At 44.8% G+C, this 71,073-nt stretch overlaps 4 protein-coding genes, 1 long non-coding RNA gene and 1 other non-coding gene across 7 annotated transcripts; 3 read left to right on the top strand and 3 right to left on the bottom strand.

The window, feature by feature from the left end:
• Positions 1–7,820: 7,820 nt before the first annotated feature.
• Positions 7,821–11,327, bottom strand: LOC101765380. The gene is made up of 4 exons (XM_012845035.2): positions 10,915–11,327; positions 9,702–9,881; positions 9,368–9,591; positions 7,821–8,710 (listed from the first exon to the last, which is right to left on the bottom strand). Exons 1-4 carry the CDS (start codon positions 11,165–11,167, stop codon positions 8,090–8,092), a joined length of 1,278 nt encoding a protein of 425 aa, XP_012700489.1. The 5' UTR covers positions 11,168–11,327; the 3' UTR covers positions 7,821–8,089.
• A 3,450-nt stretch (positions 11,328–14,777) lies between these two features.
• Positions 14,778–19,100, bottom strand: LOC101765786. 2 transcript variants are annotated; one of them, XR_002677116.1, is made up of 2 exons: positions 18,280–19,100; positions 14,778–18,139 (listed from the first exon to the last, which is right to left on the bottom strand). It is a non-coding gene; the product is annotated as an uncharacterized LOC101765786 (long non-coding RNA). The 2 variants fall into 2 exon arrangements; XR_002677117.1 differs by having other exon boundaries at positions 18,284–19,099.
• A 15,739-nt stretch (positions 19,101–34,839) lies between these two features.
• TRNAR-ACG lies at positions 34,840–34,912 on the bottom strand. Its single transcript has one exon. It is a non-coding gene; the product is annotated as a tRNA-Arg (tRNA).
• Positions 34,913–35,094: 182 nt separating this feature from the next.
• LOC101766471 lies at positions 35,095–36,093 on the top strand. Its single transcript, XM_004962622.4, has 2 exons — positions 35,095–35,319; positions 35,398–36,093. The coding sequence occupies exons 1-2, from the start codon at positions 35,167–35,169 to the stop codon at positions 35,827–35,829; spliced, it is 585 nt and encodes a 194-aa protein (XP_004962679.1). The 5' UTR covers positions 35,095–35,166; the 3' UTR covers positions 35,830–36,093.
• A 1,781-nt stretch (positions 36,094–37,874) lies between these two features.
• LOC101766892 (asparagine synthetase domain-containing protein 1) lies at positions 37,875–46,878 on the top strand. Its single transcript, XM_004962623.3, has 17 exons — positions 37,875–38,018; positions 38,131–38,236; positions 38,313–38,468; positions 38,562–38,761; positions 38,841–38,976; positions 39,120–39,500; positions 39,595–39,662; positions 39,836–39,950; positions 40,099–40,204; positions 40,603–40,696; positions 40,946–41,136; positions 41,260–41,359; positions 41,469–41,585; positions 41,867–41,923; positions 42,204–42,284; positions 43,470–44,595; positions 46,167–46,878. The coding sequence occupies exons 1-16, from the start codon at positions 37,929–37,931 to the stop codon at positions 44,475–44,477; spliced, it is 3,006 nt and encodes a 1,001-aa protein (XP_004962680.2). The 5' UTR covers positions 37,875–37,928; the 3' UTR covers positions 44,478–44,595; positions 46,167–46,878.
• An 8,742-nt stretch (positions 46,879–55,620) lies between these two features.
• Positions 55,621–57,988, top strand: LOC101767966 (L-type lectin-domain containing receptor kinase S.4). Its single transcript, XM_004962626.2, has one exon. The coding sequence runs from the start codon at positions 55,683–55,685 to the stop codon at positions 57,762–57,764; it is 2,082 nt and encodes a 693-aa protein (XP_004962683.1). The 5' UTR covers positions 55,621–55,682; the 3' UTR covers positions 57,765–57,988.
• Positions 57,989–71,073: the final 13,085 nt, after the last annotated feature.

A 71,073-nucleotide genomic window follows, 5' to 3' on the forward strand; every position in this document is an offset into this window, starting at 1 on the left:
GAAGAAGGATGGAAAAGGGAGTGTCAAATGTTGCTTATATGGTAAATAGAGTTAGAAATGCTTATATGGTAAATAGAGTTAGAAAAGCTCAACTAGTTAGGGTGAGAGATATAGTCATGCACTCTAACCACCGAGGTTCGAGTCCCTCTGGCTCGAATTTGGGTAGGGTGTCCCGAAAAATTGTCTAGCTCCTTCTAGTTTGATCTAAGTTTTTTAGATGTAAATGGAGTTGATTCGAAGAAATCTTTGGTTGGAACGGTTTCCTAACCCCTCAAGCTGAGTTTTGAGGAACTTGGCTCCGCAACAAACTCGATGTCTGATTCATCAAAAAATCAACTTGATGCTTAAAATTCTTGAGCACGTTTATATTCGCAGGAATTGCTAGGATGCCTTTGAAGATAAGTAACAAGATGGCCATGGAGGAGGAGTTCATTACCGAGCTTATCATTTCTTTAGAAGTGAATTGCCTTGCTTAGAGCAACTCCAAGAGGCTGCTAATCTTACCCCAATACCTTTTTAAGGAAAAAAGAGAGAAAAAATGAACTCCAACAATCCACCTAAACCTTCCCCAATTTTTTAGCGACGCTAAAAAACAGCCTGCCACCGCGTATATTTTAGCGTTGGCGTTCCACCCCCAATCCTGATTTCCGCACGCCCGCGCGTCCCTTCTGATGGGCCCAATACGATGACGTGGCCTGTGTTTGAAATATTGGGGGCTATTTATTAGCGATCTGTTGTGGACTGATATGTTTTTAGGGGAAATTTTTTTGGGGAGAACCCCCAATACATAGTTTTGGGGACGAATTTTTTAGGATACTCTTGGAGTTGCTCTTAAGGACAATGGCGGATCCAGCGACATGACGCAGCCTGGGTGAAGCATAAGGCACATCTCTTATCATCTCTAGCAAAAGAGGATAAGAGAGTTGCAACCGTGAACCGGAACAGCTAGGGTGTAGGATCTAGGATACCGACTAGAGGGGGGTAAATAAGCGGTTTCAACTAAAAATACAACACTAAATAAATTTAATTAGTAACACAAGATGATAACTATTTCTAGCTACTCTACAACTAGATGAGAGTTTGCAACCTAGGGTGACAAGGTACAACTCAATCTCTAGGAATGTATTTGCTCAAAGTAAGTTGCAATAAAGAGATAGAGCAAAGAGAGGACCGAACACAAGAGACGAATTTTTCCGTGGTGTCGATGACTTTGGATTCAATGCTTCAACCGCTCCTCTATCAAGATATTGCTTGATGTTTGAGCCAGCTTGAATCAAAGAACCTCTCCAAACCTCGATTGCACTAGTGTTGCTCTTCACCGCTCCGGCAAGGTGAGCACAAACCCCTCACAAGAATAGCCGGGGCTCCTTCACAATCTTCCTTGAAGTACTCAACAGCTCCACAACCTCCAAGCCATCTAGGAGGCGGCAACCTCCAAGAGTAACAAGCCAATGACGCTTGCTTGAAGACTCCCTAGTGCCATAAAGTTTAAACTCTTAATGCAGTGCACTAGAATACTCTCAATCTCACTAGAATGCAATTTTAAGCAAAGTGAGTGAGTGAGAGATGGAAAAAGGCTCAAGAATGTCAACAATGCTTTTCAAAGTGCCAAGAGAGCTCACCCATGCCTAGGGGTATATGGGCCTGTTTGGGAGCACTCCACTTCAGAAAAACCAGCTCCACTTCACTAGCTCCACACTTTCCTAGCTCCACTCCACCAACTCCAAAAAATATGGAGCTGCTGCACGTGTTTAGCTAATGGCATTGCTCCAGCTCCAAAAACATGAGCACTTGTTGTGAATGGTCTATTTTACCCTTCGTAAACGGACCCACATGTCATACTCTTCTATTTTCTCCTCTCTTCTTCCTCTCTCCTCTCCTCTTCTCTTCTCAGTTTTTGGAGGTAGAACATGCAGAGGTAGAACCAGCGCTCTCCGGTGGGCACCTGGCCCGAGCAGCTCGCCCCCGGCCGCCGCGGGGAGCTCGCCCGCCGGCCCGCGCCCCGGTCGCGCCGCCGGGGGGAGCTCACCCGCCGGCCCGCGCCGCCGCGGGGGAGCTCGCCCCGGCCGCGCCGCCGCGGGGGAGCTCGCCCCGGCCGGCCCGCACCCCGGCCGCGCCGCCGCGGGGAGCTCGCCCGCCGGCCGGCCTGCGCCCCTGGGAGAAGAAACGGAGACGACGGGAGATAGAAAAATCGAACCGGTAACTTGTGTAACCAGTGGCAATGGTGGGTAAATAACCCCAACTCCATGAGGAGGTATGAAAAGGAGGTTTTTGGAGCACCTCTTGAGGTACTCCATAAAAAACGTGGATCTACCCTCCTGCTCCACCTTTTTCCTGGAGCCGGAGTTGCTGGAGCTGGACGCGTTTGGCTGCAAAATTTTTGGAGTTGGTGGAGTGAAGCAATTTTTTCTGGAGTGAAGTGCTCCCAAACACCCCTATATAGCCCTTTTTCTAAAAGCTAGCCGTTAGGTTCAAAACTCGTGAAAACAGGGGACTGACGGACCGTCCGCCTCACAGGGGTCGGACCGTTCGCCGTCCGACGGCTACTTCAGCATTTAATGCATGTTAGACTGTACCGTTACAGAGGTGGATGATCGTCCGCCCTTATAGGACCAGACCGTCCGCGGTATACTTTTCAGCGTGGTCAGTTCGAACTTCTAAACTGCGGACGGTCCGCTCAAACACCTGCAGACAGTCCGCCTTTAAGCAAAAACCCCTAAGCTCGAAAACATGCCTATGTCTAAGTTAGGCTGACCGTCCGCCTCTAACGCGCGAATCGCCCGCCTTTATGCAGTCAGCACTCTTCTACAACATCTTTTTCTTCTCATCTTTTTCGCTTTCTCAAACTATGTTAGTCCATATGCATGCAATGCAATTGTTTGAGCAAAGTGGCACTATTGAACCATCAAGCAAATGAAATTGACCCCTCTTGATAGTACGGCTATCTAGCCTATTAATCCGATCAATTTACATCCGTTAAGCACCTCTTGACCGGTAAAAATAGAAAACCCTATCATGTACCTTTGCCTTGAGCTTTTCAAGGTACAACCATCTAAGCTATCACCATATCATCTGTTGAAGCTCAATTCAATTCCGGGACTAACCTATACTCATATTCTCAATGAAATTGTTAGTCCACCAAAGTCGTCATTAATTACCAAAACATAAGTTAGGGGCTAGATGCTTTCATAGGGCCCCGGTAGGTGCCTAGGGTCACTGGCCCTGAGTCCGCCCCTACTTAAGGATAACGTTAAATATGGATGCACATGGATGACCAATTTCATACATCTTGATCTCAGATGTTGGCGAAGTCTAGTAGTTTGAGTCATTGATCTTTTGGCTAGAAGTTCTATCATTTGTTGGCAGACAAACTCCTGGATAAAAAAGTTTTGATAAACAAAAACCAAAAACAAAGTTCTGGAGAAACATTCTGAAAACAAAGTTTGTGAAAGGTAATTTGGACAAAACAATTACGAAGAGTTCCTAGAACCACATTGTCGAAACAATTTATTTAAAAAGATTATACAAACGATTGACCCTATATCAAGTATATAAAACCGCTTCATTCGGAAAATCAATTTAGGAAAAAATAAGCACCCGTTTTAGAAAAAAAAATAGATAAAAACAAAACAGATAAACAAAGGGATGCTGAATGGCAACTTGATCTAACGCCAATCAAGTACTCCTACGTAGGATAAGGTGATATATATAGTTTAAAAGGAAACAGAATAAGATGTTTCTTTATAACAAGAATGAAAAAAGTGAACGAATGGTTTATTACTCCTGCATGTTTTCGAGTATATTAAAAATAAAAATACATATATTTTGAGAAATTCAATTCATAGATACTTTGTGGTCAAAGCCAAAATATCTTTTTGACCTCAGGTGGCTAATCTTGAGCATCTTCTTTTCGCTAAAATGTGTATTACCTCCACCAACCTCATGTACCCACGATGGGTAGTGTCAGTGTATGTTTACTCAGCAAATAAAAGGTGCTTTTGATAGATAATCTGGAAAGAAACTTAAACATGGCAAAAATTGTACTGACTTTATCGTATATGGCCTAAAAAACTGTTACACGGTAATGCCAATTATCACTAACAATTTTGCCATGTCGGTGGGTTACAAGTTCGGCCTTCAACAGTTGGTGTTCTTCCACGTTGGTGCTTTCCACTCAAACTGCTTTTCTCCATTGCTACCACTGCCATTAAATCCTCCATTCATTCTTCATGAATTCAAAAAGCAGCAAGCAGCAAGAGTTGATCCAGCCCTCCATAGCTGTTAACCTGCATAGTTGAAAGATCAGTCAGCTTTGGGATGGTACTGGTGCGTGTTTTGAGCAATATGCTGTCTCCAATTGTTTTGGCCTTCACGTACAGGTTTAGACGATGGTACTGGTGGCTTTTGATCCTGATATTGGTCAAGGCAACAGCTCTTTAGGTAAGATGCTCAGAAAAAAAAAACCTTTCCTTTAAAAGTTTGAATGATAAGAAGTTGACAGCCTATTTTATTGCATATGTACAGCCTATTTTACTCGCAAGCACGAGCTTGGAATGGCACGTGCAGGCACTGCTGCATTAATTTGTTATTGATTGATTGATTGTCGGCGGTACCGAGAGCAAGCCGTGCGGCACACAGCATCCTGGTTCTGATCGTATCTCTGTCACCGACCGGTGCCGCGTGCCGTCGTGCGCCGGAGGTGCCAGCATCTTCGAGGCATTCGGGGACATTGGCCCAACCTGGCCGCAAAGACGAGCTCCGTGCCGTCGGCCTCGTCGCCGTACGCTACAAATGGTACGTACTGTGTGTCTACTCTACACGGACCTTCCTCTTCCTCTGCTTCTTCAATCCGTCCTTGTGCGTCGTGTGCGTTATTGCCAAGTAATGAAACGGCAGGGAGGACTGCGCCTATTCCCCGCTAGCCCACATCACTTTCCCAGCGTTCCGCGTCGACCCCGGGCCACCAGCGACAGCTTCGCCGTCACCGTCGTCTTCGTCGGCGGCATGGCCGCCAAACACGAGATCCGGGTCAGCCTCAGGAACGCCGGGGAGGACGCCTGGCATCCGATGTCGTGGGATCGTGGCACCAACAAGTGGAACTACACCAACGATGATTCGGGTTCGGCCAAGAAGCCCCTCCCGGTGACAGCGCCCATCTCGATGCAAGTCAGCATGCCATGGTTTGCCTACAACTTCAAGGAAGAAGTCACATCCAAGGACGTGATCCCGGTTGGCTGGAAGCCGGGCCAGACGTACTACCCCCTCGAGTCGTGTCCGCCGTCGTGCGACTAGTGCAGTGCATTCTGAATTCTGATGGGGAATGTTTCTTTCTTTTGAATAAGTCGATCGGTCTCTGTTTGATTTAGCCTGTTTCTTTACGTGACATGCTTCTTACTATTACTAATTCTCTATTACTAATTCTCTAATTCTGATGCTCCTTTTTAGTCTCCACACGAAGCTACCACAGAATCCTAAGTGGACACTTTTAAAAAAGAGAGAAATTCTCAAAATTCTCTCAAAAAAACAAAACATCTACCGGTAGTCTCAAATCATTATAGCCATTGGATCTATTATTTTTTCTAAAAAATTACCCACCTATGCTATTATGAAAATAGCCTAAAGTAACCCCTAAATCTATGTATAAATTACCCACCCCTTCCATTATATAAAATAAACTAAACTAACCCCAAATCTTCATCTAAATTACCCACTTATGCCATTGTAAAAAATTATTAACCCCTAAATTTGCATCTAATTTCACACCACTAACAATAAAAACTAACTTAAAATAACCTCATAAATTTACATCTAAATTATCCATATATACCATTATTAAAAATTGGAATCCAAATAACCTTCATTAAAAATATATCCAAAGTACACCAATATATAATTTTAAATTTTCTATTTTTTACACTGTTGGTATAGAAAATAATAATTAAGGTATATACACTAGATGTGTCATATTTATAAATGTATAGAGTAAGTATAATATAGATTTTCATGTTAAAATATAGCTCATACTTAGGGTTCAGTAAACAAATTCAAGTGCAAAATCTGCGATGCAAGGTGAAAAAATAAATATTATAAATATGAATGGAAACATTGTAGAGTAATTACTAACTAAAGTCTATCACAATCGCTTGAAGACAATAATTATATATCTATATAAGTATTATGTTAGAATATTTAACAAATGAGAGGATTTAAGGTAACAATTTTGATCGTTAGCTATGTGTCGTTATTTTTTTCAATTGAAGACTCCATATTAATTTTCACATGACATGCTGGAAAAAATATAAATACCAAAAATTCTTATAAAAATTAAAAAATCTAGGCATCAATCCTGTAGAATCTAATATTTTTTTCTAAAAAACTACCAACCGTTATCATTATGAAAATATTCTCAAGTAAGCCCATAAATTGATATCTGAGTTACCCATCTTTGCATTATGCAAAATAAACTAAAGTAACAACATAATGTTCATCTAAATTATCTATACATGTCATTATAAAAATAACTTAAAATATCCTTCTACATTTGTATCTAATTACCGACGCATGTTGTTATTAAAAATAATCTAAAGTAAATAGCTAAGTCTTAATCTAATTATCTACATGTTAATTATATAGAAATATCCAAATGTAAACAAATATATGATTTTAAAATATGTTAATATAGAAATACTAAGTTGAGTTATATATGCATGATCTGTATCACCTTGTAGACCATTTATCCATGTATTGGAGGAAATATGAAAAATACGAATTTTCATGTTGAATACAATATGTGAGATGTGTTGTAAAGTGAAAAAAATATGAATGTGTTTCAAAAAGTGTATACAGTAATTACTAATTAAAATTCAATCACAATTGAAGTATTATCTTAGAATCCTAAATGAATAAGAGAGTCGTCGAATTTTTTTTTGATTATTAACTAGGGATCTAATTTTTAAATAACTTTCTTGGCTATTAGCGAGCACAAGAGGCGTCAATTTGGTTAAATTCATAACAGGTGATTAATTAGCCGAATAAGCTCTTTACTTGGCTCCGCTCTGCTCTGTAGCTCGACACAACGGCAGTCTTGGCATGCAGGTGTGAAAATGCACAGCGCACCATGTACGATTCTCTGTATACGCACGTGTGGAAATGCATGCGTGGTTGTTCAAATTCACCGCCTGTAAGAGCTTGTGTACATTAAGATTACCTGATTTTTTTTTCCAATGTGTGATAAAAGTCACTTCCAACTACCACAGGTTTTGTTAAAGATAAGCAAAGTATAGGTAAATTTTCGTTTCTCCCCCAAGCTCCCAATGTCAAAGCAGGCCAATCCAATTCAAAGCAGGCTAATCCAAGCCGTCAGTATTACTACCGTAGTTGGCGGCCTGCGGGCACGCGGCTCGTCCACGCCGGCAGCCCGGACGTGGAGCGACGGAGGCGCCTTCGTGCGCCAGCGCCACAGCACGGCGCCTGCTGCCTGCACCCGCTGCAGATTCAGATCAGGGCTTGATAGGCAAATGGGCCGAACTGAAGCTGGCCCAATTACGGTTCGCCTTTGCCAAAAGCCAGCCCAACGCAACCTCCGAGCTATCCACCCACCCAGACCCAACACGTCGCAGCACTTGATAATAACTAGTCAGTGTCGGGTACGGAACATTACGCCACGCATCACCTCGATTACGAGATTCTACAAACGACGCGCCGAAAAATTACTGCTCGATTTAATGATATATAAAGAGATGTATATAAGATAATATTAAATATTAATAGGTGCCAAACAAAGTTTTTCGTGATGAAATCGAAAATAAAAGGCAAATGCGGAGATCGGAAACGAGTATTTTGTAAGCAGATGAAGACCGCAGAAGGGGAAATCATATCCTTATTCTACTAACAGTATTGTATCATGCAAGGCAAGTCAATTCCGTGCAGATACAATGAGTGAATGTGGCATTGCTATTACGTTACACTTGCAGAACCATATAAACTTAATGATACGTAAGTAGCTTTGCACACCAGGCCTCCGGAAATAACATGCTTAATCTGCAACAGGGGAAGTTAGCAAATGAATTTTTTTTTTCTGCTACTATCTTCAGGATTCCCTCTTTGTATAGGATTTCCAGTTGACCTTCACTGAAACTTCTCCAAAATTCCCCAGCTCTGCCACTTCTTCTTCCATACAGTGATAACTAGAGCCAAAGCTGCACTTCCACCAAGAGCGCGACACTTGCTCCTCCTTTTGCCCAAGGACAGGATTGTTTCCAGGAGACCCTTCGATGTAGAGATCAAGGTAGTTGTGAGTCTCCACCGCAACAACAAAGCTCATCACAGCACCCGGCTTCGGAGCAGCATCTTCAAAGAGTCGGATCACCTCCCTGAAGCCACTAGTCTTGGCATATACCTTCAGGTTGATACCACTGGCAATGTCACCCAGGCGGAGGACCTCAACGTCAATGCGGGCCTCCACTGCATTGATCAACACCGCAAACTTGACATCCAATGCACAGTTGTTGCCGTACAGGCGACGGTGTTCAACGTATGAAACTGAGGAAATCAAGTTGGTGAACTCCGTGCATCCCTCGATGAGGCAATCATCTTTGGGCTCATCTTCAGGTCGGTCCTTGGTCCGGACATAGAGCTCAAATTCGATCAATGCGCGGGCTACCATTGAAATGACTCGAGCTGGGCTGGTCAGTGACAAACGTGCCACGCCCCGCAGCACAATAATATTTAAATAGTTTATCAGGTACTTGCAGAGGCTTCATCAATCACATACCCAAGATTGTATATGTATGAAACAACAAATAGACACTCTTTCAGTAGGGATTCTATGAGTAGGATTATTACTTAGACTGCCGATAAGTAAATTTCTAACAGCATGGAGTTGAGATGAGCATCCCAAATATACTAAAATACATTTCCATGTAGATAGTTCCCAAGTTTGCATATGAATTACCATGCAGATTGTTAATTTTTGCAGCATATATGCAAGATGACTTGCGAAGAAATAATGCCTACATGTGGACGTCTCAATGTTTAATGCATGGCTATTTTCATAATGATACAAGGAGTATGTAGAAAATTGTGAGTTTGCAAACCACATTATCCCCTTTCTCTTTGCATATGCTGTTATTTAGAGTGCACGCTGTTCTTTTATTGTAGCAGAGACTGAGATTAACATCACCCACTTGTAAGTTTAAAGCCTGAAAATGGTCATTGCAAAAGACATGCAGCTCTGACATGATGCAAGTCTCTCATGTAAAGGTATTTTTACAATGGTAAATAGGAGCATGCACCAAAATAATTTTGCGACCTTTCAAAGTGCATAAGCATAACAAATAAAACCATCATGTTTCATGAAAAACATTACCGTGTTTCGCTTCACAGGTACAGATTCACAATTGCTAATCTGACGCCTATAGACATAATTGCGCAAGGGCTCAATTTCATCTCGTGCTGCAATGAAACCAAAGATCCTAGCAGGTCCAGGCCGAGCATGATGATATCCAGCAATATTAATATCAATGAACTGAACCAAAGACATTGGGCGGCATCGGCATTTAATTGAGCAATCCCCAACACTGATGATGTTGGCTGCAAAAAAAAAAGAAGAAGAAGAATTACAGCAAGTAGTTGATGACAATATAATGTATTGTATAGTAATCAGAGTAAGAATGAATGAGAAAACTTAAAGGGGCACTTACTTTCAGATTTATCATGAAGATTATAATCTGATCCAAATACATGCGTACCATTTTTGAATGCAGGGTAGAGTCTAATTGGTGGAGGCCCTAGAAGTTTAATGTTTGGATATGTAAACAAAATATGATTCTGCTCCTCGTAGCTACAACCAGCCTTCGGGAAATTACCAAGTGCATCAGCTCCTACAAAAAGGTCAATGAAATCAGCTCCTGCTTTATCTGATTTTATGTAGCAGATAAGTTACTTGACTTAATGAGATAATCCGGCTACACATGATGTTAGATAGTGTATTTGTTATTTAGTGGGATGCGATCGTGTGAACTGAAATATTTAACTTCATTTCTGTTACATAGCAAGTCCACGTTTATGAAGCCAGCACAGTCTCCATGGTGAGTACTTTGGAGACATAACCTTCCCCTATTTCTTTAGCAATAATAAACAAAGCAAACAGTATTCATGTCATGTATGATCAGGTCACTACCAAATTTGCAGTTATATATAGCCAAGAGTTTGTAGCCAATGGCCAACTGTGCCAGAGTATTTTTATTACATTAGTGATTGCTAATTGTTGGTTGGTAATCCTCCGTTGCAGATTTACTGCTACTCTCGGCAAAGAGTTGCATCATACTCTAACACCGTCAGCCATAAAACAAAAAAAAAGTAAACAAACTAATCCCTAATGCCCACCCGACCAAAGCGCTGTGAATCCTGCAGTGGGTAGGAAGAAAATCTAGCGAGATTTTAATTTACATATGGAAGCTAAAAAAATACACTGCTCTAGTCAATTGACACATAACAAAAGTACCTATGGATTGAAAACATAAATTGCCATCACATACTCAATGTCTCGTAGAACATAGCCTCTAGTCCTTCCTCATTAGAATGTAGTAGTTCAGTCGAAAACTGGAAAGCTGTATTATTTCCTACATACTTTCTATTAAAATGGTTTTTTAAGCAGACTTTTCTATGGAATCAATCACGGAGCATTGCTCTATGAGTCGGCGTCAATCACAAGCAAGTTTGGATGAGGGCCGTTACATGCCCACTACCCAGGCATGACCTAGAAGGGGAAAACTGCAGATTTGTGCAATTGCTGGAGTCTGGAGATATAAGCAGACACGCCGACGAATTTCTTTTGCTACACAGAATTGCACGACCAAATTTTACATAATAAAAATGAAGCAAAACAAAGAAGCGGATTATTTAGAGTTTTACCTTGATTCTCGTCCTGGTCGCAGTCCTCGCCGCCGCTATCGCTAACCAACCATTCATCGTCATCGTCGCTGTCATCGTCGCTGGATGATTCCTCGTCGTCGTCGCTGGACGGTTCCTCATCGCAACCCGGAGGAGAAGGCGGCCGCTTTTTGCCGCGGGCAGGATTGGATCCGCCTGCCTCAGTCTCGATTGGTTGCTTCTCGATCTCCCCCACAAACCCTAGCTGAAGAGGAGGGACGGTGGCGACATCCATATGCAATTGGATCTATTACCTGCTCGTCCGCTGGTGACCCTGGCCCCGCCGCCGTCCGCCGACCGCAAGAAATAGAGGAGGTTGCGCCGCCGCCGAGGGCTCGGATGCAGGAAGAGGAGACGGTTTCGGATTTTGGGTTTGCTAGCCGAGCTCGCAAGGGAAAGCAGCTGGGGGTATTTTGGGTACTTCCGAAATACTATTTTCGGTGGGGAAAAAGAGTTATCGACGGATTTAAGTTCCAATAAGTACGTTTTGACGAAAAGGCCTTAGGCGCCATCCCTCTTGCTGAACTTTCGTTTCATCTTTTCGATAATCTTGCCAAGATTTGAAGACAAAAAAGATTTATAACGAGATTTTTCTTTAAAAAATAAATTACAAAATATTTTGACAAACATAATAATGAAATTGGGTGTATTAGAAGAAGAAATATTTCGTCAGCGAAGAAGAAAGGATGGAAAAGGGAGTGTCAAATGTTGCTTATATGGTAAATAGAGTTAGAAATGCTTATATGGTAAATAGAGTTAGAAAAGCTCAACTAGTTAGGGTGAGAGATATAGTCATGCACTCTAACCACCGAGGTTCGAGTCCCTCTGGCTCGAATTTGGGTAGGGTGCCCGAAAAATTGTCTAGCTCCTTCTAGTTTGATCTAAGTTTTTTAGATGTAAATGGAGTTGATTCGAAGAAATCTTTGGTTGGAACGGTTTCCTAACCCCTCAAGCTGAGTTTTGAGGAACTTGGCTCCGCAACAAACTCGATGTCTGATTCATCAAAAAATCAACTTGATGCTTAAAATTCTTGAGCACGTTTATATTCGCAGGAATTGCTAGGATGCCTTTGAAGATAAGTAACAAGATGGCCATGGAGGAGGAGTTCATTACCGAGCTTATCATTTCTTTAGAAGTGAATTGCCTTGCTTAGAGCAACTCCAAGAGGCTGCTAATCTTACCCCAATACCTTTTTAAGGAAAAAAGAGAGAAAAAATGAACTCCAACAATCCACCTAAACCTTCCCCAATTTTTTAGCGACGCTAAAAAACAGCCTGCCACCGCGTATATTTTAGCGTTGGCGTTCCACCCCCAATCCTGATTTCCGCACGCCCGCGCGTCCCTTCTGATGGGCCCAATACGATGACGTGGCCTGTGTTTGAAATATTGGGGGCTATTTATTAGCGATCTGTTGTGGACTGATATGTTTTTAGGGGAAATTTTTTTGGGGAGAACCCCCAATACATAGTTTTGGGGACGAATTTTTTAGGATACTCTTGGAGTTGCTCTTAAGGACAATGGCGGATCCAGCGACATGACGCAGCCTGGGTGAAGCATAAGGCACATCTCTTATCATCTCTAGCAAAAGAGGATAAGAGAGTTGCAACCGTGAACCGGAACAGCTAGGGTGTAGGATCTAGGATACCGACTAGAGGGGGGTAAATAAGCGGTTTCAACTAAAAATACAACACTAAATAAATTTAATTAGTAACACAAGATGATAACTATTTCTAGCTACTCTACAACTAGATGAGAGTTTGCAACCTAGGGTGACAAGGTACAACTCAATCTCTAGGAATGTATTTGCTCAAAGTAAGTTGCAATAAAGAGATAGAGCAAAGAGAGGACCGAACACAAGAGACGAATTTTTCCGTGGTGTCGATGACTTTGGATTCAATGCTTCAACCGCTCCTCTATCAAGATATTGCTTGATGTTTGAGCCAGCTTGAATCAAAGAACCTCTCCAAACCTCGATTGCACTAGTGTTGCTCTTCACCGCTCCGGCAAGGTGAGCACAAACCCCTCACAAGAATAGCCGGGGCTCCTTCACAATCTTCCTTGAAGTGCTCAACAGCTCCACAACCTCCAAGCCATCTAGGAGGCGGCAACCTCCAAGAGTAACAAGCCAATGACGCTTGCTTGAAGACTCCCTAGTGCCATAAAGTTTAAACTCTTAATGCAATGCACTAGAATACTCTCAATCTCACTAGAATGCAATTTTAAGCAAAGTGAGTGAGTGAGAGGTGGAAAAAGGCTCAAGAATGTCAACAATGCTTTTCAAAGTGCCAAGAGAGCTCACCCATGCCCGGGGGTATATATAGCCCTTTTTCTAAAAGCTACCCGTTGGGTTCAAAACTCGTGAAAACAGGGGACTAACGGACCGTCCGCCTCACAGGGGTCGGACCGTTCGCCGTCCAACGACTACTTCAGCATTTAATGCATGTTAGACTGTACCGTTACAGAGGTGGCAGACCGTCCGCCCTTATAGGGCTGGACCGTCCGCGGTATACTTTTCAACGTGGTCAGTTCGAACTTCTAAACTGCGGACGGTCCGCTCAAACACCTGCAGACAGTCCGCCTTTAAGCAAAAAACCCCTAAGCTCGAAAACATGCCTCTGTCTAAGTTAGGCTGACCGTCCACCTCGAAGGCGTGAATCGTCCGCCTTTATGCAGTCAGCACTCTTCTACAACATCTTTTTCTTCTCATCTTTTTCGCTTTCTCAAACTATGTTAGTCCATATGCATGCAATGCAATTGTTTGAGCAAAGTGGCACTATTGAACCATCAAGCAAATGAAATTGACCCCTCTTGATAGTATGGCTATCTAGCCTATTAATCCGATCAATTTACATCCGTTAAGCACCTCTTGACCGGTAAAAATAGAAAACCCTATCATGTGCTTTTCAAGGTACAACCATCTAAGCTATCACCATAGCATCTGTTGAAGCTCAATTCAATTCCGGGGCTAACCTATACTCATATTCTCAATGAAATTGTTAGTCCACCAAAGTCATCATTAATTACCAAAACATAAGTTAGGGGCTAGATGCTTTCATAGGCCCCGGTAGGTGCCTAGGGTCACTGGCCCTGAGTCCGCCCCTGCTTAAGGATAACGTTAAATATGGATGCACATGGATGACCAATTTCATACATCTTGATCTCAGATGTTGGCGAAGTCTAGTAGTTTGAGTCATTGACTTTTGGCTAGAAGTTCTATCATTTATTGGCAGACAAACTCCTGGATAAAAAAGTTTTGATAAAAAAAAACCAAAAACAAAGTTCTGGAGAAACATTCTGAAAACAAAGTTTGTGAAAGGTAATTTGGACAAAACAATTACGAAGAGTTCCTAGAACCACAGTGTCGAAACAATTTATTTAAAAAGATTATACAAACGATTGACCCTATATCAAGTATATAAAACCGCTTCATTCGGAAAATCAATTTAGGAAAAAATAAGAACCGGTTTTAGAAAAAAAATAGATAAAAACAAAAACAGATAAACAAAGGGATGCTGAATGGCAACTTGATCTAACGCCAATCAAGTACTCCTACGTAGGATAAGGTGATATATATAGTTTAAAAGGAAACAGAATAAGATGTTTCTTTATAACAAGAATGAAAAAAGTGAACGAATGGTTTATTACTCCTGCATGTTTTCGAGTATATTAAAAATAAAAATACATATATTTTGAGAAATTCAATTCATAGATACTTTGTGGTCAAAGCCAAAATATCTTTTTGACCTCAGGTGGCTAATCTTGAGCATCTTCTTTTCGCTAAAATGTGTATTACCTCCACCAACCTCATGTACCCACGATGGGTAGTGTCAGTGTATGTTTACTCAGCAAATAAAAGGTGCTTTTGATAGATAATCTGGAAAGAAACTTAAACATGGCAAAAATTGTACTGACTTTATCGTATATGGCCTAAAAAACTGTTACACGGTAATGCCAATTATCACTAACAATTTTGCCATGTCGGTGGGTTACAAGTTCGGCCTTCAACAGTTGGTGTTCTTCCACGTTGGTGCTTTCCACTCAAACTGCTTTTCTCCATTGCTACCACTGCCATTAAATCCTCCATTCATTCTTCATGAATTCAAAAAGCAGCAAGCAGCAAGAGTTGATCCAGCCCTCCATAGCTGTTAACCTGCATAGTTGAAAGATCAGTCAGCTTTGGGATCACATCAGCTTGACAAAGAACAAGTTTGGACCCTACATATGTTTCTATTTCGACAAGTTAAAGGGTAAGATCATGAAAAATGCGAATCGGAAGACTATAGCATTACTTTATCATCAGCCAAAGGGCATGAACACAACCACTAAACTGTTAAGAAATTTAATCTAAAGTAAACAAACAAATGAAATGTCGAATCCATATTTTTAGGTGTGATAATGTAGTTTTGACTGGTATCAATAACATAAATTTAGAGAAATCCATACAGCAAAATACTTAATCATGCCAACATCCTCAAATTGGTATATCGCAGTGCTAAATTCCTGAGAAACATTAAATGATGCTAAAAGTAGGTATTTCTTCATCTCAAATAATATAAATATGCAAATGCTAATATGAGCAATTCATTTTTTTTCTAGCATCCATGGGCAACTATTGTGCAACTAAAACTGATAGATGTTTCACCTTTTGCAACATAAAAAGCTATAAAAACATTGCTCAAAACCCCATTACTAGCAATGCTGCTTTAGGATTTGTGCAATTCAGATATTTTTTTAGAGCAACAAAAACACCACTCATAAGGATTTAGGATCATTTCAATTCAAATGGAATATATGAACTTACGTTTCATCATTTTGTGGTAACTTCAGTTAATTAACCTTTAGAGTATTGGTTTTAAAAGAACTATCAACCTGTTCACATTTTCTTTCCCAAAGATTGCTACTGCAACAACAACTCAACTCTAATAAAAAGTATTACATTACATACATATGATCTGACCCCACCACCACCAAAGTTTTTGTAAGCACAGAAATATATGCCAATGAATGTGACACATTTGAGACTAACAGTGCATCAATGGTAAAACAGAGTGAGTAACCGCAGAGGCGCAGACGCAGATGTTAGCGCCTTGGAAGATGATTTTCCGGATTTCAGATGCCTGGAAACAGGCAAAGGAAGAAACTAATTTGTGTTACCAGATGGTTTTCAGAAAATAAACAGCTCAATTACATTTTGCACCATTTTGTGTTGTACATATTCCTAATAGAGACCAGCCTGAAAAAAGTGAGAACCAGCTCAGACTCTGCTCCTTGCTCAAGGAAACTATTCACCTCGTCCTCACATATTGCCTGGTACTGTTCACCACACTTGAGCAGCGCGCACGACAGCTATAGCCTGTAGTGAACAGTAATGCTTAAATAATCAACCATTCATCAATATGCAACATGTCAACGCCCAGTGAGCTATTAGGGCAGTAAATAAACCCCAGGGAGGGTTCTTAAGCTTGCCAGCTCATATTTGTCTAACAGAAGAAGAAAATACATACTAGCATATATTTTGGGCAACTCAATAGACCAATAATATCCGAATGACACAATAATAGAATATCTGCAAGATATACAACTACTCAATTAACTGGACTGAATTATGTGTAACAAAAGAGATTCACTAGTGAATGGACTGTATTGATCATATAACAATTGGGGATATCTGATTTGCATCTACTAAGGGTCTGTTTGGTAGAGCTCCATCTGATTCTGATTCTCTGGGAGCTGATTCTCTGACAGAAGTGATTCTGTGGTTGAAAGTGATTCTCTTTGATTCTCTAGCATAAACTCTTAAAATCAGGATGGAGAATCACTCCACAGAATCAAGAGAAGCTACTTTTTTCAGCTCCCAGCCTCTTAGTTCATTTCAAAAAATCACTTCACAGAATCAGCGACAAATCACTTCTCTCTGAAAAACTATTTGGCAAAGCTCCTGCTGGAATCAGCAGGGAATCAGCTCTGGGAGCTCTGCCAAACATACCCTAACAAGTCTCAAATGCAGGATACACAAATGCAGGGTATAAAGGGGGAAAAGGTTAAGTAAATATGGGAGAATTCAGATACAGTGAACTAAATGAAATTCGGCTGTGGGGGGAGATGTCAAAACAGCTGATGGTGAGATCATAAGATATATCTCAAAAGAATAAGAAAATCATGTGGGCAAAATTGAACTAAGCATCTAAACAGGGTAAGACTTATTGCAGTCATCGAGGTCAGGAAAGCAATAGTAGACAAGATACCAGATATTCAAAGCTTAACGGCACAATCCATGACTAAAAATTTCAACTCTTCCGGTGCAGAGCTGTAAGCAGGAAGAACAGATCGTCACAGGGGAAGGAAGCGCTTGGGCTGAATGTCACAAGACGAAAAAGCAGCTGCCGCCAGCACTGGAGGCTGGACAAGACACGTCCCGCTGGCATCCTCCACCATCACCCCCATTGAACTGGAACTACCGCACAAAGATGCAACGACACAACAACATAACTGGGATACACATTGTTCTAAAAAGAAATTAAACAGAACGCGCAAGCGATATAACAGACCCTTTGCCTTGTACACGCTTGTGATGACTTATGTATATAGTTTCATCAGCAATGCATAACTAAACTAACAGTCAATTGCAATAACTATCCTGCAACAGCTTGTCTCACTAATATATAGAGCTGGAATATATAAGTTAACTACAGACTTCATTTAAGGATAAACATAGCAACATAATATATAGAACATAGCCACTATTTTTTTTCATTTTCCAAGATATAAGAACTCATGTGTAGAACATCATAATAAAGGGATCTTTCTAGAGAGAATGAAATCAGATGTTGGTTTTGACACACGCATTTATTTTTGAAACGACACACGCAAACACCTGTGTTGCACAAGGGGTAAACAATGCTACAACATAATGCTGCACAAAATTCCATTGCATATTTGCATTGATGAACCAGAACACAGCTAGAAGCATATCACCTGAATCAATGCCTTTACACGAAGTAGGCTACAAGAGCATGATTTCGTTAGGAGGTGACATAGGCTGCATGTGCTAGTCTGTGAGGATCTGCATACCCTCTGCCCTTGGACAATTGCTGTCTGAACCACACAAACACTTCCAACACCTGCACCTGCACCATGCCTTGGCCAGTGACTATGCATCAACTCCCTCCGCCTTGAAGAGCACTACCACCACAAGATAGGACCAGGCCTGGATGATTTGATAGTGATAGGACCAAACCAAGTTACCGAAATCATATAGCTAACTCAAGCAAATCAATCATCAAGTAGAAAGAAAAGAATCATAGAAGTAAAAAAGGGGAATGGAGGAAACAGTGGTGGTTTGCATACACACAGTGAGATGGTTGCATTGCATTGGCGTCGAGAAGGTGGCTGCCAAGGTCGAGGTGGTGGCCGTGATGGTCGAGGAGAGCCAGCAGTATCAGAGGTAGCCAACACAGAGGAGGTGCCCGTGCGCCGATGCGCAGCGGTGCCTGGCATTGAGGAGGTGACCGGCCTGAGGAAGTTGGCCGCGGCCCGCGAGCCGATCCGAGGAGGAAGTTGAGCCGAGGAGAACGCAGAGGGTGGAACAATGTCATCAGACAAAATCGGATCATGATGAACCAAATGCTCCAATAATCATGGAAATTCGAAGCCCAAACAGTATAGTCCACCCAAATACAACAATGCGGATCTTATACCTCAATCAAGCAGGCTGATGCTGCCCCCACCGCAACCAATGACGCCCGCCGTCAGCGCCACGTTGGGCCTGCTTCAGCCTTCGACAACTTCTTCTTGGAACTGGCAGGCGGCGGCGGCGGTGGCGGCGGCGGCGGCACCTCCTCTAGCGTCAATAGGGGGGCGAACCGGCAGTGGCGTGTTCGTGGGTTCGGCGCGCTTCACCAACCCCTGCAAGCACCACTCCCGCACCCTCGCCCACGCGGCGCCGTCCACCTCCATCTCCGGCGGCTCCCCGCCGCCGGAACCGCCCACCGCTCGCGAACCGCCAGTCCGGCCTCAGGCCCCGGCATCCCTCAAACCCCACGTGCCATCCCACTCCGAACACCTCCAGACCAATCCCAACCCCCTAACCCAAGCAGCATCCTTGCCGCAACAGGCGGCGGAGAGAGGGGTCGGAAATGGGGAGGATGGCGGCGGAGCCATGTGTCAGTGAGTAAAGCGATGAGCTGGGCCAGGCCCATTGGTGGCTATCGTCCGCTAGACGACGGAAGGAAGGCAAGCAACTTGGCAAGGCGCATCCACACGCGTGATTGCGCCCGTACAACGCTTTGGGGTGATGGAGGAAAAGATTTGGACCGTGTTTATTTGGTAAAATTGGGTCATTTTGCACCTGTAATAAAATGATTTTTTTTCTCTCCTGAAAACTACTGTTTGGGTACAAGCTATCACCTGAAAATTTGTTGACTACTGCATCACAGCCAGCGTCAATTGGAGCTCAAAACTGACCAAATTCCAAATCACAGCATCGAATTTCATATCAAAGTATCAAAATTTAGACAAGGTCATCAGAGCAGAGAAATTCATACCACCAAAAGGAAATGATTAATGCATTTGTAATTTTTAATAATCTTAGTAGTCCATCCGTTTTTTTATCATATGACATTCGAGAGTTTGTCCTAAATGTCATACGTTTTCTAAAATTTAGAAAGTAAATTAGTTTCAACTTGTGCTTTATGGTTTGAACTACTCCTAGGCCTATTTAATTTCATTATGATAAGCCATTGATCAACTATTACTCTATAATACATAACTTTGCGAAGTTCATATTAAAATTAGCTGTGATTATAATTTTATATCACATATGACATATAGATGAAATAATTGTATGTCAAAGCCTCATTTGTCCCAACAAAATGAACTACATGTTCTAGGTCAGCTGAGGCTTTGCTTAGTATGTCTCAAGGGATTTGAGTATCGGTGAGCCAAACCAATTTTTTGGGCAAATCCAAAGAACTAACCAGCATTTGGTTTTGGTTTCCAACGGCAATTCCTGATTTGCTGGATGATTATGGGATCTTTGTTATCTAGGCTTTAGATGTTGTTCTAATGTTCCCTGTAATCACATTTATTATTTTGGACGGTTTACATCTCATTGAACGAGGGAGAAACGAGAGAGATGAGAGCCAACTCAATTCTGTATTGACACGTGGTGTATATGTACGTACACGTACAAGGCACCATCGTGCCGTAACTGACGCCTAACTCTATGCCCTGAAGAACCGGATCACAAACGGGAGGAAGGGCATGGCTCGCAGGCCGTTACAAGCTCTAGGAGATACACACAGCGCGTTTAACACTCACTACCATACTCTTGCTGTTAAATCTATCGAAACCAAGACTATGACATGCCTGGCCCACGTGTTGTAGAAACAGCATGCCGTTGTTTCTTTACTTTTTTTTAAGTACTCCTTTCCGTCATAGATTTTGCTATGTAGATAGACATAACCTACACCTATAAAAAATCATGTATTTAAAAAAACCAAAACAACTTATAATTTGAAACAGAGGGAGTAGTAGGAGTAACAAGATATGCTATTAAAAGATATTGCACAGAGGCCATTTAATGGTTAATAATTCTGGAAATGAAACACGAGCACCTTGGATGCATATATAAAAGTAGGACTATATATATAATTAAACTATTCCCAATCCATTTGTTTGACGTCACGTTCTCCCCGGAAATGCCATGCCATATGAAGAGAGAATGATACAACTAATGCATTTTATATAGTGTTATGGTGTTTGCATTGTTTCTTAAGAAGCACAAGCCAATTATAGATATTCATGAAGTACTTGGTAGTGTCTGCATTGGTACTTCCTTCTCTCTTCTGTCATTACTTGTCGTGTTAGTAAAATGTCCTAGGTGACACACCCAATTAATGATTATGAACACTACTTTTTTCTATCCAGGAATAAATTATTCTCTAGTTTTGTGTTAACTTAAGATATCTTAAGTTATACAGCGCAGACACATGGGGATTACATTCTACGTGAAACTAATTAAGATGCTAACATTCTTTTGAAGTTTCAGGGCATGGCAATAGTCCAGACGCATTAATTGCAACAGGGCAGCACAATCCAGAGTTTTCAGCGCGTTTAACAAAGTTTTAACAATATTCGAACCATTTTTGCAGCCACCTCTGGTCTGTGGCACACATATATCGAATACAGCCCCAAAGTCAAAACTGGAGACAAGCTAACTCCTCCACCCTTTTTGTACAGAGAGCAAATTCAGAATATGCTAACATGTATAGACAAGTCCTACTAGTAGTAGGCGTGAACGTAATAATATAACCACTAATGGAAAACAAATACCTAACACAAGGTAGCAAACAGATCAGGTATCAGCACTCGCGGCGATCGAGCATCGATTCCATCGGTCGTCCAACATTCACTTGCGACTAGAACTTGCACCTTCTGTCAGCTTCTTGTTGGGCGGTCTCCACTTGGGTGGCTTGGGCGCGTCCTTGTTTTTCTCCTGGAGCCAGGCGTCCCATCTTGTTCGGCAGAGAATTCGTACGCTCTTCGCCACTTTCTTCACAGGGCCTTTTGTGTCGTCACTCAACGTAACAGTCATATCACAATTCTCCCCGAAGAATTTATCACAGGTAACATCCCAATTGTTGATGAGATCCTTGCCAGCCTCCCCAACGAGCGCCTCCTTCTTGGCCTTGAGCAACTCCAGATTCCTCTTGCACACTTCACTGAATCTTGGCGCCTCGAACAGCATCACCAGAAGAACTGCAATGGCAGACTTGTAATTCTTCTTGTTGCGGATGTCATGACCTACCAGCGTGTAGAACGCATCAATGAAGGGGTTATAGCCAACTTTGCATCTGTCAACGGTTTCCCCCAAGAGGTCATAGTAAACTGACGTTGTATGGAGTGATTGGGATCCGGCCATCATCCTTGGCTTGTTTATGTCGTCAATCTCGTATCTTCCGCCGCGGTCGGTTACAATTCCTCTGAACCAGTTCTGGTGCTTTTCGGCCACCAGCTGGAGCCGTCTCTTGCCATCCGTCAGTTCAATCACATATGCACCATTGGGAGAGTAGTCCGGGCCTGGAGTAACGGGCACAGTGCAGATGTCCTTACCATCAGCATCTTTGAAGTTAAACTCTATGCCCGAGGACTTCCCCATTGCCTGAATAATATCACCAACGGACTTCTCATAGATTTCAGGTAAGCTCCCTGGATCACTGATATCTATGACTGTAACTGGAGGAGGCAGTTCCTGCATTTAATTATGTAATAATTAAGTATTGGTCAAAAATTTATAGCGAGAGTATACCACTATTAGCAATGTGGATGAACCGAAAATAACTTTCCAAACTAAATTGACCTCGTAGATAGGACCCAGGGAGCAATTAAAGTGATAGCACGATGTCAGGAATTATTCATAGCGCGCTGGGGCCGGCCAAACACAATAATCGACATTGTTACATTGGCATTCAACAAACTATGAGCGTCAAAATTCCATTGTTTCTCTATGCATCGAACAGAGTGTTTCGATGATATATACTCACAAATGCTCAAAAAAAAGTTTATATAAATTAACAATTTTTTGGGGTATTTGTGTTCTTGCCCCTACTTTGATAATTAGCAAGCTAGTATTGCCCATGCACGCACGCACGCTGTAACTACTGTAATCAATTCATCACAGACTTGACAGTCATGCACCAATCTAAAATAATGTTTGTGATGTTAGGGGGCTGTTACTCCACTAGTGCTGGAATAGGAATCTAGGAGTGATTGATAAGTAGTAAACCGAAAGCAGATAAGCTTCTCAGCTGATCATTACAAACTCACCTGGAGAATACCATCCTCCGCGGGGACTGCGTTAACCGGCTCGGCTTCATCAGCTGGTGCCTTCTTCAGCTGATTTGCTTTCTTACTGGGAGCCATGTCAGCTAGGTTGGGTGGCTATACATGCTCTCTCATCTGCAGGGAAAAGAAAACAGAATAGGAGATTAATCAATTAGCTGTTGAGACATGTGTAATTTACTAATTAAGCAATTGGTCACTCATCAGCAGTGAGCACAACACATGTACAAAATTAAATCGCATGCGTTCGAGCTGGGCTGCTGCAAAAGGCTGTCCGGGCCGGGAATGCCACCAGGCGGCCGGCTGCTAGTACTAGTCCATTTCTGGAAAAGCAGGCTACGCAGGGAGCGCACACGCACAGCAGCATGTACGCAGGCCGGAGCGGTAGGGAGATCGAGCGAGGGCGGCGCGCGTACCGGCGACGGTGAGATACGGTCGGAAGCAGCTAGCGATCCGTCCCCGTCCCCGCGCCCGCTGGCCTCGATCCGCCGCGCGCCCCCACGACAGGAACAACGACGACCCGATCGAACGATCACTGCTCCATCGTCTTGTCTGATAGATCCTGGGCTGGCTCTCGATCTCGCTCCCTCCCGCGGCGGTGGCGGCGGCCTCCCACTCTCTCGCCTTGGCAGCTTTACCACGCTACCTCTCCTGCGGCCGTGCCGGTGCCGGTGCGTGGTCGTGGGATTAGATGGGTTCGGCTCCACCCGCTCGCTCGCTCGCTCCAGGCAGCAGGTGGGTGCTCGACGCCGCAGCGCAGCGCAGCGCAAAAAGCTTGCGGAGAATCTCCTGGCGGGCCCCGCTTGCATGCCGCTACCTACGTGAGCAGCGCCAGCCAATCTCTGGCCGCCATGGTGGGGCCGGACGGGCGCGAAACACACGCACGCCGGGGGCATCTACGCAGCGCAGGGCGGGGAAGCGCACGGCTTCCAGCGTGCGGGCCGCGCTGTGCTTTTGGTTGCGTTCCTGCAGAGAGACAGGTGGAAGAAACTAACCGGCCTTTTTATTCAAAACCAAGGAAAAAAACTTCAAAAAAAATATAAACCGGTGCCAACGTTGATAGTGTTTCCCCTTCCTTTATTTTGTTTTCAAATTTCGATGAGTGAAAGAATTTATTCAAAAGGAACTCGCTCCTCCTTGCCTGGTGTCGCCGTAGACACACACGGAGTCCCGTACTCGCTCCTCTTTGCGCGTACAGTACGTGACGACAGGTTGGCTATGTGTGTGGCATAGGCGTGATCATGAGCATGAGCAGACGAGAGCACCCACAACAAAACAGGCAACCGGCACACCCTGACACCCCCTGCAGGCTGCAGCAGCCCCGGACGTACGGGTCGGAACGAAGCTGCACCTTGTTCTCTCCACGCACCGGCCGGTCTGACATCGAGGTGGGGCCGACCAAAGTTATACGAAATTCGTACGGACGTCGTCCTTCGTCTAATATCGACCAAAGTTATACGAAAATGCATGCATCCATATTAAACAATACGTACTTCTCTTCTTTTGAAACAATGTATAGTTAGGAGTGGTGACCGGGACACGTTCAAATTTCGTTCGGAATATATAATGCATTTCGTTCGGTGGTGGTTTGCTTAACCGAGCAGCCTATGAATGAAAAATTGATTTCGCTCTAGAGTAAGATAACCGCCTTTGCATTGGAAAAATGCATTTGGAGTGATCGTCATGGGTTATGGGGCTTGCGAAACATGAAAACTAGAGGTGGAAAAACAAGCTGCATTCGTATGTTGATGGAATTATATCTTGTTGCACATGAGTGACAGTAATGTTAGATGGACTTGAAGTCGGGATCAGAGGAAGTATAGCTAGTTTAATTTCTCCCCTACGGCTTTATTACCAGCGGAAGAAAGGATTCAACAGTTGCGATTTGCGCACACTTTGACACACACACGGAGACAAAAGTGGCGCCAGGGCGCGCAACCGCCTCCCGCTTGGTTCTAACGGTGCACTTCAGCACCCACTAGCAGTCGCCAAACGGCTTTAGGTATTCCCAAACACTAAAAGACTAACAATTAAATCCACAAACCCTAACCAAAAATTACTATATCGATGTGACTAGTGACATCTTAAGTGTAAAATTTATAATTTTAACCTAGCGATGAAAGCCAGCGACGACATATTTGCACGCACACATAAGGCCAGTTTCAATGAAGATGTCATGGGGAGTTTCATGGCAATAAATTGCTAGACATATCAGCATATTTGCTAACTTGGCAGGATTTTTACGAGAAGAGAGAGAAGAATAGAACTTCATAACCATGACACTCCTTTGGCACAGTTACCAAGACCATGAAAAATTGGATGAAATACCCACTGAGACCCTTTTCATTTCATCCCATGATACATTTGATCATAACATTATTGAAAAATTAAATGCTGCAGTCTATCTATGAAATTATGCAATGAAACTTTGCACTGAGAGTGACAATTTTATTTCATGGAAAAGCTGACATGGCAGTCTTGGTAATAGTACGATGAAACTGATTAGCCTAATACGTGCATGCATCCATCAAAAACTTGGACATAAAATTTATCATTGTTATCATTATTTATGGCCGGCCGAGAATAATAGTATGGCCGCTTACGTAAAAATAAAGTCTTGCCACTTCAGGAAGGATAAGGCATGCATGCAATCTCAGCGTCTGTGCATGTGCTGCATGCCTTACCATGCAGCTTACGAGTAGTTGGCTGACACGTGGCACGGCGCTTTTGTCCAGTCTGCAAGGGACTTTGGACTCGAGTTTGCTCGATCAAATTACAATTACAAGTAAATTAAAGCACCGGCAGATGTCAGATGGTCTAAGCCGTTATCGAACCCTTCTCTGAAACTGAACGTCGATCGTGCTAGGCAACTATAGCTTTTACCCACTACTCAACGTTTTTAATTAGAAACGAGATTTTAGAGAATTATTTGCTTTCCTGACTTGTGTAACCGTGGAATGTTGCTCCATCACAATATAAACAATATTGTCGGATATTTATTCCCCAGTAACGCTCTTTGAAGTGTGATCGATGAGGTCAAATAACTCTGGATAATCCTCGCAAAAAAAAACTCTGAATAAAATAAAATAGATAAAGTCCATGCTTTTGCACGGTGTTTTAGTTGCAACTTGAACCGCTACTTTCTGGAAAAATAAATCTATAAAAACCTAACAGATGTATGCTAATGATATATATATATATATATATATATATATATATATATATATATTCCAAGACAAATCTACGCTTACAATTTATATATGCTAATAAAAGTCATTGGAATGTAAAATTTTGTAAAGTTAACGTCAAATATTTATGCATGCGATTATAAACATTAGGTCACACGCATGACGCAACCGAGAGAAGAGCAACTGCATGCACCAGCTGGTGTCAGGCTGATGCCTAGTTCGTATACTATACTACACATGACGTTACGCGCTCGAGTTGAACGACCCATGCACAAATATTTCGGTTGGCAAACAGACTGGTTTTTTCCTCCAAAAATACAGTAGAAATACTGCTGCTTGTTTTCTTCATGTTAATTTTCTTACCTTAAAAACATCTATATTTGATCGAGTATTAATATATCTTTAAAAAAACTCAACCAAAGGGAGAGACGTCCCTCAAATATTTAAGCTCTTGTTCCGGTTGTTAACAGAACAGGTTGGTAAAGCACAACCGTAACAAGAAATTGTTTAAGCACAACCATAAGCCGAGAGTACCGCGAGGATGATGCAGCCATGCAGGTCACGATCAAGCACTTCACGCGGCGTTCGTGGACACGTCCACGAAGTTAAGCTGCAACCAGCTCCCGAGGCTCCGCGGCATCGCGCTGGTGAGAGCTCGGCGAGAGGCTATCATGTATTCATGTGTGCTTTCCTCTATTAATTATCAAACATTCGTGCTAGTATTAGTTAAGAAAATGAATTTTTTTGAACCAGTTAAGAAAAATGAAATTAGCAGGTGTGCAAAATCTTAAACTCCAAGACAAGAAGCCCATGCCAGAAAATCTTTCCGATGATGGGCCTAGCGTGCTTCCATGACAGCCCAATGTTGCCGCTCTTGAGCGAATTTTGAAATCTAGAAAAGATGAAACTCAAGATGGGAAACAAAGTGAGCAAGATTTAAAAAGAAGGAAAGAAAAGTGAAATGGGTTCCATATTTATCTTGATTTTTTATTTTAACCTTTGTAATTAATATTTTAAAAATAACCCGACGAATAAAATATTTGCGCATCCAATGCTTTTGATCCTGCCGATCCGCAAAGCGTGAGCGTGACAAGAACACTCTGTCACGTCACATGCAATGGCGTGACAAGGTACACTATGTCGGAGTGCATGGAAGAGGTCTACCAGCGCATATTCCACATAGCAAGCTTGTCACGCCACGCCTGGCGGCATGACAACTCTTGTCACGTCACTCTGGGTTTTATATGAAAATTCATATCATTTAGATAAATCATATCATTTTCATATGAACTCGGATGAAGATAAGTTTTATATGAAAATTTTAGCTCTCGACGAGATTTACAACTTTGTAGTTTTATCTTTTTTCCATTTGAAGTCGTTAAGTTACATAAATAATTGATCTAAATTTTAGATAGTATATTAAGCGCTTGATCCTGTTTTGGCCTGTTTTGGCCTTTCGGGTCATCTCCAAACTTGGCTTTTCAATCATAATTCCACTAAAGAAGTTCTATACAATATCTTATCTATAAAATTTCAAATTTAAAATATATTTAAACATGACCCCTGATGATTTGCTCCCTTTGTATTAGTGGTGGAGCCAGGATTTGAAGATTGGGTATTCTAAAAAAAATTCCATCCAACGATCCAAAATACAGAAAAAATTCTACAGTAGCATGCTTTAAAGTATGGGCTGTAGATGTCTCAACAAATTAAGCTAATATCAGGCTCATTGCTTGCTATCCTAGTGTTGTCAGCTTAACTCTCGTTAGTAACAACAGTCTGCAGTAGCTGTGAATCAAACAATCAGTGTCATTGGAGCCCTCCCCAGAGGACTTTCAATCAAAGTTTGTCGCTTCTTCTTTCGTCAAAACTCTATGTCCTACAGAAAAATTGAAGAAACGCACATGTACTGAATAACAACACGATTTGTGTAAGTAAACTAGAACAGAAATTTTTCACAACACGATGGCCCCTCCCGCTCGCAGGTCCCTGCTGCCTGCTCCAGAGGTGACAACATGGAGGAGGAGAGACGGAGCGTGCGTTGCGACGACTGCCTTTGTTTAACCTACACCACCATCACCATAGCTAACTTCAAAGATCTTATACATGACGCACGGTGGTCCAGACGAGGAAGGGGCGGACAACAGGCGGTGGCGCAGGCAGGACAGAGGTCGACAAGGGCTGCATCACAAGCAGGGGAGGGGGTGTACGATAGCGTCGTGGGCGGGCTAGGGGCGGAGGCGGACGACGGGCGGTGGTGCTGGTGCAGGCAGGGGGGATGGGGCAGGCGAAAGGCAGCGGCGCGAGCCGTGAAGGCCCGTCCGCACCCGGCGGTAATGTGCATGTTTTGAAGTATGGAGGCATATCACTGTACGAGGGACCAACAAACAGTGGCGGATCCAGGTCAGCGACCAAGGGAGGCTCATCCACCCATCCTTCTTCTTCCTCCTCTTCTTCTTCCTCTTTCTCTTCCTCCTCCTCTCTCTTTTCTTCTTTCTCTCCTTCCTCCATGGTCAAAAAGTTGTAGGAGGGGCTTGGGGGGCTCCATGGGGTGCACACCTGTAGGGGGTTATAAACCCCCCTAGCCCTCCCTATAGATCCGCCCCTGCCAACAAAAGGCTAACTATTTTCATTTGTCAATATCGCTAGTGCGTTATATATCAGGAACATGGTTACTTATTTTAACTACAAACTGAATTTCTATCTAAAACAGGGGGGCAGTAACGCCAAAAGAAATAGCTGTGCTGGTACTAACTACACTAGCAAGAAATTCTTCTAGGCACCTACTGCACACACAGATCCATATGAAGTACACTAAAAATCCGGATTCAGGCATGACTGAAAGCGAATGCACGCCAAATAAACAATTCAGTGGAAGCTCTCATTGCAGAGGCATCAGATTATTAGCAGGGAACTCCAAGCGCTATTACTATCGGCAGATCGATGCAAGCTACTCCGTTTCAAATTATATTGCAGGTATTATACATATAGACATACACTATATCTAAGTGTATAATAATATCTATGTACTTAAAAAGTTAGCGACCTACAATTTGGAACGGAAGAGAGTAGAAAATAAGGTTGCTGCCGACCCTCCCAAACTCTGACAACCTCTCTGAATCTGTGTAGTTCAAGTGCAATGGATGTACAAGTTACAGCATTTCAATTCAGGGGGCTTTTTAAGATCTCGATGACGGCCTGTTTGGATCCGACGTCCTAAACTTTAGGACATATCACATCGGATATTTAGATACTAATTAGAAGTATTAAATATAATCTAATTACAAAACTAATTGCACAGATGGAGTCTAATTCGCGAGACAAATCTATTAAGCCTAATTAGTCCATGATTTGATAATGTGGTGCTACAGTAACCATTTGCTAATGATGGATTAATTAGATTTAATAGATTCGTCTCGCGAATTAGTATAGGGGTCCTGCAGTTAGTTTTATAATTAGCTCATATTTAGTCCTCCTAATTAACGCCCGAACATCCGATGTGACCCTCCTAAAGTTTAGTATCTTGTATCCAAACACCCCCTTGCACAACTAAATGTACACATTATTCCATCTTAGGCTATGCTACACGGATACGAATACATATATCGGTATCGAATGGATACGGATACATGGATATGGTGTTTTTCTAAAAACCCGATATGCGGATACGTTTCAATATTCTTTTAAATATAAATAAATAACAAGATATAACAAAATTGAAAAAAATATGGACGTTTAGCATTAGCTAATATGGTACTTAAATTTTGTACATTAGCAAAGTAACACGTTTACACTGCTATAAGGATTGCAATGTAATCTTTTATTTCATTTTCTATCTTTTTGCTTTTCAAAAGGCCTTCTACGCATTTTCCATCTCTACTAACGGTCATGCTGTAAAAGTGCTAGGATATTTGGATGAAAGGATAGAATCTCAGCTCATCCTCATCTCCTTAATTGACTCCTCTGTTCGCTGGACTATCGCTTGTCCTCTCTCTTCTATCCATCCTTCGCCGCTCTCTTTCTCTTGCGAATTGCTGCAGCCTGCAGCCGGCGCAGGCAACGCCCAGCTTGGCGCGGGCAAAACTGGTGGCGCATGGCGGATGTGGGTACGCCTGCGAGTGGCCGGACTGCCGGAGCCCCAAACGGGCAAGCTCGAGCTTCACGGCTGGGAGGGCCTCGCGCATGGTAGCGGCGGGCCGGCGGCCGGCGGGCCATGCGGGGTGGTGGCTTGGGGGGCGACGACGCGAGCATCAGCGCCGGCGAGCAACCGTGCAGGGTGGCTGGCTGTCGCAGGGTCACGCGGGCGGGCCGCACGGTCAAGGTCCGGGCAAGCCGTATCGCAAAATCAGTCTCGATACGTACCTGTGGACGTATCAGCTTTTTATTTTTTATTTTTTATTCCGGATACTCCATGATACATATCCTTGCCGTATCCGATACGGATACGGCACCTCCTCAAATATCGGTGGTGTAGGAGTTATTATCGGTGGTGTAGCATAACTCCTACATGCTCCTTTCGTTTCAAATTGTATAGATGTTATTATGTATAGATTATATATAATAATATTAACCTTAAGTTAAAACGACTTACAAAGGACGTATACAATGGGAGCTCCAGCTTTTTTTTTTTGGGAAAACGTGTTCTCATGTACGAACTAGCTAGGCGTACGTGGAGACGAGGAGAAAGATCGGTGCGCCGACGGTCAGGACACATCTGGGCACGTGGACGTGTACATGTCACGTCGTCCCATGCAAACGACCCCAAGTCCCCAAGGGTAAAGCTGTAAAAGAACCATGCCCTGGCCCCTGCCCGGTTCGCACCGGCGCAGCAGAGCCGTGTGGCACGCATCGCACCGGCGCAGGCGGCTCCGTCGTCCGTCCTTACATCGAGGACGACGCCGCCTGTGCTGCGGCCACTCCTCTCCATCGTCCACGCTCTTGTGCAGCGCGCGCGCGCGCACCCAACACTCCATCTCCATCTCCGCGTCCTCCTGCAATCATCGGCCTCCTCCTCCTCCTCGCCGCGCTCTTCGTCGTCCTGCTCGCCGGCGCCGCCCACGGCGTTGAGACGGGCGAGCAGCACGGCACCGCCACCTGGTCGGGCCCGGCGAACGGCACCGGGAACCTAGCTAGGTCCGTCCGTCGTCTTCCAAGCTAGCTTGCTTGCTTGTTGTATTCATGCATTTCCGTCGTCTCGTCACACATGCATATGCTGTTGTTGCCCATGCGGCGTTGTCCTACTACTCCTAGCTAGGTGGATACGTCGACGACGACATAGCAGGAGTAGAATCATCGTCTTTCATCTCCGTGTGTTGATTGGTGCAGCAGACGGCATATTATTACTACAAGCGAACAATTTAGTCCAAACAAACGAACGAATAGGTAGCGTCGTGAACAAATTAGCATACAAAAGTGAACAGAATAGCTTCGCGCGTGACAAATGAAACAAATAATTTAACATCACGAATGAATTAATCCATTTAAAGCTGAACGAAATGACTCCGCGGTGAAAAATAGTTTTACATGAAGAATATCATGTCACATTGCGAATAAGTTATTATTCTATACGAATAAAATATATATGCATAGTGAACAAATTAGTATACAACGAAATGAACAGATAAAAGGTTAAAATAAATATCATAAAAGAATAAAAAATAAAAGAAAATAGAAGGTGTTACCAAATAGAAAGGAAAGAAGAAAAGAAGAGACGAAAAAATAATAAAAAATGACAAAATAAGGATAAAGGAAAGAGGAGGAAACAAAAGGGAAGAGAAAAGAAAAGGAATAGAGAAAAGAAACAAGAGGACAAGGAAAAGAAAGAAAGTAGAAAGGAAATTACCTGATCGCTCTTCTTGTCTCCAATAATCAATCGCACGCATGCATGGGGAAGAACCACCTGACGAGTCGCGGCCCAAGTGCGTCCGTCCACGGCCCACGTGAGTCATGCATGCTGCTTCCGTTGGTTTCAGGTGAAACGCGAGGATTCTTGTCTTTGTACGCTTAGGCATATCAGAGACCGCGTCACCCGCTGAGGCATCATCCACCGTGTGATTGAGAGCAAAATGGGAAATGTGGTGGGAAGTACTAATGTACAGTTGTATTTACTGTCTTCTTTCCTGCATTTGCGATTACATCTTCGGTATAGACATGCACACTCTGACGGCAATGCTAATGCTGTCCTCTATCCTTCAGACCTTCACCACACCATGACTTTGTGCCTCTGAAAGCAAATCATAGCCCAGTAATTGACTTTAGTGACAACTGTGATGGTCTATACCAGAAAGGTTTCTAGAAATAGCCTCTTTATGTTCGCTTGCAAATTTGCTGTCATGCTAGCTTGAGCTTTTGTAAGCAAAAAATAACTCCAATCTGGTCGTAGTCGGAGGATGCAAAGGCCCCGCAGCCCTTGTTTGGACAATTCCCATTTGCTAGCTTGAATAAAGAATGTTGGATAATTGTAAAAGTGAACTGTAAACTTAGTACGGTAGTAATCTGATAGATGCCAAATTAGCATCAGGCATCACAACAGAGGGTAATTTTCCACTATAACAAATTGGATGATTTCACTGATAATCCACACGAGCAAGCAAAACTATTTGGTTGCCACTATACTAAGAAAAACTGTCTCAGGTAAAGTTAGACTTCCTGATCCCACACTAAGAACAGGTCTGACGACAATGCTAACAAAAAGAGAAAGAGCACTGAAACACAGCTCCACTGATCTCCATTGCCGCCATCCTATCAACTCCTCTTTAGACAGCCATTATATCACCACAGGTACGCATGAAGAAGATGGATCCAGCGAATAGACCAATAGCCTTTGCTATCTTCTGTAAGAGATTAAAAAAAACAGGGCAACAGTTTAGTCAGTATGAAGAAAAAATTTCCCACCAACAATTAATATTGTCTTGACAACAAAAGTTTGATTTCAATATGCTCGTAAGCTTCAATCCTAATTAGCAACCAAATCAAAGGTCAAAGAAAGTTGTACGTAATATAAAGGGAATTGAGGGGGCAAATAAAGCAGTTAAGCAGATCTGTGTATACAGGGGTGGACCCAGAACTGGAATAGGACCCCGGCTGAAAGCATTGACTTATGAAAACCTGGGCTAACTTTAGCTTCCTAGGCTTCTTTTTCTTTAGCTGGACTAGTGATATACCATGTTATACACAAGGGAGTAGATGGGCTGGACCCGGGCTGCAGCCCCCCCAGCCCGGGTCCTAGATCCGCCCCTGTGTGTATAATCCAGTCAGAAGAGCAGCTACTTCTGAATTTGGAACATTTACTTTAGGAGTTAGGATAACCAATGTCAATGTTTGGCATAGTTTTCTAATAAAGAGCATCACATGGCTGCAGAAATCCCTGGGCTATCATATTTCACAAACTCCAGATTGAATGGTTCTAATGTTTCAGAACCTTGTGGAAATACCACAGGAACTGATTGTCCGCTTACACTTTCACCTTTGCTTCCTGATGTCTCACTCCTTGGGAGAGCTAGGGTGTGATTTCGCAAAGATAGAGGGTTCCATGAAACCAATAAACAATAAAAAAATCATGATTGTTTTTTATTTCAAAAATGGGGTTATGTGCCACAAACCAAGATAACCTGGGTTTGCTGCAATAACAGTAATTCACAGTATGAAATAAGATCCAAGGGAATAGGATCACTCCCAGGAATAGTATGCTGGAATTCGTGAACACAGGCAGTTAGGCACATCTATCCCCAAGGCTCAAGGAGCTACAAAAATGGCATCACGCATCACTGTACAACTTTACAATTTACAAAAGCTAGAACAGACGTCTGTTGGCTATGACATAAAAGAGGGGATAATATGATTAATATCACCTTGCAAATAACCAGATACCTAAAGATATAGCAAGTGCCTAAAGGTTAATAACAAGGGAGTACAACTAACAAGGGTACAGAACACAGATTGCGTTAATTTGATCCCACTGAGCCCCTCCATAACACCATTACACCATGGTAAACAACAAAACACGGTCTGGAGAACAATGGATGGTGTCTGGAGAACAATGGATGGCGTTACTTTTTGATCTTGCAGACCTACTCCATAACCTAATTACACTACAGACTACCAGACACACAAGCAATTTTATAATGACTGCAGAAGTGCATATCACCGAACAATCCAACATAACAGTCCGCCAAACTCGTGCAAGCAAGCTAGTGAGTAGAACAAAAGATTACACAAGACAAAGTAGAACAAGAAGTTCTGAGTAACATCCAACAATCCCAGCCCAATCTCTCTCTGCACCAACAACACAACGCAAACCGAATCGTCGCTCTCTTGCTTGCTCAACAACGCAGCCGGGTAGACAAAAACAAAAGATTGAAGCAATCTACTATGATTTGTTACCCAACGCAACGGAAAAACGATCGAACTCCCCGATTTTCCACCACGAATTGGAGATACAACACATGAACAGGGTAAAGGTTTAAAAGAGATCACAGATTGGTTGCGGGATGGGAGGGGCACTCACGTAGTTGTTCGCCCAGTTCTCCTCGTCGTTGATCTGCGAGTGCAGGAACCCGGTGACCTTATCCCACGCCTCCGACGCCGCCGCCGCCGGACCCGCCATGATCCTCCGCAGGGTTCTTCTAGGGTTTCGCCTCGCTTCCGCTGATGAGTTCTTCTCGCGTTGCGAAGGGGAGAGGAGGGGCGGCGGCTGCGCGTCTAGGAGTTGAGGAGGACGAGGGCAATTGGAGATTCTCCTTGGTCTGGTGGGCTTTCCCGTGGGCCTGAATCTAGTCAGATGTGGGCCATAAAGATTCGTTAAAAAGATGGAACTGGTCTTATGTTTGGGCCCAAAAGGAGAGGAACGAAATGGGAAAAATGTAAAAAAACAAATAATCGACTCCGCTGGGGATCGAACCCAGAATCTCTGGTTCCGTAGACCAGCGCCTTATCCATTGGGCCACGGAGTCGCTTGTGGTTTTGATAAGTTCTAATTTAGTACATCAAAATAATACTAATGATAACACATTTACCTCCATTATTATAGGACACAACTGGCTCCTGACGTGGAACGGTTGACCACTGGGAAACCGCCACCTGTGCAGGGACGGATCAGGCCGCGTTTCCCGACCATGGAAAGAGTGCGCCACGGCCAGGTGTGCTCTGAACCACGGGTTTGGGCAGGGCAGGCAGCTGAGGAGGAGAGAGCACGCGGGCGGTGGCCATGGCGTCACTGTCTCTCACCGGCGTGGCAGCAACCACGGCGAGGCCAAGCAGCAGCGGCGGGAGAGGGCGCCGTCTCAGGGTCGCCTCCATGGCCACCCAGAAGGGCCAGAAGCCGACGCCGAAGACCGTCTCCTCCGGCACGAGAAGATCGGTAAGCGCGCGCCTCTCCTGTCCCCGTTGAATTCCATTCCAAGAACGGCGGCCAACGAGCGCGCGCGCGTGCGTGCAGGGCGGCACGACGGTGTTCCCGCTGGGCGAGCCGGGGCCGCGTCCGGCGACGGCGAGCGGGAAGGCGCCGGTGAAGCTGCTGACGAACGTGGAGAAGCTGCGGCTGCTGACGAAGGCGGAGCGGGCGGGTCTGCTGTCGGCGGCGGAGCGGGCGGGGCTGTCTCTGTCGGCGGTGGAGCGGCTGGGCCTGCTGTCCAAGGCGGAGGAGCTGGGCGCGCTGTCGGCGGCCACGGACCCCGGCACGCCGGGGGCGCTGCTGGCGCTCGCGCTCCCGCTGCTGGCTGCGGGGCCCGCCGTGGTGTACCTCGTCCCCGAGGAGCAGGCGTGGCAGGTGGCGCTGCAGGCCGTCGCCGCGCTCGTCTGCGTCGTCGGAGGCGCCGCCGCCGTCGCCGCGTCCACCTTCGTGTCCAGGCTGCAGAGCTCGTCCGGCTGAACACGCGTGCAGGACTGCAGGTTGACTAGCGAGCAGAGGAGGCGTTTCGATCTGGTTAATATGAACAGGCGAAGGTCTTACTTGGTGCTGCTCTGCTGTGTTACGACGATGTAACAGTGAAGGGTGTAAGTATGTGCAATGCTGCAATGTACTCGTAGAAATCAATGTACGTTTCTGTACTAGAACGCCGTGTGCCTTTTCTCGTTGTCTGGCCTTGCATTTCCTTGAGTTTGCTCACTTACTTTTGTGTCAGCAAAGCCAACATTCTTTGGGCTTTTGAGCTAGCCTTTTTCACTTGTCAAGTCAGCATCCAAAAAAATGGTGCCAATGCATTATGCAAAAAAGGGTCATGAGTCAACTAAAAGAGTAAGGTGATGTTTGGTTCATGGACTAAAATCTAGTTCGTGTCACATCGAATATTCGGATGCTAATTATGAGGACTAAATATGAGCTAATTATAAAACTAATTACACAGATGGAGGCTAATTCACGAGACGAATCTATTAAGAGTAATTAATCAATCATTAGCAAATGGTTACTGTAGCATCACATCGTCAAATCATGGACTAATTAGGCTTTATAGATTCGTCTCGCAAATTAGTCTCCATCTGTGCAATTGGTTTTGTAATTAATCTATGTTTAATACTTCTAATTAGTTTCTAAACATTTGATGTGATAGGAATTTTAGGATCTCCTAAAGAACCAAGCACCCTAATAAAAGCTAAAAATAATAAAGGAGATTTCCTTACTTGCCTCCGGAATTTGGTGTTTAACCAATATAGCATGTGAGGAACTATTCCAAATAATAATGGAGATGTACCTACAAGCACACCAAGGAGTAAATAAGCTCCGATATACAACTATATCTTCATTCTTTTTAGTAAAACTATACCTTCATTTCCCCATTCCATTCTATCCAAGCCGTGCCCCCCATCACCGTACATGAGCTCCTTTCATCCTTTCGCGCCAATTCCTCACAACAATCTGCTTGTACGAGGCCATGTCAAGGCAAAAAAATCTCTCTCTATGCAACATTCTATGTTGCTCCTATGGAATCACTCATCTTCCTCCTCCTCCCCCTTGTGAGTTGCCTTTTCCTTTTGCCTCTCATAAACCAGGTTTGGTTGCGGAGTGAAGACTCATTTAAAAAGATGGGCTCACTTTACCTAGCTCACGACAGTGACACTCACTTTGGAAGTTTGAAGTTTGAAGGCAAGGAAACCGAACATTTTTTTTATGCCACACTTTGATCTCTTGGTTCATCGGAAAAGGTATAGTATGATTTTCTAGACAAGCTTGAGCCTTAACCAACGACATCATCCCTTTTCCTTGACATAGTGAACTTAGAGCAACATGGACACATGTTTTTATTTTCTTTATGAGTCTTTTGGCAAATGACTCGATACGTTTTCAATTTTGTAAATCTCCTCTTTTATGTTTGCCCTTCCACTCGTAGAGTCTCAACTCCTCCTATTGCCTCTTCCTTTATCTGTTTATTTCATATTTGGTTGCCTAGCAAGCCTTTCCTAGCCTCACTCGTACCTAGCTCACGTCCATGATCTCTTTCGCTCACTTGTTTCATCAATTTTTATTTTTGGAAATCATAAGTTCCAGGCAAGACAAAAAAGGATCAAATTGGCATTTTTTCCTTTTTGCCACTTTGATCCCTTGGTTCGTTAGGAGAAGTATAGTGTGTGATTTGTAGGGAAGCTTGAGCACTAACCAATGATATCATCCCTTTTGTTCGTATAAATAGGAACCTCGCCTGTTCGCTTCAGCTTATTCAGCCGGCTTATCAGCTACCAAACAGTGTTTTTCTCTCACAACAAATCAGCCGTTTCAGCTTTTCAGCCGGCTTATAAGCTGAAGCGAACATCGTCTCTTGCTATCGTTTACCGCTCCTTTTACCTTGTTTCTTGTGCCTCAAAAGGAAACCGACAGTTGAATTAAAAGAAACAAGGTCTCATAGTATTGTCCTTATAGCAACAAATACACTTCTTCTCCGGGTTCTTGCTGCAAAACTCCCGGTTTTATACGCTTCACCGTGCGCCCTACCCAAAACCCACCGACAAACGGGACCCAGAGCCCAGAGGTCAGCGATGTGCGGAATCTCCCTCGTCCTCTCCGGTGACCCCCTTGTCGTCGGCCCCTCCGCCGCCGCCGCAGCGGAGATCCATCGCTCGGGTGAGGTACAGTTGCTATTATCCGTTGCCTCCGACACGCCGTTAAACCCCCCGCGTGGTTTCCCATACCCTAAACCCTAGTTGATCCAGCTGATTTCCTGCTTCCACGCGACTGCAGGGGAAGGGCGTGTCGGTGGATGAGCTCAAGGAGGCTCTGCGCCGGAGAGGCCCCGACAACCTCGGCTGCGTAAGACGCCACCTTTGCGCTGACGGCACGGTTCTAGGTGGGTGGTGACTCCAGATACGCGGGAATTTGGGTGAATATTTGTCATTTCTTATGCCGGTTGTCTTTTATTGCAGGGGATGATGGCTGCAATGGTGGAGAGGGTAAAGCCGGCGCGGGTGATGGTGGTGTTGCTGAGTTGCTCTTCATCGGAGCAACACTGCATCTTAGGGGAGCTGAGCCGGTTGCACAGCCACTATTATCCCCTTCTGGAAGTGTTCTTGTGTATAATGGTAATTCTCTTGAGCCTGATGTAATGTTACTTCTCTTTATTCACAAATTGTTGTCCTAGGGTGATATGTGCTGATCTAGCTATTTAATCAAAGGTGAGATATATGGAGGAATTGAAGTCGCTGATGATGAAAATGACACCCAGGCTCTTTTTTCTTCACTGGAATCTTGTTGTTCGTGTGACTGCCATGCTCTTGGTAGAGATAAAACGTGTCCTTGTTGTGTGAGTGATGGCAAATCAGTTCCGCAAGTCCTTTCCACAATCAAAGGTCCTTGGGCTTTGATATACTGGCAGGCAGGTAGTTATTATGATTGTCCTTTTGCATTCTTTGGAGATTCATCTTTCTGACATCCAATTCACATTGAACTTCCAGATGGACTCAAACACGATTTGGTTTAGCCGGGATGCATTTGGAAGGAGAAGCCTATTGGTACATTGGCCCACATCTGATGACCCTCGCTTTGTATTATCATCAGTAGCACCTCCTTCATTTGCAACAAATAACTCTGGTAAGATATGCTTAATTTTCAGGTGTCATCTTTACAGTAAGCTGTGATTTTATCCGCGCTTAATGTTTCTGGTCAAATGGTGATAACTCTTATTCAATTTTCACAACTCAATCTCATGTATGTGATCGTTTCCACTGCTACAGATGCAACAGTAAATGATTTTGTGTCAGATCCTGACATGTCTGACTGTACCAAAGCTAGCTACTGGGAAGAGCTTCCTTGTGGGATATACAGCATCCACATGAAAGGCATTGGAAAAGATGGCACATGTGTGAAGGAAGGATGGATTGTCGAAGTTAACACACATGACTGGATGGATTCTTCATTGAATAAATTAATTCAATGGGAGAGGAAACTGACAGTTCCTACCGTAGAGAACAATTCTGTTAATGGAGGGAACCATCACTTGTCTCAGAACTTCATAAGCTCAGGAAAATCTGAAGAAAATAATAAAAATGGGCTCTCGAAGATAGATCTCCTTTCAGATTCTAGCTTATGTTCAGCAAATTGCCTAACACAGTCAGGTACATGAAACATTTGCTACTAAAATTTCGTAAATAAATCATCTTGAAGAGTTGCTAATACTGATGTATTGCTTAACCTGTTATCTCCTTTCAGCACAGAAAGTGTTGGCTGCATTACGGGAGTCTGTAATGCTGCGGACTAAGATGAACACACTCTTTCAGGTGGGCATACATGCTGGAGTTTTAACTTTTCAGTGCTGCTCTGTTATACTTCTGACCTTTTAATAACTTTCCTTGACTAGGATTTACTTGACTGAAACTAGTTATATCTTTCCACATGTTCCATTACGTGTTAGTATATCAGGTGGTTACATTGAGTCCTTTCATGTGGACAGGGTGGTTTAAATAAACTTAGGGATGAAGAGTTAGCCCCTATAGCAGTCCTCTTTTCTGGTGGCTTGGACTCCATGATACTTGCAGCATTGCTAGACCAGTGCATTGATTCTAAGTGTAAGTTCAACTATTAATATTACGTTGCCGCATTTAAACTTCCAAAATTTTCTGATAGTAAATATTTGCTGCAAGAAGATTTGGTGCTTCATTCAACTCCCTAAACTTAAGTATGTGAGTGCATGAAACTAATAAAGATTTCCAACAGGGACAATTGATTTGTTAAATGTCAGTTTTGATGGTCAGCTTGCCCCAGATAGGATTTCTGCTATAGCTGGACTGAGGGAGCTTCAGAGGATCTCTCCACTACGGAGGTAATTTGATTTCTGGACATGTTCTGTTCTTAGCCTTGACAGCTTGTATGTCTAGTACTGAATGCATTTGATGTTGCTTAATGGTACAATTCTTCATATTCTCCAATGTACTTGCACTCGAAGAGTGATGGTACATTGGTACATCTGCTGCACATGGAAGTCTGTACTCAATTTTCTTTTTGGTGGAGTTTCTTGTCTGCTATCATATTTCATGTGCACTTACCCATCAGATGATTAATTCACCTCAATGCACTCCTGCATCGTTTACTATTTTACTCGAGTGCTTTCCTGGTTAATGACCCATTATCTGTTTTAGTTTTCAGTTTACAAATGCTGTGTCACACTGTCACTTTGAACTGAGTTATTTATTTTGTTGCCTCTATGTTCTTAAACTGCAGATGGCGTCTTGTTGAGATTGACACTGCTTTGACTGACTTGAAAGGGGAAAGTGAACACGTGATGTCACTCATACACCCTTCAAATACTTATATGGTGCGTATCCTTCTATTAGACTTTGATATGTTAATTCCATTGCTTTTTAATGCCATAATGTTAAAGAACATACAACCTAAATTGTTTAAGTGTTCTTGAATTTGGGGTTTTTGAATGGTAACGTAAGCTGCACTCTGCTTAAGTGTTCTTGGATTTGGGGTTTTTGAATGGTAAGGCAAGTTGAAATTTTGTATCTATATTAACTCATTGTAGAGTTATTGAAGTTGAAATCTTGGGTCTCTTCTACAGGATTTAAACATCGGTATTGCTCTCTGGTTGGCTGCTGGTGGGGATGGTTGGGTGGATGGGAGTGCATGTCTTATGCAAGATGGTTCTCGCCATAAGTACAAGTCAAGATCAAGAGTCCTAATAGTCGGTTCTGGTGCTGATGAGCAGTGTGCTGGTTATGGTAGACATAGGACTAAATACAGGCTTGGAGGGTATGCCAGCATCAATTTTATTTGTTGCACTTAAGATAATGCATGAATATCACTTAAAAACTTTTGTGCACTGTAATTGTAAGAATTCTATTAGTTGTTTTGAGCTTTTGTGCTGCTGTGTAGGTGGAATGCTCTGGACGAAGAGATGAGACTAGATGTACAAAGGATATGGAAAAGAAATATGGGAAGAGATGATAGGTGCATTTCTGATCATGGCAAGGAGGTAGGCTGTCTTATTTCTTGTTTTTATGAATTTGAATGCTTATCCTTCAGTTAAGATTTGGGTTTAGGTTTTTTTGGCTAGCTAATGTGTACTCGTGTCCATCCTGCAGGCCCGTTTCCCATTTCTTGATGAACATGTGATCAAAACTTTATTGGAAATTCCATTATGGGAGATTGCTAAACTCGACGAACCTGTGGGAAAGGGCGACAAGAAGATCTTGAGAGAGGTTTGCACATAATTTTTCTTACTTTGAATGGAAGATGTTACATTATATCCTAATTTGCACTGCAAATCAAGATATACTAGCTGAATGCATTAGTTGTGGATTGAATGATATTGTCTAATGACACATTTACCCCGGTGACAATACAATGAGCGAAACTGTCTTGCAAAATTGCCCTGAGGAATATTGGAATCTAAGCCTGATGTGACGATGACTTCACTTTTTTTTTGTTCTGCAATAAAATTTGGCTAATAACGATCACCATCTCCTTTTTCATGTTGAAGGTTGCAAGGCTGCTGGGCCTACAAGAAGCTGCTCTTCAACCAAAGCGAGCAATTCAGGTGCATATTCTAACCAGATACTTTGGCTTTGGTCAGCAAAAGTACCCAACTTCTAATAAAATCCTTAAGGAAACAATGGTGGTAGTTTGTGTTGCAAAAATACTCACAACTTAGAATGTTGATGAACAAGAGGTCAAGAATCTTTTGTAGTTACTTGGTTCTATAAAGTCACAACACCTCTGCTTTATTATTAACTGTCAGCATCATTTTGGTTACTTCCATGTATAAAAGAGCACAAGCAGTTTGCGCCCAGAACACTAAAATCTTGCATTTTACACAGTTTGGCTCAAGAATAGCAAGGGAGTCGAACCGCAAAAACTTCGGGAGTAACCGAGCTGCGAACCAGGCATCAGCAGGCAGTGTGCAGATTCACCAGCATATGCAATGACAGTTCTGGTAGCTTGTCCATTGACAGAAGCTTCAAGGAGAGCAATCTGATCACCAGAGCGCACAGGACACATGCCAGCCATTTCTCCACAGCAAGACTAAGAATCATTCATCAATCAGCCTGTCAATCTTGCAGTCGGCAATGACGGTGATGAGATGACGGTGATGGTGCGCCATGAACACCTGTAGCTGCGACAAATGGTCGGCTTCCACACGGTTTGGCTTTGTAGAGCCCTTAAACTTTGATGATGGAGCATCATTGTCATGCATCACAATTCACACATGCTACAATCTGTGCTCCCTGTCTGTTTCAGGGCTTGATAGTTCTGCTCCTTGCTCGCAACTAACTGCATGTAACAAAGACAATGCTTAGAACTTGAAAGCGGCCGGCTGTTTTGTTTTTGCTCAGGCTGATGTGGCGCCTGGGTGGGCCTCGTTGGGCCGGTCTGGGCCTGGCCGTATTTTGGAGCCTGCCTGATATGCGTAAGCAAATCCGCTCGTTGGAAAAAGTCTACCACGCGGACCCAATCGACCGGCCACGTGTGCCCCTCCTTCGGCTCCGCGCACCCCGCCTCGCGCACACGCGAATCCACCCACCCTCCGCCCCTCCTCTATAAAGATACCCTCCACCATGACCACCCCCTTCGTCTCCGTCTCTCTCCTCCGCCTCCGCTCCCCTTCTCTCCCCTCCCTCCTCGCCTTCGCTTGGGTCACCTTGGATCCGAGCCCAACCCTAACCCCCCAACGGTCCCCTCCATCCCCGACCCGACCAAACCCTAACCCGCTGCCCTCCTCGATTTCCCGCCTAATCCCTGCCCCCACCATCGCGCATTCGCCGTCGAATTCGAACCTGGCATTCGGAGCTCGAATTTGAATTCGAGCTCGAATCACCACCCGCCTGGAGCGGGAGCGAGCTGCGGGAGCTCGAATTCGATGCGGTGCTGAGCGTGGGCCAATCGATTCGGGCCGGGCGGTGGCGCGGCCGGCGGGATCTGAACCCTAGCGGCCGGCCGGATCTGAGAGACCGCGCCGGCGAGGTGCTCGGCGGTATGAGTGGTTGGGAAGGGCGCAGAGGAGAAGCGGAGATATGAGCGGAGGCGGTGGGAGCGGCACCGGGGACGAGTTCGGGCGGGCGGTCGCGCGGGCCGCGGTCGCGCAGGCGCTGGAGGCGGCCGGGTTCGACTGCGCGCACCGCTCGGCGGTGGACGCGGTCGTCGACGTCCTTCTGCGCTACATCACCCACCTCGGCCGGTCCGCGGCCTTCAACGCCAACCTCGCCGGCCGCGCGCTCGCCAACGAACTCGACATCATCCAGGCGCTCGAGGAGGTTGGCGCCGACACGGACGGGTTCGCGGGCGCGTCCGCCACGGGCCGCTGCCTCGCTGGCTCCGGCGTCGTCAGGGACCTCATGGCGTTCGTCGACACCAAGGCTGAGGTGCCGTTCGTGCGGCCGCTGCCCAGGTTCCCCGTGCCGCGCGTGCAGCAGCAGCCCTCCGCCAGCTTCGCGGTGGCTGGGAAGGAGACCGGGATGAGGCACGTGCCTGAGTGGCTCCCGGTGTTCCCGGATCCGCACACCTATGTGAGGACGGAGGCGTGGGTTGAGCCGCCCGCGACCAAGGAAAGGGTGGACAAAGTGGAGCAGGTGCGGCAACGGAGGAAGGCTGAGAAGTCCCTACTCAGCTTGCAGCAAAGGCTAGCACAGGCTGGTGCTGAAGGTTTTCATCCAGCAGCTGCGCTTGCACAGGATAGCACGGAGAAGGGTAAGGAGATACAGGCAGCTGGGACCAAGAGAAATCCATTTCTTGAGCCAGCATTGCCGCCTGGGGAGAAGGATGTATCTGAGGTTGACATGCCTCCTGAAAAGAAGAAACTCTCTGTCCTTGAGGCATTTGCGCCAGCTATTCAAGCTACAACCATCAGGGAGATTGATGCTGGGACAGGGTTGGATCAAAACCAAAGGAGCATTGTTCCAAAAGAGAGGGTGCCAGTACACCTCAAGATTGGATTTGGTAATAAGCCAGTATCAGCTGTTCTGAATTCAAGAGCCTTGGACCTGAGGGATGATCCTTCCTTCTTGAAGGAGGAAGCAAAGGATGACAAGAAGCGGAGAGCAGGTATGATATTAAGAGCATCAATGGAGAACCCACAGGAACTTCCTCAACTCTGAAGTGGTTTATGGAGGAACTGCGGTGCCCAGAATGGAACTGCATCATGGTGTGATTGGGTTTATTGAAGCTGTGGATATTCCAGATTTACGGTGGAACTTCAATTTCCAGAATCTTGAGGTACGTTGTAACATGTAACTTGTTGCAAGTCATTGGTCCTGGCTGTCAATTGCTCTCGAGGTCCATCATTGAATGCTATTGGATTCATATTGATTTGTAATCTTCATTGTTATAAATTTGAGTGTAGGTATCAGAATGGCGAAACTTTAGCTAGGCAGTGCATTGGTGTATATATGTTTTTCTCATATAGGAAAATGATCCAGAGATCTATTAAAGCATGTATGCATCATTAACAATACACACTTTGGCTCTTGTATGACCGAAATCTTGGGAGTTCGTTGTGTTAAAGTTACCTTTCAGTAGGCTTGCTCTGCACAGTAACTTTAACAGTTGAATTATTAAAGTTTTGAGCTATACTGATATGTGTTTTGGTGCCCTGATGCTTTCCATTTAGGAGAAAGTACAGATTGTATGGCATGCACTCACCATTCCATATGGACAGTAAGGATTATATGCTAATCTTGTGCCATGATTTCTAGATGAAATTTAATCTGTGTGTACACAATAAGGGGACAATGGTTAACTGACTAATTTGAAAGTAGGCTATCAATAGAAAAAAGGAGTTATGTTAGTTTGGATGTATCAGTAATGATGTTTTGATGAAGTGGCCATCAAGTCACTGTCCTGCACCCTCCAACCTATTGCCTTAGATGCTGCAGATATGGCAATTCGACCAGAATTTTTCATGTAAAGTAGCACACAAAAGAGGATATTTCTTGCCTATGTGTGTAACTAATTTCTACTTCTGTTCCTGGCATATTGTTTTTTTAAATATATTTCTATTATGTTCCCTCCACATTATCCATTTTAGCCCTGTTTAGTGTTTACACTTGCAGCCAAGAAACTCAAAAGGGCATTAAGGTTTGATTTGATGCTGTGGTAGATATCATAATTGGTGGAAATAGCTTAGAGATATTTTATTCTTTTGTTGGTGTTTTTTAATTGATAGCCTCCTTTCAACTAGTCAGTTAAGACATGAAAGAGCAATATTCTTTATTATGTTTTAATGCCTACTAAGTGGTTAGACAATAGCTGTTATTTTTGTGCTGCCATTGGTAGTTAATATTTAGATTGCCTTAATGTGGTGTATCACTTTCCAATCATTTAGTTACACTGTGGTATGCACTTCCATGTTCATCCTTTCATGTATGTGAATATTACAAATTTCCATGAAAGCAAGGTAATATAGATAATATGTTATAGTCCTTAAAGTGGATCTCTGTGAAGTTCTTGTATTGGTAACTGGCAACTAGGTGGGTGCACGATCAAAGCAGATATAGTACACCTGGCCCAATATTCAAGTAGTTCTACACGCAGCAGTTAAAAAGGTCCAAAGCAGAGTATTCACATTCACAACAAATAGTAATAATTAGCCATGGTAAATCAATCCACCATCCAACTTTCATTACATTTTTCATGGGTTTGGAGAACAAATATTACACAGTACAGAATGGATCTGCATTCTAGTAGGAACTGCGTATTCCTTTATGACATCCTGCTTCGTAGCATGGTGGTAAATTAGCATGTCAAATAAATTATTATTCTGACTTGAGCTTTGGTGATTTCTGTAGGCCATGTGTCCGTGATACAACCTTCCTCCTATCTGAACAACATCAGAATCATTCTTAGAACCTTGCTAACCTGCACCCATGCTTGCCCGCCTCAAGATATCATTTTCCTGGAATCACCAGGGCACTGGTAATTCTGCAGCGCTGTAACTGAAGTTCCACCATTTCACCCCATTCAACTTGGTTCTGCTGGTATTTCACCGCTAAGGCGTTAACTGTAAGTGAGCCGCTTCATACGGAGCTGATTTGGGAGGCTGTGTTTCCTCTCCCCAGGCATGGCATCCAAAAGAATGAAGCTCCCGAGTTTACTTTTTGTAGCTGTATTCCCTGGTAGAATTGGAGAGAGATGTTTGTACAAAAGCTAACCTGATTCTCCTGACCAAGACTCGTCTCAGACAGGATTGATGTACCTAGTGGGTTACTCTCGAGAGCCAGCTTCTTTATGCAACATGCTGGCCTAATAGTGCAGTAAGGTCGCCTGCGATTGGGATGCTTTGCAAAGATCTGATGATGGACTCAATTCATGAGGATCAATTGAAGATCTGTCCTCAGTGAGTTCATGATCCTGAGAGAGAGCTGATGTAGTGCTTTGCAGAGCGATTAGTGCCCCTTTCTGGGACTGTAATAACAATGTGCAATATGATTCTTTCGGCTTATTTTTCCTGTCTAACCTGAGCTTCCCCGATTGAACGTGTGAAGATTTTAAAAGGCATCATGTTGGATGGAGCTTGTGCATTTTGTGATTAGAGCCTGTGCATGTCTGTGGCTGTTTGTGAATGCTGTAAAAGGCAGTATGCTTGAGCTCACTCCTCCGTATACGCTGCTAGAAGGCGATCTACTTTTACGGTTAAAAGGGCCCAAACTGGACAGGTGGCCCCGTTATTCATTACCGCGACATATCTCCAGCCCGTTTTCGTTTCATCATTTTTCTTTAACCACTTTGGGCTCTGGGTTCATGGGAGAATTCCCTTACTAGGCCGAAGCACATTCGAGAAGCTGTTTATTTTGGGGCCCCAATAGGCCAATAGGTTCCTTCTCCATAACCGAGTTAAAACTTTGATCAATTTCAAATTTTCAATTGAGCTTTCGAAGATGGACGCACGTTGCAAAGTGATTTCAAAACACTGCAATGCTGTACGTTTCATGCACGTCAATACCAGCTAGTGCCCAGTATTAGTACTCCTAAGTTTTCGTGGCTGTACGGAATGGGACTGAAGAGCTATGCATGTATACTGACGTACCGTGGAATTTATGCGCGCGATTGGAGATTGTGCACTCAGCAGCACAAATCTGACACACGCAAGATGTGGTGCCAAAGACACTGGCCTAACTGCTGGTACATGATTCCTTGATCCTTGGCAGGCCAGGACAAGGCTATGTCACATGGCCATAACTAGGAATCACAAACAACCCCCTAATTCAGCACAAGATGAGCTCAATCATAGCACTCTGCAGTCTGCACTCTGCACAAGTGAAGCAGGCATGACTGGCTGCAGCTGATCACTCTGCAGTCTGCACAAGCCAAAGTTTATGGTACCCTCGAAACCCTGCCTCGTCTAATGTTTATTCTTCTTTTTATGAGAGTCAAAGTCAGAGACGTTGACAAGTCAACGGGAATCTCCCTGCGTTTAGTATGTTTTCCCGTTGCGTGCTACTGGACCGGCCGGGCCACCGGGGTGATGCTTGTGCGTTGTCTTGTGTCAACCTCATCCGATTTTTGGAAGCAACCTCACCCGTTGTTTCACTTGTACCTATGGCTCCAGCTCTAAGAATTTACACAGCTAGAGATGGCCGGCTTTAAGAATTTCTAGAGCCGGAGATTTTACCAAATATATATGCCCTAAGTTGTGTTCATATGCGCAATGCACAAGTGACTGAGTGAGTGAGTGACTAAACGAGGCATAGCGTAATTTGCTGATCAGATAACTACGGTTACGGTAGTATACTATAGTCTATACATATAAACAGTACTAGTTTGATACTCTGCAGCTTATACTATACTAGTATTATCCAACTTTGAACGACCAGAGCGGGTTTATCGGCAAGGATTACGTTGAAAAGGAGTTCAATTCTCGCTACCAATCGCATCATCAGACTCTAGACTCGACCTGATGCATAATAAAAACCATCATCTCGTACGCACAGCACAAGTTCACCCGCCCCGGTCTTGCTACGTGTATACGCACTCATTCAGTTTAAAATCTGCCAAATCTGAATTAAAGAATGAGACGAATAAGTCCCTGCATGCAGCGCCGAAGGATCCCCAGGGCACGCCGCAGGTCAAGAAAAAAAGAAGAAGAGGGAAACAAGATCCACACATGACTGAGTCAACGATAAGACACCGTTGAAAGAAATGAGCAGTACGGATGAACACGATCGATCCAGGAGCTAGGAACAACAAAAAAAGCATGCATCATCATTGGACACAGACGAAGTTCATTCTTCAGTTCTGAATAATTCGGCCGAGTACAGCAACGACCGATACTGCAGCGGCCACTGCTGCCGTGCCGACATTCTTACGAGGCACGCGCCCGCGCTGGCCGCCATGGCCAATCAACTTGCGCTAGCCATCGACCAGGACAACTAGGAGACGGTTTTGTTGACCGGCCAGGCAAGCCTCTCTCGCTGACTAGCTCATCACAGCCAGCCAGCCACTCTTCATCTTGGAGTCTTGTTGCAACTTGCAGCTAAAAGAGCCACAGGCAGGTGTGGGGTGTGGGATCCATGGCTGAACCAACCATCACCATGCATTCCATGTTTGCATAAATGGTGGGCCGGTTTTTTGTTCAAGGAAGGAATGGAAGTGGATCTCTCACTGTCGTACCACGCTTTACGTGTCCTCGTTTAGACCCGATCTCTCTGTATGTTATCCTTATACTGACCATAACTTTTTTATTGTATCGTGTACATAGTGCATCATATGATATGATAAAGTTGATTTTTTTTCCGCACGAGAATAAGCATTTGTTGCCACTTAATGCCAAGGAAATCTCCACGTATGCATGCCACGAGCTTTCAAGCGCTGTGTGAAGCCGTTTTTCTTAGAACAAAAATAAATAAACGGGGAAAAGAAGGCCGAATACTCCTTTGAGACATCTCAATTTTCGTTGGTTTTCGGTTGCTTGACCAACAAACATGTTTCGATTCCGTTATTTCAACTGCACCAAATAAAATGGTCTTTTGAATTGGTCAAGCAGTTTCGTAAATTTTTTAGTAGAAGACTACGTTGAACTGAAAAAGGTACACTTGCGAGTTGCCACTTCTTGCCTTATACGACTAGTGAAATAGTAAGCGCAAGGCCATCATCGGTTATCCAATACTTAATGCGTGCTTTTCTTTTTTAAGAAAAGATTCGTTAGCATCTGAACCGCGTACAAAAATGTGACTCGGTGGTCGGTAAGCATGGGAAAACTCACCGAATTGTTGCAGGTTGCATTATTGGCTTGAACTTTTCCAATAACCTATCTCTTTTCCGTTTAATGTTTTCTGACTCTGGCGTCAACCAGGATTGACGATGGCATCGCCACAATATGAGCTGCTAGCTGCTAAGTCATTTCAACTTCCAAAAAAAAAAACAAGAAGAAGAAGAAAGAGGAAAAAGCAAATTGAGCAACATATTTAACCACTAATTTTTTCGGATCAACAGGTAAGAGGATATTTGTTTGACCGTTAATCATGTGGTTAAACGTTGACCTGGTTCAAAATTGTTTTTCTCTCCAATGCGGCTTCACCAAAATCTTTCGGCAACTTTTGGGATCAGTTGGGCATTTGCCAGTGCAACTGACTCAATTAACAAATATTTAGTCCATTAGCAACTTTTGGGATCACACTGTGCCTCTCCTTTACCAGATTGCGTTGCATGGATGAGATGTGACTCTCTTAACAACAATGTATTCAGATGCTTGATGTTAGTCCTGTACAACTTACTCCCTCGGTTTCAAATATTATAGGTCCTTTTGGCACTTCCAAATATATAGTTTTTCTATGTAGCTTGACATACTGTATATCTAGGTGCATAATAAAAAGTATGAACCTAAAAATCAAAACAACTACAATTTAATTTGGAACAGAAAGAGTAATTGTGATAGGTCCAACAGGTGGACAGAATATATAGGTCTGGCCGGGACGCATTATTCTTGTAATTGGAAAAAAAAGATAGACGTGGCCAGGAGAAGCGTTATTGCCAAATATCTCAATCACATTGAGAGTGATATAAGCCCCACGGAGCGTCTGTCATCAGTGAAAGAGCACCAATCACTCACTCACTCATTCCCTTCTTATCTACTGTGTTCATCAGCTGAAGACTTTGAACAGTGATCAAGAGCGAACCTTGGCAATTCAACCAAGGAAGTAACCATATCAAAAACGAAATAATTGGATCTTTCGCGGTTAATGAACACACTTTATCTTACAAACAAGAAAAAAAAAATTAACTCCAGGTTAACAAAAATTTGGTACACATTCGAACTAGATGAGTTCAACAATAGAGGTCGGAAGATTTTTGTGAAACCTCGCATGGCATGGGGACCTGCCTCAGCAGAAGTGTTTGGTGAGAGCTGCCATTGCAAGCATGGCGAATAAAGTGGTGAGCAACAGGACGTCAGGACCATAGATGCTGCCATTGCAAGCATTAGGCTCCAAATTCCGTTATTTCAACTGGGAAAAAAAAGGTGATCTTTGAATTGTTCAAGCCGTTTCGTGCATCTTTAGTGGAAGATTACCTTTTGAAAACAAAAAGACGCTGTTGCAAAATCTACACATGTACGGTTTTGTATGTGATTAACTTTTCCCAAAGTGTTGACTCAAGTCAAGCATATCGGCTAAAACCAAATGTTGCAATATAATGAGATGAAATCATGTGGTAACGTAGACCGAAATTCATTTCTTGGCTTGCTAGTGAAGTACACACAAGGCCATCTGCGAGACTGTTGCCGGTTGTATTTTGGGTGGGCTGGAAATGATGGAAGTTCCCCCCTTTCTTGAAGTTCTCAAACGTTTCCGTTTCACCTTTACAACTTTGGCGTCAACAAGAATTGACAATACTGTCACGAAAATACGCGCACCCAGACATTTTAACCAACTAGTACTTCAAAAAGTGTGAGAGAGGAAGCAAACAGCATATATTTAAGCACTAATATAATCTTTTCTGAAACAAACATGGCAGAAGGATATTAATCGATGCGGTTAAACATTGACCTGGTTTTTCTTTAGGCAAACATTGACCTGGTTAATTAACTCATTTTTTACATATATAGTTTGATCAAGTTCTAGCGCATTCAAAGTAATTGTTTTTTTTCTTGCAATGCGTGTTCACCAAAATCTTCCAGCAGCTGTTGGGATCAGTTGGCATTTGCCAATGCAACTTCCTCCTGAAAACAAATATTCAGTCCCTGAGTAGTCTCCTTTATCAGATTGTGCTGCATGGAGATGTACCTCTCTTTACAGCGATGTATACATTGGAGATGAGATGCCTGATGCTAGCCCTTTACAACTTAATTAGTTGTGATAGGTCCAACAGCCAACAGGTGGACACGATCGCCGTAGTCGGGACGTTATCCTTGCAGTAAGCGTGCTCAGGAGAGGCGTCACTGACAGACACATCTCAATCACAACGAGAGTGACATGATTCCCACGGATCACTGTCATCATTAGTGAAAGAGCATATCACTCGTTCCTTAATTCTTGCATTGACCAAGTCGAAGTTTACAATGTGCTTTCCTCTTATTTGCTGTCCTCGTCAGTGAAGACTCTGTACAGTACAAACACGGAAGTTCAACCAAGGATCAAGTTTTATGTTACAAACCAGCAAAGAACAACTTAACTCCAGCGTAAGAAAAATCCAGCACACATTTGTACTACCACACGGGTTGATAGGCATCAATTTTTTTTCTTTTTTTAATCCTATTTTTCTTTTTTTTTTTCCTTAGGCATCAACTTTGCTTTCATCTCATCAAGAGTGTTTGGTGAGAACTGGCATTGCAAGTAGCTTTCTGTACAGTGGTGATTGAGCAACAGCCACCAGAGGCCTCTGCTCTCTGCCACAGCCAGCGTGGCCAACTGAAGAGCGACGCGTGACGGCAGGCAGCTCCGTATCCCTCAGATTTCGATTGGCCAGACCACGCTGAATTTCTTTGCGCTTCCGGTCAAACAGTTGGCGCCAACTACTTCTTCAGATATGGTTCCGAGCCGTCATGTTGGGGCTGACTTTTGGGTGTTTTGCTTGTTCGATTCTCAACGCAAAACTTTGGGGTTTTCCTTGGAAGTTCCTTTCAGATTGGCCTTTTGACAAGCATAGAACAAGGTAAGTGCAAATCAAGATGGAAATCTATTAAGTGCAAAAGATTAAGGTGAGGTGACAAAAGGTTCATGACGGTCGCAAGAGTCGGCTACCTTCGTTGATGAAACTAGCAAGTTGCCCCGCGCAAATAGCACAGGTAGCTAGTATTTTTACGCTAACATTTGGGATGCGAGGGGAGGCGCATATATTACTTGAGAACAATAAATATTTGCAAATAGTTTGATTAGTTAAGTTGTTGTAATTGTTTTTATCCTAAAAGCCCAAACCAAGGTATTGCTTGAACTTTTTCATCGTCATATTTCCCGGTATATCTGGGCTTTGTATTGGTTTTTGAGTTGTTATGCTCCCTATTTCATTTTCAGTAACTACGTCAATGGACCATCATTTTTTCCGTGCTCGAAGCAACACAATTTCCTTGCTAATTATCATTATCTCGATGAATGCATAGTCCATTAACATCATGAAACTAAACCTCCCCTCCTTAATATTCCAATTTACTTTTTTGGTCCCTGACAGATCTAGACATCCCCACCTTGACATTCAAAGGTTCTTTTGGCTATGTTTATGGCATTCATAGCATCGATTCGTGCCTTATTTAATTTGTGATTTTCGCCGCTCTTTAGCCTAGCTTCAATGTGTTGTTGTTCTTGCCTTCTTGGTATGATTCGTCTTTACTGCGTGCACCTGCTCCCTCTTGATCTGCAGGGTATCCACCCATTCCTTGGGCAATCTCTGTAGTACAACAATTTTTTTCATGTTTCAATCCTAATTTTAGCTTAAATTAATTATATTTTATATAAGCTCTTTATTTAGTTATTTTAGGATAATGCATTTTGGAGATGCTATTGCATCCCTAGTACGACCTTTCCACTTCATAGGCATAAACACTCAGCTACACCATGCCCAATGCAATGCCTTTATTATGTTCGCAATTTATTTAGTGTGCATTAATAGTTGTATATAATGCCTCCGCGATGAAATACATAACTCTGAAATGATAATGAAATTGCCATAACTGATATTGAGTGATTAAGTATTGTATGAAATAAATAAATAAATGTATTACTTCAAATTTACTTTCAAGTGTGCTACCTCTTTCCTTCATACTTTACCTCCTTAAAAGATGGAGAGGGAAATGATAGATATGGTTGCTGCAATGAGTGACCAGCAGTGGTATATGCCCGCTTTCCTTTTTTTATGTGGATATTGGTTGCATTCTCCAGCTTTTGTTCCAATCCCATTCAGGTTTTGCCATACCAACAATTTATATTATGATTGAGTAGAAGCATTTATTTGCACTACCTGTCCCTATCCATCCATCACTTCCCATCTCCACAGGAGCAAGGCGCGCGGCTCACGTCCATAAAATTGCACAACATCTTCACCCTCTTTGCGTAGCTCTCACCCCGTTTGGATACCCTACTAAACTTTAGCACCTATCATATCGGATGTTTGGATGCTAATTAGGAGTATTAAACATAGGCTAATTATAAAACTAATTGCACAGATGGAGTTTAATTTGCGAGACGAATCTATTAAGCCTAATTAGCTCATGATTTGACAATGTGGTGCTACAGTAACCATTTGCTAATGATTGATTAATTAGGCTTAATAAATTCATCTCGCGAATTAGCACAGGGGTTCTGCAGTTGGTTTTATAATTAATTCATATTTAGTCCTCCTAATTAGCATCCGAACATCCGATGTAACATTGTTAAAGTTTAGCACCTAGTATCCAAACACCCTTACACCTTCACATCCACCAACGGCTGCCTCCATCAATGCTATGGTGAACTGGCTTGCCCCTTGGATCTGCAATGGTCATGCAAACTCCCTCGCCTGAGGTCATGCTCTTGTCAACACCATAACAAACTATTGCAATCTCATGGTGACTTGACTCCATCTGGAGCCAAAATAATCTAATGTGCCGCCGCCAAAAATATGTGATTTCGCTCGATAGATTCCGTTGTCCTATCGATGCCACAGAAAACTTGTACTTTTGTTGCCTTCCTGCTGCAATTTTTTTTTAAACGAACCTCAAATTTATCGATGATCAGGTGATTATTGCTGGGTTACAATGCCCTTCACGTAGCTTCATCTTAATTTGTGCTATATCCCTTCATTAACTTTGTCAATACTTATTTAATAAAAAGGGAAGGGAATATCTTGTATTGGCTTTGTGTCTCTCGACCTTGTTTTTAAGTGGGGAAAACTAAAGGCAAATTAGGAAATGCACAGCTTGCATTGATCGGCATGAGCTAGACATCTACAGTATAGTACTTGATTGGTTGGAATATATATAGTACATGATCAAAACAGTAGCTACGTACGGCCAATAGGAAACAGAGATTACTAATGTTCGACCAAACAGTGTTTTCCTCTCATAACAAATCAACCGTTTCAGCTTTTCAGCCGGCTTATAAGCTGAAGCGAACAGGCATTTCAGATTACTAATAACAAGGAATAGTGTATATCTCCTGGATAAACTTACGCATGCAAGTAACATTCAGGTTATCTATGCTAACGTGCATAGCCAATATAGAAATTGAATGTTCCTTTTTTTATCCTATGAGGAAAAAATGTTAAAAAGATCTGAGTCATTGTTTCCGGTTGGGCGTCCGTTTGCCTCCCTATTGTTTCCTTACAAAAACAAATCAAGTAGTGCTGATTTTCCCCTTTCTTTGCTTCATCTATCGTTGATGTTTTTCCTTAAAGAAGAACGTAGATGGGATGAGAAATAAGTAAAGAGTTGTATATTTTTTTCTTTTCTATATCTCATCATATGTTTATTCTTTTCCTTTTATAACAATAACATAATATTTTTAATCGTATTTGACATGGATTTTTGGATTAATCTAAACCATTGGATTTTCATAAAATCCAACGGTGTATATTCTTCCTTCTTTTTATTAACGTGGGAATTTCTAAACACTATTGTATTAAGATAATAGATAGATAGATTTCAAATTTCACCTCCGTCGATTGAAAATTTGAAAAAGAACGAAAAATACATGTACAACAAGCTTACTAGCTAAGCTAGTAACTTAAACAAACCACGGTGAGGCAGTCGAAGCCACGGCAGCTGCCACCACTCCTCTCCCTTTCTTCCTCTCGTCCCTACAAAACCATCACCTTCCCCTCCCACTCATGATTCGTCTCCATCCCCATTAAATTCCTCCCAACTACCGACGCCACCTTGCACCTTCACTCGATTCACTCCAATGTCGAGCTCCAAGCCCGAGCCTCCGATCCTCTTCTTCCTCCTGCTCCTCTTCCTCCTCGCCAGCCTCGCCGCCTCCCAGGAGTTCACCTACAAGGGCTTCGCCGCCGGCGGGAGCAACCCGAACCTGACCCTGAACGGCATCACGGAGGTCTGGCCCGACGGCATCCTCCGCCTCACCAACGAGACGTCCCGCCTCCTCGGCCACGCCTTCTACCCTTCCCCGCTCCGCTTCCGCGACGTCAACGGCACCGCCGTGTCCTTCTCCACGGAGTTCGTCTTCACGGTGGTGCCGGAGTTCCCGCAGCTGGGCGGGCACGGGTTCGCGTTCGTCGTCGCGCCCGACCCGCGCCTCCCGGGGTCGCTCCCCAGCCAGTACCTGGGCCTGTTCAGCGCCGCCGACGACGGGAACGCCACCAACCACGTGTTCGCCGTCGAGTTCGACACCGTGCAGGACTTCGAGTTCGAGGACATCAACGGGAACCACGTCGGCGTCGACCTCAACAGCCTCATCTCAAACAAGTCCGCCTCTGCGGAGCCCGTCAACCTCAAGGCCGGCGACACCGTCGCCTGGATCGACTATGACGGCGCCGCCAGGCTGCTAAACGTCTCCATCGCGAACGGCACCTCGCCGTCGGGAGTTGTTAACAAGCCGGCCAAGCCGCTCATCTCGTTCCCCGTCGACCTCTCCGGGGTGCTCCGGGACCAGATGTACGTCGGCTTCTCGGCGTCCACGGGGGTCCTAGCGAGCTCGCACTACGTCAGGGGCTGGAGCTTCCGGCTCGGCGGCGGCGCCGCCCCGAGGCTGGACGTCTCGTCGCTGCCGGCGCTGCCGCGGGCCAAGAACGGCGGCAAGAACCGGACGTCGCTCATCCTCGCCGCGGCGTTCTCGGCGTTCGTGGCTCTGGTGGTGCTCGCCGGCGCCGGCGCGTACGGCGCCTACCGGTACAAGAACCGCGACATCATCGAGCCGTGGGAGCTCGACTACGGCCCGCACCGGTTCAAGTACGCCGAGCTCCGCCGCGCCACGCGCGGGTTCCGCGAGCGCGAGCTCCTCGGATCCGGCGGGTTCGGCAAGGTCTACCGCGGCGTCCTCCCGGGCTCCGGCGAGACCGTGGCCGTGAAGCGGGTGAACCACGAGTCTCGGCAGGGCCTCCGCGAGTTCGTCGCCGAGATCGCCTCCATCGGCCGGCTCCGCCACCGGAACCTCGTCCAGCTCCAGGGCTGGTGCCGCCGCCGCGGCGACCTCCTCCTCGTCTACGACTACATGCCCAACGGCAGCCTCGACCGGCACCTCTTCGGCGGCGACCACCTCAAGGGGTCCAGGCTGACGTGGCCCCTCCGACGCCGCATCCTCCGCGACGTGGCGTCGGCGCTGCTGTACCTGCACGAGGGGTGGGAGAGCGTCGTCCTCCACCGCGACGTCAAGGCCAGCAACGTCCTCCTCGACGCTGACATGTCGGCGCGGCTGGGGGACTTCGGGCTCGCCAAGCTCCACGAGCGCGGTGCCAACCCGAGCACGACGCGGGTGGTGGGGACGCTGGGGTACCTGGCACCGGAGCTGACGAGGACAGGGAAGGCGACGACGGCCATCGACGTGTTCGCGTTCGGGGCGCTGGTTCTGGAGGTGGTCGCCGGGCGGCGGCCCATCGAGCCCCGCGCGCCGCCGGAGGAGCTCGTGCTCGCGGAGTGGGCGTGGGAGAGGTACGCGGCGGGTGAGGCGGAGAAGGTGGCGGACGCCAGGCTCGGCGGCGAGTACGACGCCGCGGAGGTGGCCGCGGCGGTGAAGGTGGGGTTGTGGTGCTCGCACCCGTCGCCGGCGATGCGGCCCTCGATGCGGGAGGTGGCGAGGTACCTGGAAGGCGGGGAGGCAGGGGAGGTCCCCGAGCCGCCGCCACCACCGCCGCTCCCGCCGGCGTGCTCCGGCGAGGTGGGGTTCGACGACTTCGTGCACTCGTACCCGTCGTCGTCGTTCGAGCGCGCCGCCGCGGCGGGCGGCGGGTGGGACGCCGGGACCCAGACGTCGGTGGCCACGTTCCCGTTCTCGCCGCTGTCCATGCGGTCGACCCACGTCAGCATGTGACGACTCGACAACCCCCTGGGCCCGCTTGTAAGAAAGTTGACTTGGTCAGACGAAGTGGCCCGGAAGCATGTTTTATATGTTGTGCTGTCTCCTGTCTCGTATTTTTTCTTCTTTTTTTTACTGCACTCAGTAACGGTGAACGGCAGAGTGACAGTAGCAGCCTCTTTTTTAGCTTCTTTTTTTTGTTGTCGTGGTTTCTTCTAGAGAAAAAGGCTGTTCAATTTTGGGCTGATGAATAGTCAAAGACATGTGGTCAACTTGGATAAAAATTAAAATATTTTCCCTTTGAGGAATGCACCTTGGTTAGTTGGCGTGCAAAATTTGCAAATCAAGTTTTTGCATATGGTTTCGGCGTGCCAATAATTTGTGATTACTGATTAGTCTATGTCTCTACCAAACATATGTCCATGAAGGGCAGAAGCTTCTTTTGACTAAGAGACTAGCATATGTACGTTTAAAAAAGAAAACACTAAAAAGGCACGTAAAAGTGACAAGACCTTGGTGCTGCATATCTACATGTGATCCGGTTAGAACTGCATATCAAGATGTATTTGTTCCCAAGAGTGCAGCATTCACAAGGAACTAGTGCCTAAAAATGCAGGTATGTTCAGAAGAATCCACCGGTGCTGATAAACTCCTGCAATAACAGCTTACTACATTGCAGCAGAGGTGGCTGCACACCATGATATATCCTGGCATTCTGCAGTACGTAGTGTGTGTATGTGTATTCAAATGTGTGGAATTCAGGATGAAGTCATCTGCTCATACTTTTGCGAAGCTAAACATGGTTGAATCCCTATCTCCTTCCACATCTTCACAACATGAGTGTAGCAACCACAGTGTCTGCGACACCTGTCTTCTTGAAACCAATGTGTGCGCGACACATGCTTACCTTACCCGCCTTATGCAGATCTCCAGCATCGGCTGTTCTTGACAATGATTCAGAGGTATTGTTAGTACAGATTACAGACCTCCTGTGATGATGACAGGCTGTTGGCTTCGATCGTCTCTCGGATTCATGCTGTTCAATGGTTGCGCTAATTGACGATCGGTGATTGACTTTCGTCTGTGCCGTGTCTTCTTTTGGAATTATTTGTGAGCTATGTTTTTCTCTTTTCTTAGTTGTATTCTAATGTTGTACTCTTTTCTTCTCTAGAGTTGTCCTCATCCAACCGTTTAGCTGTAATTACCTAGCCCAATTAAACCATGTTTACTCTTAAGTAAAGTTGTTTGAGCATAAAGAAGAACAATTGGCAGTTGTGAAAATAAGTAAAAAGACATTTTTGCCCTCACAAGATAAACAACTGTTTAAATCATAACTCAAATTTTTGCTTAAGAACTTAAAAATCTGTCCAACTAAGAGTTGTATAACTCAACTTTCCTCACAACTTTTGTAATTAGAACTTTGCTTGAAACAGATGAGAAAAAGGTCAAAAACTCGAAATACGAAGCTGTGCTGAATTATGCCAAACAAGACAAAGTCTCAACTTTGGAGCTCTTTATTTCCAAATTACTAATGAAAACTCAAGCTGAACCCTATACAAAAGTTTTAGAGCTACGAGTAATGAACAACTTTGGTTATTAGAGTTAGGCCACAATCAGCACAACAGGTTTTCAAAAGGGCAGTCAAACATAGCCAAATCAGTCAACTCTGTCAAACTCTGGAAATTGTCTAAGTCTGAATTTTCTCAGTTTTGGCCGAACGTTGACGCGATTTATCTCGCAAACAATTTTGAATCTGAGCAAACTCCTTTACAAAAGTTTGAATTAGGATGCTAGGCCTACAAGTTTTGTAAAGGGAGGTAGGGGTGAGCAGTTCAAAAATCTGGAGAAAATTGCCCCCTAAGAACGGTCCATCGGCGGATCTTGCGCGCGCCACAGCGCGTCCACCTCGTGCCCATCGTCGCCTACCGCGTGTACGCCGTCCACCTGCTCCGCCGCGCCACCCAGTCCCCGGCCGTGACAGAATGGGTCGATGCGCCTCGCTCCCCTAGTCGAGCTCGAAGTCGCCCTGCAGCCCTCTGCACCGCGCCCGCCTGCAGCTCCTCCGCCCCGTCTCGCCTCGCCCGAGATCTTGCCAGTCGCGCTGAGCGCTCTGCCCGCGACGCGCCGCGGACACGTTGCCGTTCCAGCCACTCCGCGACCGAAGCAGGATGCAGCTGCGACCAGCGCTGCCTCGCACCTCGCGCGTGATCCTCTCCGCTAGGATCTTTGGCCGCGCCTCGACGCTACTCACCTCTCCCGTCAAGCCCTGCCGCCGCTCAGCGCGCTCGCGCCCAGCAACGCCGCTGCCTTCGCCAACCCCAGCTCGGGATAGGACGCCTCGTGTGCCCGCGTCGCCAATCACGCGAGCCGGCAAACCCGCTCGCCAGCGCACGCAAACCCTCGCCCAACGCCCGCGCGCCTCGCCTGCCTCGCCCTGCATGCCGCCCTGGCCGCCAATGGCCGCCGCCATGGCCGGTCCACCCAGCAGCACGCCCACCGGCCAGCCACGAGCTTCGGCGCCTATAAGAACCCTGCCAGCACCACCATGCTCCCCTTCGCCACTCTCCGCTCCAGTTTCCCCCACCTGAGACCTCACACCGCTCGCCAAAGCTTCATCGCCCGCAAGCTCCTCCGCCCGGTCCCAGCTGCGCTGGAACGCCGCCGCCCGATGCTATCACCGCCGCTCGTTGTCTGTCACTGCGTTCCGCCCCCGTCGGACCTTCCCGATGCCCGCAACCGCCTCAAATCGGTCACAGGTGAGCCCCCGTGCCTCCCCGGCCTCCTTCTGCCCCAAGCGCTTCGCCGGAATTTTGGCCGGCTGCCGCCACCCGCGCGCTCGGGGACCCAATTGCGATTGAGAAAATCATATCAGGAGCTTTAGTGCAAAAAATTAGGGACCCCTACGCAAATAAAGTATAGACGCGAGGGCTAGATTGCAAGTTCACCTCGGTTTTTTTTATAATCGGTGAAAATGTATTTAACTTTGGAAATTCACTAAAACTCGTAGAAAATTCAGAAAAATATCAAACCAATTTTGCTAGATTACGTATAAAGTTTAGTTCCTAATAAAAATACTTTTGGCACATGTCTTTGCTAGGATTAATGTTATATGTTTTAATCCTTTTTTAAGCTATTTAAATCATAGTAAATTGCAGAAAAATGATAAAATGGTAAATACAACTCTCAAGTGTTTGTTTCAGAGAATGGAAGCTTATAAAAATGATATGGAGCCTAGCTCTGATGTTTAAATCTCTGTTTTAGTTTTACCATGGAAATCTAAGGTTGCTTTTGTCTTTTGCATAATAATTAGACCAGAGATGGGAAAAATGTGAAACAAATTGCAATAAGTCAGTGGTGTAGTGTAGTTTGTTGGAAAAATATAGAACCTGATCAGAAGCAGAAGGAAAAACCACTTCTCTTTTTGAGGAATAATAATTAGGGTAAATGTATGGGAAAAGATGCCCTTCACTAAAAATTATGAAAATTCACCAAGGGCTCTATTTCACCTCTGAACCTACTGTTAAAATTTCATACCCAGATTCATTGTGTTCTCTGTCTTAAAAATAGTTAAGCACACACTACCTTATCATAATGAAACAATTTTAATTATTTCTATGCAACTCTAATAAGCCTCAAATTTGTGTAGTAGCTTAATCATGGCAAGATTAAGTTGCTGGTAAAGTTTCAACTCCATAGCTTGCTGTTTGAAGTTGAAATAATTTGGGAGATGAACCAAATTAAATGGAAGAAAGAACCTTAAGTAAAGGTAATAGTCTTTTTCGAAAGAGATACAAAAGAATATTTAGAAATAGGATAATTTTCCAATATAAAGTTTAATAAAGTTAAGTTGTATATATGTACACAATCACCATCAAGTCAACTCCGGGTTTACACCATAACACACCTTACCTTATGCAGATAAAGAAGGTGTAGAACCTTGTTTAGGTGAATGTGGTCATGGTGTAATTTATACTTCAGTGCTAATTTGTGTTTTGCATCCTATATGAGAAAGCATGGAAGTTGAACTTGATGCATTTGCATTTCGTGTAGAGCTGAACCTCGCTGACGGAACATACAAGCTTCACTCGGTGCCAGAAGAAGTAGCCGTAGCTGATCTGCATCAAGTCGGAGCCGAGCCCGTACCGGAGCAAGCCGAAGACTAGTTCGCTAACTCCCCGTGTGAAGGCAAGCCCCGGAGCATGATTTTCTATCTTTAAATACTTGCAATACAATTGATTGCTTTGACTGCGCATTTACGTTCTAGGAGTTGATTGAAACCCTAGATGCATGAATATAGTACCCTTGATCTGAACACTAGTATGTTAAGTCGAGTAGTTGCAATGCTTAATAGGACTCGGTAAAAGTCGAGTGATTTCCTATCACTCGCGAGTTATATGAGTTGATTTCTTTACTTATGTTGCAACTATAAGGACGATGGACGGGGCCGGGCTTATATTCGGTACTCGGTGGTTTGCTCCGTCTATCTACATAAAATTGGACTAAGGTCGAGATGTGATATAGTTCGTGATCAAGTGTTTGAAAGTACTAATCTCGTACCTAGTATGGGATGGGGAAGTCTAGTACCTGATTGAACCGGAACGTGAGCGAATCATTCCACTATCTCTGGAACGGAGTTCTCTTGTGGCCGCATGTGGTGACAAGTGCGGTCATAGAATGGCAGAGGCCGGGTCTATGGAGCCTTGTACCAAGGGAAGTGGGCCCGACACGGGTCTGGGAATTGATGGGGACGGCTGATAAATGAAGCAACCACTCATGGTGCGCGGATGTCGTGGGATTAGGTTCGCCATGCATGGTTAACAAATTCGAATCGATTCGTCTGCCTCTCACAGTTTGGGACTGCTTGATCGCTATGCTACACTGAGTAAGAATGAAAGATGATGATGATCTAATTTTGTTACCAGTATTAATTGCTTGGAAACTATGCTTGGTTTAGTATAGTTGCTAACTTAGAATGGTAAACTACAATAAAACTTGTGGCTAAAATGTTGAAAGTAAGGACCTACACTAGTCGCTTTTAGCAAAAACAAACCCCAGAGCCAAAAAGCTTGCATGTCTAGGTGTTGGTGGAGTAGTACTACCGGTCGGTTAAGTCTTGTTGAGCGTAGTCGCTCAACTTTGTTGTGGCACATCTTTTCAGGTGATGTTGATACCCTCGAGCTCGCTGCAAGTGGCACTTGGCCTACCCAACTTTCTCCTGGTTGGACGGTTGAGTGGGATCCCTCCTCGGACGGCGAGGACAGAGATCATTGATGCCATGATCGGCTTCTTCATGATATCCTGCGATGACGTTTAGCTTCTGCTTATTTATTTCCGTTATTTGAAAACTCTGCAAACCTTGCTTGAATTTTGAACTTGAGGTCGTAATAATTTGATGCACTTGTTTACTTGAGATGGACTATTGTAATCTCTGTAACCACTCGCCTTCGTGCGAGTCTTGCTTTCTCGATCCTGAGTTAAGTGGTTTATCGGATGAAATCCAATGGACGACCAAGTTGATTTGTTTAAAGTACATGATCGCGTGTTAAACGGCTTAAGTATGCTTTAGCCAAGTTAATTTGAGTGGTTCCGCCACATCAGCGGTCAAATGCTTGTAAGGTGTCCTGCACCAAAACCATCACTGCCTAGCCATCACCGCCTAGCCAGACATGTGTAGTTCAATGAAATTTGGGTAGGGACTACCCCGGGGACATCTTAAGAAAAAGGTGCTGCAAAAGGAAACTAACCTATAATAAGCCTACATGTTTCTTTTGTGTTGTGCATGTGTGTGACACACAACATGCCTACGTGTGTGCGTGCACGTGTGCTGAGTGCAAGACACACAAGATCTATATATGTTCAGGTTCTCAAAAAAATGCAGGGTTTTAAGAAAAATAATGAAAACGTTCATGAAGGTAAGCTACACAGGTTATGAGGTTAGTCTAGTGTTGCTGTTATCTTTAAAATTTTTTAAAAGTTAAAGAGTTCAAATTTGACAGAGGGGGCTTTTGGACCACATAGTTTCCAAAGGCGTCAGTCACCAGTTCAGCAATATGAGGTGTGATTTCTGTGAGGACCCAAGCCTTCAATTCAAGCATTGTTGTTACAATGTTGTGTTGTATATAGTGACTCCCTAACTGATTAAAGCTGCAGAAGACAACCGAGCAGAGCAAGTTAGTCTTCAGCACCTCAGCTTGTCATTAGTAGTAGTTTTTTTTTCAATATCCTTCCATTGTAATCTCCTTCTTGCTCATCTTCACTACACATATGGTATACTCTGCACTCAACTTTACAGAAGCAGAGATGAAGCTTTGATGTAGCCTCAACTTGTCCAAGCGATGCCACGACTGTAGCGACCATAATGTCTGCGACACTTGTCTTCTTGAAATGAAACCAATGTGCGCAACACATTCTTACCATACAGGATTTGATCAGCATTATGCTTCTTTAGTTCTTTTGCAGTCTCAGAAGAAACTTGCACTCCTTTCCCTGTTCGTTGTCAACATTTTTTGCTGCCCCAGACTGGACATCCCGAGAACATGGCATTTTCTTTATAGGCCCCTTGGCAAACATGGAGCACACCAGGCCAGCGGCTAGCGCACACCAAAACATTAGAATTCTCAAAGGTCGGTCAGAAGTATGATGAAGCAAACTAGTTCACACATATCTCCCCCAAAATTTCTGTCACCATCTTATTACCACCTATTTGCCTCTGAAGTTGTATCTTGCTGTATTCAGTGTTTCCTATAGCATCGCTTGGCAATGTGTTCGCTCTAGCGAAAGTTCCAGCACCTTGTGACTAAGGAAACGCAAGGTGGTTCTCCAGCTCCGCGCGCTTGCCACTGGGAGGCAGCCCCGTACCCCCGTCCCCTCCCAATGCGCGTCTCCCTACCTGAACGCGGCCTATCCCCTTCCCCCACGCGCCTTGCCGTTGGGATGAGGTCCCCATTGTGGGCTCCGCCCCTGCGCGCCTCGTCGCTAAGATGCGGCACCACCTCCTCCACGTTGCTCGCCTTCGGGAGGAGGCTTGACCACACCTCGCCCCCGAGCCTTGCTGGAGAAGGGGGGAGGAGGGGCGGCGACTGCCACCCACGGTGGAGGGGCAACAGCTCCTGGGATCCGCGGGTCGAATCCTGTCACGCCAGATTTTAAGGACAAAATCGAGTGTATTAAATACATATGTGTCAGGATCAAGTTACACACATGTACGGCATAAGTGAATAACAAAGATAGGGTCATAACGAAATAAAGAGAGTATTAACCATTATTACATGATCGAAAGTCTCAAATAAACTACAAAGTCTAATTATTACGCAGTGGAACTCCAAAAGTAGCGACGACTCCACAGGCAGCTGACTGAAGAACCAGAACTCCTCAAAGTCGTGCAGGTACTCCTCCAGATTAACTTGGTCTGAACAACGATTTTGCAAGGGTGAGTACACTTATGGTTGCTACCCAATAAGTCGTGGGGAATAGTGTAGTGTAAGGCAAATTCAAGGTATGGCTAAGGCTTAAACAGCCTCAGCTTTTAAGCAATTAGCTAGATGTAGATTTATACCACCCGAAATTAAACAAGAACATGAATAAAGCAATAACATAACCATAAATGAAACCACAACAATCGATCAATTTTACACTCTATAGAGGTTGCACAACTTTACCCACCAGTCGCGTAAAAGTTCAAATGAACTTTGGACCCAATCATGCGGTGTTTGCAAAGCATCAAACCACACTACCGAGGTGGGATCGCATAGGGATGCTATGAGACCTTTACAAAGATTCGCTAGTTAAAAGTAGCCCGCTAAGATTTCCAGATCAGTAGCAAGGCATCTCACCCAATCTACCGCCACCCCCTTGCCCTTTTGATAAGACTGCTTTAAACTAGAGTTTCTAATTACTTAGCCAAGACTAGAGCCATGATAGTTCTGGTGGTTGCACTATTTTCCTGGGTGGTCGCTCCATGTTTAATTTAACATTTGTGATCTTGACTTAATGAAAGGTATAGCATAAATAATACCAAATTAGTGATGTTTCATATTAAACCACCATAACTATGTTTGAGCACTAAGAATGAGCTACCCAACATAAATTTAACCCAGTTGGTCAAGGCAAAGGTACAAAAATATAGGAAATCCTTAATTGGAACTCATCAAGTTTAAACTATACTGTGCATGGCAATGCTGCATTGAACATGAAAGTAAAGGTGAATAGGACTTAAAAAGAGTGATCAAGGATATGACTTACCTTCTTGACCTTGCTCTTGTTGTTCGTACTCCTCGAAGACTTGATCTTCAAATCCCTTGAACTGCTGACCGTCTACACGCGTCACACGAGCACATACAAGCAAACAAATGCAATACATAAGAACACAGTACACCAATCAAAGAAAACAAGCTTACCAAACTATTCTACGCATTAAAATGAACACACGGATATAAAGAACGCGAAAAACGGAGCTACGATGCAAAAAACTGCGCTTAAAACAAGATGCAGAGGCATAACTACGAGAAACCAAACTTTCAAGGACCCAATTTTAAATCACTTTTGAACTGCGGGAGGACAGCGGCGCACGCAGGGCTAAAAGTGCAAAAGCGCGACTGCTGACCGGTATTCAACCAGGTTTTACTCGGCGCAGACCGTCGGATGGCGATCCGATGGCTAGCAGCTGATGTGCTGACGTCAGCGGCCACGAGCGGCGGCGGTTCGCCGGCGCGACTCGAAAACGCGCGTCTGGCGCGGGCTTTGAGCGGGAATTTCAACCAGGTGAAGAAGGGGACCGCGGCGAGCTTGAATAAAAGGGCCACGGGAGAGTTCCCGCGACGAAGGAGGCGGTACGGGCGCGACGGCGGACGGTGGCTCCGGCAAAGTCGTACGCACCAGAGGAGACCGCGGAACCGAACGAGGACAAGGAAGTCGAGCTCCCCACCTCCTTGTGAGGCTCCATGTCACACCCGATTTTAAAGACAAAATCGAGTGCATCAAATACATGTGCGCCAGGATCAAGTTACACACATGTACGACAATAGTGAATAACAAAGACAGTGCTAAATCGAATAAAGAGAGTATTAACCATTATTACATGACCGAAAAGTCTCAAATAAACACAAGGTCTAATTATTACGCAGCGGAACTCCAAAGACGATGACGACTCCACAGGCAGCTGACTGAAGAAACGTACGCCTAGAACTCTTCAAAGTCGTGTAGATACTCCTCTTCCCAATTAGCTTGGTCTGAACAGCGGTTTTGCAAGGGTGAGTACACTTATGGTTGGTACTCAACAAGTCGTGGGGAATAGTGTAGTGTAAGGCAAACCAAGGTATGGCTAAGGCATAAATAGCTTTCGCTTTTAATTAAGTTGGTCAAATTTTATTAGCAATTAACTAAGTATAAGTTCATACCACCCGAAATTAAACATGATCATAAATAAAGTAAGCAACATATGCATGAAATGATAAAGGGTTAAATCCATCTTCCGATAATATTATCATGTGAGGGTCCAGGCCGCTCTTAACCGTGAGCACGGCTGATCGATCAGTTTAACACTCTGCAGAGGTGGCACATCTTTACCCACAAGTCGCGTAAAAGTTCAATAGAACTTTGGACCCAACCATGCGGTGTTTGCAAGGCACCATACCACACTTCCGAGGTGTGATTGCATAGGGACGCTACGAGGCCTTTACAAAGATTCGCTAGCAATGTGGTAACCCGCTAAGGTTTCAGGTCGAAGCGAAACATAGCAGTCCCCTAGAGGGTATAGTGTCTTAGCCAAGCCCACTTCCCAAGAGAGCGAGTGCTATATCCCATCAACGCCTCCCCTCTTGCCCTTTCGATAAGATTACCCCAAACTAGAGTTTCTAATTATTCAGCCAAGACCAGAGCCATTTAGTCTTGTGGTAGCACTGTTTTCCTGGGTGGTTCTCCATGTTCCGATTAACCCAAATGATCTTGTATTAAAGAAAGGTATAACAGAAGTAAAGCAAGATTAAGCATTATGTTTAGTTAAACCACCATACCAAGTAAGCACTAAGCATGAGATACCCAACATAAAGTAAACCGGTTGGTCAAGGCAAAGGTAAATCAGTCTAGGCGAACCTTAATTGGGACCCATCAATTTAATCTTAACATGTGCATAGCATAAATGTTGAGTACGAGAAAGTAAAGGTGTATAGGACAAAAAGGTAGTGATCAAGGACACGACTTGCCTTCTTGTCCTTGCTCCTGCTGTTCGTACTCCTCGAAGGCTTGGTCTTCAACTCCCTCGAACTGCGGGACGTCTACACGCGTCACACGAGCACATACAAGCAAACATGGGCAAAAAGTAAGAAAACAGTACACCAAACATAGTTAAACAGAGAAAACAAGCTTGAAAAGTTGATCTACGCTTTAAAACGAACACGTGGATATAAAGAACGCGAAAAACGGAGTTAAGATGCAAAAGATATGATTAAAACAAGATCCAGGGACTTTTCCGTGAGAAAAACAAAACTTTTAGGGCCTATCCGCGAAAACCGAGGCTTATACGTAATTATGCGTATAAACCGAAGGTCTGACGCGTAAAAACTCAAATCCGGACGGCGGGTTGATTTCTGGAAAGCTCAAGGGTTAAACCGAAAAGTGCGAGGGTAGATCTGTGAATACTTTCAACGCGATCTGGACCGCGGGTTAATATGCGGAAAAGACAGGGGCTTAAGAGCAAAAGCGGCGCGGCGCGGTTCAGTTGACCGTTATGCGGTCTTGATTGACTCGCTACGAGCTGTCGGATCTTGATCCGACGGTCGCGGTCATCCACGACATCCGGCGGCGGCGGAAAACAGGCGACCGACGGCGGCGAGCGGCGGCGCGCGACGGCGAGCGGCGGCGGTTCGCCGGAGTTGGCCGAAACGGCGCTCCGGGGCACGGTTTGGCGCGCGGACTTCACCAGAAGCAAGAGGAGAACACGGCGAACTCGTTTTGGGGGTCCTTGGCGACCGGAGCTCACCGGAGGCGGCGCTTGACGGCGAGGAAGAGGCGGGGGCGCTGGAGCTTTGGGCGCTAGGGTTTTGGGGTGCTGCGGGCGCTGGTGGAGGAGACCGGGAGGGGCGGCGGCTTATATAGGGCGCGCGCTTGGAGATAGAGCAGCCCCGGATTTGAATCCCCCGGAGGAATCGGAGCGGGAGGGGGGAGTCCGTTGCAGAGACGGCGGCGCGGCGGTTGCGGGAGAAGTCCCGGCCGAAGGTGGGAGACGACGGCGGGCCCCACCGGTCGGCAGTCGCGGGCGAAAGGCGGGCCGGCGCAGCGACGTGGGCCGTCGCGCGTTCGCGGGCCGCGAGGTGTCGGGCGAGCGGCAGACCGGAGGCGGAACGATGGGCCGCGCGGGAGAGAAGCGGACGGCCGGCGAGCGGGGAAGTGGAGGCGTCGCGGGCCGGTGGAAAAGAAGGCGGAGGGGCCGGCAAGGGAGAAAAAAGAAGGGGCCGACGGTGCTGCTGCGCAGCTGGGCCGCGCGTGGTTCGCGGGCCGCGGAGGAGGGAGCGAGAGGCAGGCCGCGGGGGTAAAGGAGCTGGGCCGAAAGGAGAAGAAGAAAGGGAGAGAAAGGAAGATTGCGGCCCAGGAGGAGAAGAAGAAAAAGAAAGAAAGAGGAAAAAGAAAAGGTTTTGGAAATTGAATTTAAATTTGGAAATTCAAAATTTGATTCAAGCTCAAGCAATCAAAATAAATGCACCAGCATGAATGCACAATTAACTCCTATGATGACTTTAATTAAATTAAAGAAAATTAAATTAAATGCCTAGAATTTAAATGACACCCTAATTTGAGCAAATTTTAATAAATTTGAATTATTCAAAATTTTGGGTGTTACACTCCAAGCGAAGGTCGCGACGACGGAAGGCGGCGGAGGTGGAGAATCGACGGCGGCACAGCGGCAGGAGCTTGAATGGCGGCGCGTTGGAGATGCAAAAAGCTTGCGGTTTGGTGCAAGGAATCAAGGGAGGCGGTTTTTGGCGCCTTATGCACAGCCTTGGCGTGCGGGCCCAGAGACGAGGCGGAGTCCGGCGCGAGTCAAGCTCGGACTCGAGCGGGAGTCCGGGTGCGGTGCGATGCGGGCGCTGGCGGAAAGGGTCGGGCGTGCGAGCTGGAGAAGATGATGGCGGTCCCCAGCGGCCAGAGAAAGGGAGGGCCGGTGCGGGCGGATAGCTGCGCAAGAGAGCAGCTGGGCCGGAGTGATGCGTTGCTGGGGTAGAGCAGATGGGCCGCTGCATGCTAACTGGGCCGGCGTGGGTGGAAAGGAGCTGGGCCGGAGCAAAGAAGTGAGTCGCAGGCCGCTGCGATGGATCAAGTGGGCCACAAAGGGTGTGATTGGTTCTCTTCCCTGAGGAGCCTGGCTCGCACCAGGGAACCTGGCCGGCCGGAACCAGGATGTGGGGATGCAATGGGGTCGTGTTTGGTTGTCATTTGAGTTGAACCAGGCTGCGAAGATACGGTGATTGGTTGCACGTACGAATCTAGAATTCAAAAAACAGACGCTGTTTGGTTGGTCGCATACAGGCAGTTCGAATCACCACTTGCATTGAGAAGGTGAGGTTACCTAGCTGAACATAGTTTGAGGAAAGTAGAGTTTGTAACTAAACTAAAATTACTTAGACTTTGAAACTAAAACCACTATTATTACAGCTTGAACTAAGATAATTAAGGCCTCTAACAACATGAACATAAATTTACAGTCCCATTGACCATTGTTGATAATACGTCGAGGTTGCGCCGGTAGGTGAGTAGGTTGAAATTTGGCACCATGAAAAGCTTCCATCGCTTCGTCTTTGGTCTTGTACTTCTTGTAGCATGCTCCCTTGAATCCATTCACCTGATCATGGCAAGCCTCCCAACTGCAGTAGACTCCAGTGTGACGACCAACAGTAACAACGTACCACGCCATGTGTTCTACAAAATGGACAAAACAAAGTATCATTGGCCTTAAAAAAAACAGACAACAAGTGCTAAATTTCAGAGAACAAAAACGACAGATCATTGGCAAAGGGCTAATGCTCAGATTCAGGAACAGGGTCAATGAAGTAGCTAGATGACAGCAATTAGCACAGCACAAAGTCCAATTGTACCACCAAATAACCTGACAAGTGCTCAATTTCAGGAAAAAAATGACAGGTCATTGCTCAGAGGGCTACTGCTCAGTTTCAGGAATAACAGATGAATTAGCTAAATGACAGCAATTAGCACAGAACAACAAGGCAATTCTAGCACCAAATAACCTGATAAGTGGTCAATTTCAGAAAAAAAATATGACAGATCATTGGCAAAGGGCTAATGCTCAGAAACAGGAACAGGATAATTGGAGTAG

Source organism: Setaria italica, chromosome III (assembly GCF_000263155.2).
Source record: "Setaria italica strain Yugu1 chromosome III, Setaria_italica_v2.0, whole genome shotgun sequence".
NCBI lineage: Eukaryota > Viridiplantae > Streptophyta > Magnoliopsida > Poales > Poaceae > Setaria > Setaria italica.

Excerpts from the sequence above, each read along its gene's own strand:
- LOC101765380 (XM_012845035.2), bottom strand. The coding sequence starts at position 11,167 with ATGGATGTCGCCACCGTCCCTCCTCTTCAGCTAGGGTTTGTGGGGGAG. Across the intron at positions 9,592-9,701 it reads TCTTCATGATAAATCTGAAA|CCAACATCATCAGTGTTGGG; the intron begins GTAAGTGCCCCT and ends TTTTTTTTGCAG. Across the intron at positions 8,711-9,367 it reads TACCTGTGAAGCGAAACACG|GGCGTGGCACGTTTGTCACT; the intron begins GTAATGTTTTTC and ends ATTGTGCTGCGG.
- LOC101766471 (XM_004962622.4), top strand. The coding sequence starts at position 35,167 with ATGGCGTCACTGTCTCTCACCGGCGTGGCAGCAACCACGGCGAGGCCA. Across the intron at positions 35,320-35,397 it reads CCTCCGGCACGAGAAGATCG|GGCGGCACGACGGTGTTCCC; the intron begins GTAAGCGCGCGC and ends GCGTGCGTGCAG.
- LOC101766892 (XM_004962623.3), top strand. The coding sequence starts at position 37,929 with ATGTGCGGAATCTCCCTCGTCCTCTCCGGTGACCCCCTTGTCGTCGGC. Across the intron at positions 38,019-38,130 it reads AGATCCATCGCTCGGGTGAG|GGGAAGGGCGTGTCGGTGGA; the intron begins GTACAGTTGCTA and ends ACGCGACTGCAG. Across the intron at positions 38,237-38,312 it reads CGCTGACGGCACGGTTCTAG|GGGATGATGGCTGCAATGGT; the intron begins GTGGGTGGTGAC and ends CTTTTATTGCAG.
- LOC101767966 (XM_004962626.2), top strand. The coding sequence starts at position 55,683 with ATGTCGAGCTCCAAGCCCGAGCCTCCGATCCTCTTCTTCCTCCTGCTC.